The sequence below is a fragment of the Drosophila busckii genome, chromosome 3R (assembly GCF_011750605.1).
Source record: "Drosophila busckii strain San Diego stock center, stock number 13000-0081.31 chromosome 3R, ASM1175060v1, whole genome shotgun sequence".
NCBI lineage: Eukaryota > Metazoa > Arthropoda > Insecta > Diptera > Drosophilidae > Drosophila > Drosophila busckii.
Window position 1 is genome coordinate 11,083,417 of NC_046607.1, and position 52,878 is coordinate 11,136,294.

Sequence of the window (52,878 nt, forward strand, 5' to 3'; positions counted from 1 at the left end):
CAATTGCTGTTTGTCAAGATCATTTGCTGTTTTGCGAAAGCTGTGCAATGAGCGCTGATCATAGCACGATTGCATGTACAAAAACTGATAGATTTTCCTAAGAGTATTATATCATAGTTAATGAGCATAATACTAAATTATAGCCTAGGCAGAAATAAGCTCGAACTGATATGTTTCGGTTTCTATTCAGAAAACTTTGAATGCTTAGAAAAGTTCGATTTTCTAAATGACTATTTATTCAAATCTGCTTTTAATTTTTTCATTTTTTGAATTCATGTTTTTGAATCATTGCCTATCGATAAGGCCCTGGCGCCAGTGCCGTTCGCACACAACCAAAATTATCGACTTTATGTTGCTAGCAAAGGACAAAACGAAGCTCGCCTGCCTTTGTTTGTCATGCACTAAAATAGTTCAACTGTCAATGCTGTTGGTTGGTTAGGGGCTCGGAAGGCATGTCGAGTATACGAGTTTGCCCTCCCATCCGCATTTGTGTCCAACAATAATGTAGCAGCCGGAGCAACGTTCTCGGTTTGGGTTTTGGGCTCTTGTGGCTGTGTTTGCCGCACGCACGCACGGCTGCCACTTGCCGTAGCTTGTGCTGCCGCTGCTGCTGCTGCTGGTTGTGGACCGCCTGGCGGCTTTCCACAGCGCAACTGAAAATGCGAGGCAAAAAACACACTGCCAGCCTGTGCCCCAACAGCAACAACAATACTATTGTAGCAGCAGCAACTAATGTGCGCATGTGACAGGGTTGCCGACAAGTTTGAGGTTCGTTTCTCGTTAGCTTACAATTCGGCTCGGCACGAGGGCAACACTGGTTAACTGCCAGGCGGACTGGGCTTGTTCAAAAATTCAGATTCAGTACGAACTCTGCACTTCGCACAAGAAGACAGTACAACCAACGTCAAAAGCGACGACGACCCCAAAGGCGCGCTCCCAAGCGACGAAATTTACGTCAATTTTAGTTTGAAAAACAAACAACGTTTAAATTGTACAAAATTGCAAATTTAAAGACTTGCGTAGTGCAGAAACTCATTGAACATAGCCTAGAGTAGTGTGTGCATTCACCATGTGGAGTTGTTTCCTTCTGCTGCAGCAGCAAAGGCCGCACTGAGCCGCCGAGCTGCAATCAAACTCCTTCACTGTCAACTCAGCTCAAAAGGGCGCCAAAACTTAAAGCTTCTGAATTAAACTACTGTACGCGATTCTCCGCTTATTCCTTGAGGCAATCAAAATGTGGACCGAAGCCAACGTGAGTAGACTGTTAAAAAAAAAACGACTAATGTCCCCCATGCCTACCTTAACTCTTTTAAATTACCTAAGTTTGCTCGAAATCTAAGTAGAAGATCGCTCCTAGAAATATGTCTTTTATAGGTGATCAGCAAGCAGTGTTGTTGGCAAGTCTATGATATTTTATACTCTGAAATTAATTTTATAAAAATATAAATTGTATGCCAAGATCAGCGGTAAAACAACGTATATATATAAATGTGGGTATAAATAAGGATACACCTTATCGTAACAATATCTTTTCTGGTTCAATGAGAGTTATTCTACATAGTTTCCTATATTGTAGGTAGCTGTGCTCACATGTAATATATAAGAGTTGCTTGGACTTGAATAAAGAAGTATTATTTTAGTTATAATTATAAGCCTTTAATTTATTGTATTAATTTCTCTGATGTTTCCTAATATTATAATGCTTATATGCTATATTGAAAGATATCTCTTAGATCGGATTGCTCCACATATAATGCTATATGATAGTCGATGGTTAACTTCTTTTGTTTTGATTATCATTTGATTGATGCAATTGAATCGCGTTCGTTGGTGCTGGCGCTGAAGATAATGATGATGTTGCTAGTAGTTTAGTTCTTTTGTTTTGATTATTGAGCTTCAGCCACGTTTATGCTTTGTACACGTTTCTTCGAGCGTTTGCATGTATGTGTGTGTGTGTGTGTGTGTGTTTACCGGTTGAGGCAATTGAAAAGCCATTTGGGGCATGTACTACGTACGTCATGCGTACGCGTGGAGCAAACTGTGCTCGGTTATGGGGAGCTGTTGCTGGAGGGGCAGCAGGGGAGGTTACCATACGCAGGCACGCATAGCCAGCGTCGCTGTCGCTGTCGCCGTCGCTGTCGCAGTTGGCGTTCACTATCACTTGCCATGCTCATTCCACCATTCTCTCATTCACAATTCAGCAATCTTCTTCGTTATTCCCATCGAAGCATTGTAAACAAAGCCAATGGCAAACATTTTTTGTTGTGTTTTATTTTTTTTTTATTTCATTTGTTCGTTTTCTTGCTTTCAAGTTGTTTTTGCTTCTTGTTCGCAGCAATTAAATGAAAGTTTTTCGATGAGGTGTGACCGTGGGGGGTGACCCAGCAGCAGCATACGATACAGGCGGACAGCGGCTAGGGGCTAGGGGCTGCGGCTGATGGGGTAGGGTAGCAGCGCACATTGCCGAAGCCGGCGAGCAAAACAAAAACTGCAAAAATGTCATGCATACATATGAATCTCGTGCCGTGGCGTTTTGTATTGTTTGCATGCAACGCATTTGCGGTTTAAGATGCAGGTGGGCGGTCACTAGCCATAAAGGGGGTCAAGGGGCGGGGGTACAGTTGTGCACGAGCACATGCACATGTATACTATATACATGTGTGCTCGTGTGTGTGTGTGTTGTGCATAGTTGAGCTAAAGTGCATTGGCTTTTATGTTAATGTTGTTGTGGTCGGCGTGAATGAAATGCTTGTATTAGGTGTTTAAGTTGTTATAACTTAAATTCCTAGAACATTACTCAAGCACTTTGAAATCTACGGAGAATTCGTATGACAAGGTAGGATTTTACAAATATGAAAAATGAAAATGAAAATAATTTTAATTTGTAAATTTTTTCATCATTTTAATATGAATTAAAAACTCGTAATTCTAAAGGCCAATTTGTGTTGCATAGTTTCAATTGTTGTTTGTTAAATATAAAGTTTTTTTTTTTAACTAACATAAGCCAATGCAAATTTTGTTTTGATCTGCACTAACGTGAGTTGCTTTATAATTTAGCTAACAATGCGGAAATGCACACATACATATGCATGCATGTATGTATATGTGTGAATACAGTATTTTTAACGTATAAACGCATTTTTATGGCCTGTTGCTGTTCTTATCGCATACTCACCCACACAGACATACATATGTATGTATATATTTCTAATAAAAGTTTGCCACAGCTAGGCGTAAATAGAAACTTGAGCATATGTGAAAAGTTGAATGAACTTTCCCGGCATGAAAAGCGAACAATGCTGATTAGGAAGTTCACTTGGCTGATTTCTAAAGTGGTCATAAACAAAGATGCCACTTGTCCTTGACACAGTGACAGGCAACAGCAACAGCAACAGCAATAGCAGCAGCAACAACAACAACAGCAACACAAAGTACTTGTACATGCATTTAAATACATATAAACATATGAGCCTGTCTGTGTATGTATTTGTGTAACAAGCATGACTTGGCAGCAACAGCGACGCTAGCTGCGGGAGACGGCGAGCCGTCATTTCTCACACCCTAATGGAGCTGCGAGAGCAGATTTTCAATATCAGCGACCGGTGTTGATGTCGATGCCATTGCCAGCTTTGCATAGCTTAGGTCAGTTTCCGTGTCATAAAAAACAGCAAAAGCCACCAACAGTGGCATTGGGCAAACCCTTTTTTTCTGTTTTTTGTTTTGTATTTTGTTTTGCCATAAAAATACGTGCATAACGGTTTTATGTGTATTTACCATTAGGCTCTCAATGGGCAATAATAATTGGGGGTCTGCTCTTTGCGGCTGGCCATAATTTATTGGCCACTTGTTTCTAAGCGTCGGCAGCGGCACAACCTGCCACAACAGGCAAAGGCAATAACAATGCAAACACAGACACACACACACACACACACACTCACAAATACATACATACATACTTTGAATGAATGAAGCAAGTGAGCAACGAGCAAGGTGCTGGAGTGAGTGAAAAGTGGCGACGACTGAGTGGCACTCGCTAATAAGCATCAAGAGCACCAGCAGACACAAAAGGGCAAACCGACAACAACAACAGCAACAACAACAACAATAATAACAATAACAAGAGCAGCTAACAGCTGAGACTACTATTAGCAAGCGTGAGTGAGTCAGTGAAAGAGTGTGAGCATGACAGAAAGAGAGAGAGAGAGAGGCCGGTCAGGCAGCAGCAGCACGTGCTAAACACATTTAACGACAACTACAACAGCAACCAGAGCAATAACGATAGCGTCTGTCGTAGTCGTTGCGATTTAAGGGGCCAAGAGGCTTGCGGTGTGGTTAGACGGGCACAAAAACGATTAAATTAAAAACCAAAACAAACTAAAGAAACGAGCAACAGCAGCAGCGGTGGCAGCAGCAGCAGCAGCAGCGTCAACGCCCCAACTGCGACGCCACGCGAGACGCGTTGACAAAAACAACAACAACCACACCAAGGAGAACTACTACGCGTACAACATGTTGAGTACACCAAAATACAAAAAAAAAAAAAACATAATAATACACCAGCAGTAAAATAACAAAAACACCAACAACAACAACAGCAGCGGGCGAGCATAATAAACGTCAATTTAAAATGCTAAAAGCTTTAACAGTCAACGCGACGTTGCAGTCAGCGCCAGCAGCGCAGTTGGCAACAACCGCAGCAAACGCAGCCGGCGACAATAATAATAACAAAAAAAAAGGCAGACGAATCGCCAAAAGTTAAGAAGAAAATACTCATACATACACACAGTGGGCGGCATGCCGAGCAGCAGCAGCGTCAGCTGAGACTGCGACTGCGACTGCGACTGAGGCTGAGACTGAGACAAGCAATAAAAAATAACCCTTTTTCCGGTTTTTTGTTTTGCTTTGCAGTTTCTAATCAAGAGAAAATACGTGTGGAAAAAGAATACAATAAATGCCGTTGCGCTGGCGGCAAGCCGACTGACTTTCTTGTCATTCTGTCTACCTCCATCACCAACTCGCCGACAGCCCCTCGACAACAAGCATACGCTAATTCCTGCAGTATTTAGCATAAGACTGTATTGACTAAGGGGATATATTCTTCCTTCCTTCCTGTTGCCGCCTAATTCTTTAGCAGGCTGTTGAGGCTAATAATAATTCCAATGGGGCATAGTACACACTTAATCAGCAAGCCTTAATTACATGCTGCGAATTATCAAACAGGTTGTTTTAGTATTTATATCTAGCCGAGACTACACTAGACCAAGTAGCGCCCATCGACTGCTAATGACCGATTAATAACAACTACAACAACAATGCATTGTTTAAAATTTCACAGTCAGAGTCAATAAAAATAAAACGCCTCGAAAACAATAAAAATCATCTCAGAGACACATTTACATAGCGATCAAAACAAAAAATAAAGCCCCAATACACATACACACATACACATAGTGCCCCCGCCCACCCCAGCCTGCCCGCCTTTTCGTGACCGGGTCGCCGTTGCCGGTATCATAAATAATTTCGATTTGACTTATATTATTAGCTAAATAAATAAATATGAATGAAGAAAAAAAAAGCAAACAAAACAACGAACGATTGGGGCATGAATGAATAAAAGACAAGCCGACGCCAAAGACGCTGACGCCAGCTGCGGCAGCGCTGCTTTAGCGTGAGAAAAACCATTCAAATTGTCAAACGAGACCAAAGCAGCGACATATGAATGTACATACATGTGTATGTTTGTACATAAAATTGTATCTCTATTAAATGGCAATCAAAGCGTGCGAGCTACAAGTTTCTTGTAAATAATACTGGGAGTCAGTAAACGCTTGAGTTCAATATAGATACAAACATACAAACATATGTAGCTAAAGAATTTCAAGTGTTGATAAACTTAATTTATTTCATTAATAATACTTAGTCAACAGTATTTGTCAGTAAATGCAGCGCCGCTTGAAATTGATAGATTTGCCAATATTTGTTTCAAACTTCGTTTGAATCTTTCAGTCAGTGGTCAGGGGTCATTAGAGGTTAGCAGCATGTATTTTAGCTGCTGCTGCTGTGAAGGTTATGTGGTTTGACTCTTGTTTATAGTAAAATTATGCTTTTTATAATCATAAATTTTATGCAATCCACACGTAACTGTAAATTGTAAGCCTTCTCTTGTGCGACTGAGCGACGCTTAAACAGCTGTTGCATTGTTGCAAAGCTGCTAACTGCAACTGCAACACGTTTAGCGCGGGCCCACACCTTGCTGTTTTTCCATTTTTCCATTTTATCGCACGCTTTGGCACACGAAGTCGCGTATCAAAACAAAAAACGTAAAGCACGCGTCGCTGCCAACTTCGCAGTCAACGCATACTTTGACGTTCTGAGCACAATTAATAAATTATAGACGACGCCGCCGTCGCTGCCAGAACATTGTCCAAAAGGCAAAGCACAAGCAGCCAGCCAACCAGCAGCAGCATAGCCGGGCACGTGTAGTAGCGCGGGTGAGAGGAACAGAGATGGCGAGCATACAGAGAGCAGAGTGTAAAATGCTGGCAAGCATGCGGATTGCATGTTAGTTGGTGGGAGGGGGAGAGGTAACGGGGCGCGCGAAACAAGTAATCAAAACAAAAACCGAAAAAACGAATTTATCATTACAATTACAACAAGGCAAAGGCAATAAAATTAATCAGCAATTCAAAAAAATAAAAACAAACAAAAAAAAAATACAACGACAACAGCAACTACGAAAACTGCAAGTGGCTGTCGGGCCGTTTGTTGTTGTGGTTGGTTTAATAACCCGAAATAATCGCTGCTCGGTGGAGAAGGAGGGCTAGCGACAATATATGCCAGACAGAGATGCAGATACGCCTATGTCTGTGTGTGTGTGTGTGTGTTTGTATGAAGTAGAGCAAAAGCAATGACGTCGTCATCATTAAAACAACATAAAAAGTAATAAATAAATATGAGCATGGGCATGCTGGCTGGCGCTGGCTGGCATGTGTATGTGTGTGTGTGTGTGTGTTTATGTATGTTGTCTGCGTATGAGAACGAACGACCTTCAACTTCCTACCCCTGCTAACGCTGGCTACCTGTCTGTCTCTCCGTCTGTCCGTCTGCCTGTCTGCTTGTCTGCCTGTCAACGGCAGCGCGCCAACGTCAACGACAGCCTAAACGTCGCTGCCTGTTGACATTGATAGCTTTCAACTGTAAACTTATACAAAAGCGCTAGCAAAAAGACGCCACAGCCAGGGAGCTTCAAGTGGGAGAGCACAATCAGCATAAATTAAATGCAAATATGCTACATGTGACTCTCTGTCTGAGATTTTCGGCTGCTGCTGCTGCTGCTGTTGCTGTTGCAGTCAACGTCGCTGCTGCAGTTATGCTAAATGTTTTGCATATATGCAAATGTAAGCTCACACACACACAGACGCGCACACATAATCGAATTGGGAATGCACCTTGCACGACGCTGTCGACGACGACGACGCCGACAACAACGTCGCGATTTCGAACTTGTTTGAAGTATTCGCTGGCCCAAAGAGACAGAGCGGCAGGCAAAGGCGCCGCGTGCTCGTGACTTCGCCACAAAAGTCGGCAGCATGTTGCATGCAATAAGTAGTTGAATGAAAAATAAAACAAAATGAACAACGAGACAGCAGCCGCTGCGCTGCGCTGCGCAGCATCCCGTTGCTAGCAGCAGCAGCGCCACAAACAAATTAAACTAATAAGCGTAAAAGGAACAACGAACGTAATCATAAAGCAAACTGAAAGAGGTGGCAATGCAGGCGCGCGCTCCGACTGCAGCAGCAGCAGCGACGCTGTTGTCGTCGTTGGCACAACTTGGGCTGTCGAAATCCATTATAACCTCAATCGGCAATCGCATTTCTTCCTTCGAGTGGAGCGCAACATAACAAGGCGCACACGGACATAAACCACGTCCAGCAGCAACACAAATGGAGCAGCAGACACACACACACTGATAAAAGAGCGAGGGAGAGAGTGGGCGTTTTGTGTGCGTGTGTGTGTGTGTGTGTGTGTGAGTATGTGTGTGTGAGTGCAACAAAAGAGCGGAATTGAAGAGCTGGAAGCTTGCAACTGTAAAATCATAAAAACGACTCACATCGGCAACAACAACAACAAGAACAACTTGAGCAAAGTTTGCTGACGGAGACTGGTTGCTGTTGCTGTTAACCAGCTTTTGCTTTGGGCCAACTCTAATCCGACTGGGCTAGCAGTAAGAATGGGAATAGGACAGCTGAACAGTTGCACAGTCCAGATGCAGGGAATGGGTGGGGTTGGGGGAGTACTTCATTATACCAAATTGCAAAGTTGCTACAATTCAAGAGGAGTTCGAATCACTCGAGCTTACGCTAAAAGCAAACACACGCTTAAGGGAAAGCTTTAAGTCGACAAAGCTTTCTAAGCCAGCTTCAACATTTTGAGACTTTGAATGTATTATAATAATGGACGAAGCTTGACTCTAGACTGACCTAATTAAAGATTTATCATATGTAATGCTTTAATGCATTTTAAGCCAATAATTACTGTAAATGTTGTAATCCATATGGAAATTGTTTTGCTTAATTTTAATTCCAAGTCTCTATGCTGAATACCTTTGGGGGCATCCTGTAAATTAAGTAAGCTATTACGATCTTAGCCAGGCTACCGTAAAAACGTTAATAATATACATCTAGTTTTAAAAGATAGCTTTGAAGATCTTGTAACATAGGTTCATCTACTTTGATCTACTCAACTGCTTTTATGCGAAGCGAACAATCTATCTCTCAATCATTTTCTATCTCAATGGACCAATCATATTGGGGAAATGCTGCACCTGATCCAATTTGTCAATGATCGCCAGCCATGCCTTCAAATTTGATGCGCGTTTCAGCAACGCAGACCATTCCCCAAACAAAAAGAAGGCAAAAATAACTCGACCCATATGTGATGGGATTGTTGTTGTTGATGTTTTTCTTTCGATCACATATACCCAATCGCTAGTCGAGCGTTGTGTCGAGTCATTCATCAGAGGGGCATAAAACGACGACAACAACAACAACAACAACAACAACAACAACAACAGCAGCAGAGACTCGACGCCGACATCTCCAAAAATACTGCCAGATACTCGAGCATCTACGAGTACATCTTCATCGCAGATACAGCTACGGCTGCGGCTGCGGCTGCGGCAACTGCAAAGCATTAAGAGCACAAGGCCAACAGCTGGTCTCCGGTCTCGGTCTCGGTTCGTCCGCGTATGTTCGCTGGCGTTCCACATTCATATGCGCCGAAAACCTGCAGCATTTTTAGTGATATTTTCGAATAACTATTTAGCACACAACAGCAGCCGAACATGTTCAAAGTTTCTCGGATGCGACGTATAGCAACCTCCACACAGAAACACATACACTCACACTTACTCATACATACATACGTACGTACGTACGTACGTATGGTTGTAGCAAAATATAACACAAAAATGCTGCCAAATGTTTGTCCACCACCCCCGCGGCATAGACAGCGCTAGCACTAGAGCCAGAGACCCATTACCCGAACCGGCATTCGACCCAGCATCGTCGTCGCTCTGGCGACGTTGATGTTCACCAAAATTCATTTCAACATGTTTCCAGCCAGAGCCCAAAGCCAGCAGATCTCGCAACACAGAGCTCGAGCTCGAGCTGTAGTTGCTGCTGCCTTGCTATATTGCTGCACATCCACAGCCATTCAAACGCAAAAAGTATCTTAAATTTTTGTTTGCCACTGCCGCCGTCGCTGCCATGCCCTCGACGGCAACAACCCCCGCAATCCTCGTCATCGCCCTCGCCCTCGCACTCGCCGTGGCCCGCAACATTGCCATCGCCATCGCCCTCGCTGTACTTTATAGTCTTACTTTGTTGGTTTTCTACCCACAAGTCTTTCTCTTTTTCGTTGTCGTAGCAGCAACAGCAACGGCAGCAGCAGAAAGCAAAAAAAAAAAAAAACACATCGAGGGAAAAAAAGAATTTTTTTTATACTGGGTATTATTTTGTTCCCACATACGCGTCGAGGCAAGCGTCAGTCAGGCAAGCAACGAGCAAAGTATGAGGCGGAGGCAGAAGCAGAGGCAGAGGCCGTGACAGCGTCAGCACATACATACACTCACACACACACACGCCCATACATTCATGCATACATATATACTGTACATAAAAACTCGATAGTACGCCAGCGCAGGGTTGCCAGATGCCAGGAAAAAATATCTTAAAGATACTTTTGTATCTGGTACGCAAGCACAGAATGAAATAAAATGTTATAGAAATAAAAGTATTATTAATTTAAAATTTGAGTTCATCAGAATGGCCAAACAATAGGAAATTTTTAATATACAATAGCTTCTCAAGCATATTTAGTGCATATAAAGATATTTATAACTTCAATGCCGTTAGCATCGTTTGGACTCGACAACCCTAATGCACTTATATTGCTGATGTTGTTGCTATTGCCGCTGCTGCTGCTGATGTTATGCCGCCTGTCTGCCAGGCAAACCGCCTGCCCGCCAATTCCGTCTCTGCCTTTCCATTGCCCTGAACAACAAAAACCGCCTGACAGCGCACACGATGCGCCGCACAAATATCGTATCGCATTTACTTGGCACTCGCAGCAGACCCAAAGCCAAAGCCAGAGCCAGTGCTGTGTGTAGCTATAGCTATATATTTTTGTAGGTTATGTGTATATAACAGCGCTAGCAGTGTGAGTCAAAAATCGTTGCGATTGTGGGAGAGGCAGCCGAGCGAACGAGCGACCGACCGAACGAACGAACGAACGAAGCGAATGAACAATCCAACGAATGCCAGTTCAACGTAACGAGCTCCAGCTCTCTGTATATTGCTTGTATATACGGGTTTGGTATACTACGAGTGTGTGTGTGTGTGTACATGCGAGGGTATAAAGACTGCATACACATACAGTGGTAATTGGCTAGAGATACTTATATTATATGCATAGCGCATTTTGAGGACAGTTGGGTCAGTTTTAGTGAATGCTGACTGTAGTATACTGTACATAAAATGTTAAAACTCTGATTATGACAATGACGCTGGGCCAGAGAGCGGGGCAGAGTGAGGGTAGTACAACAGCGGCAGAGCGGAGCCAGAGCACTCACACAGATACAGACATACACACACACACACACACACACACACAGCCGTACAGGCAAACACACAGAAAAAGTTTCAAATGGAAATTTTGAATTAATGAACGAAACGAAACGAAATGAACTAAACTGGTTTCATTTGTGCGCTTGCTAAGCTGAGCCGCGCTCCGAGTTGTTTTTACCACACAACCCGTACCGTACCCGTACCACTCTCTGTCCTCTCTGCCCTCTTCTTTGCTCTCATCCGTTTGAGCACTCCAGCAGTGGTGCTGCTGCCGATGTTGCTGGTTGCTGTTGTGCCGCTTTCTTGCTTTGCTCAGTTGAAAATATTTTCGCCTCGTACGAAAGAGGCTAATTAAGCCAAAGGAATTTCTCTGCAATTCACAACAGAAATTAAGCTTTGAAAAACTTGAAAACTTGTCGCTGTCTTTTCAGCACAGCTGAGCGCAGCTTTTGCTTCAGATGCTGGCGTCTTATTATTAGTTGCTAGTGGTAGTAGTGGTTGCCATCAATGTAGTAGGAGTAGGAAATTAATGCTGGATGTTGCTGCTGCTGCTGCTGCTGCTGCTGCTGCTGCTCAGAGAGCGAAATGGACGCTGGCGACGCAGTTAGAACATGTTGCTTGATCGCTCACATACAAACATCTATATACATCTTTTATGTTTGATTGCCTACAGTAAGCGCTGGTACTTGATTTGGTTTTTTCGCCGCAGATTTGATTTTGCTTTGTTTTGATTTCGGCTTTTCAAGGCAATCAGGTGCAGCAGTGTATGCCGATGACGATCGTTGTTCCGTTTGGGCGCCGCCGCCGCTCTCTTATCTTTGTTTATACGCATTTCGCCATCTCTGTCTAACGCTGCTTGGGCTTCTTTTGCGAAAAATAAAAGCAATCACACCAGGCGGAAATGAATGCTCAGGCATCTCGAGACTAAATACGATCGATACAGATACAGATACAGATTCGAGATCGAGTGGCTGGCGTTCGAACAAGTGCAGAGAGTTACAAAACATGTTCTCTATGGGTTCGACTGTCGTTTCAGTGTTGTTTTCATTTCGTTATTATTTGCAGTAGAGCACTTATTATAGTAGCATGCCCACTGTTGATTGTTCCTGGTCTTTTGCTCGTTTGCTTCCTGCTCGAATGCTTGGCATTTCTTCTTATCAGTCGTTTATGATTTGCACTGCCGTGCGGTTCATCAGTTCAGTTCTATAGGTAGCTGTAGCTGGGACCAGCTTTTGATGCGTCATATATTGTGTGGCGCTTGATTCGCATATAATCAAGCAGATTTCATATTATTGTGGCTACAGCAGTCAGAGCCAAATTGGCTGTCAAAAGATACAAAAGATACATTTAAATTCAAATGCAAATCAGATATTTGTGGCTATATAAATCTATATATATTCTAAATCATTGGGCTGAGCATTAGGCTCAGCTGTAACTTTTAATATTTGCCGAATTCGTTCTGAAGATAATGAGACCTACTTTCCTATCAGCAGTTATTGTTTGTATTTATACAATCATTCACACATGCGTGACTTAAAAATCACATTGATACAATATGTTTACATACAGCAGCTTGGTGTTAAATATGAACTGAAATGCGTTTCTCAACTTACGCTACAGAATGAGGATTTCAATTGGTTTGTTGCTAACGTTTTTGGATTCCGCTGGTTGCTGCTGCAAGTTGCAAGTTGCAACAATGCCAATTCGTGATGCACACTAAAATTCAAGTTGAAACACAGGCAATAACAAAGGTGCAGGATGGTTCCTGGTTGCAAGCTGGCGCTGCCACCTGTTTTGCAACACGATCGCGTTCAAGCTGTTATTGTTGTTATTGCTTTGTGCGAAAAAAAAAACCCGTCTAAATCTAAAAAGCGAAGCAACATGTGTGTTTTTAAGTGTGCCGGCAAAACGGCTAGCACTAAATGGGGACAGATGTGGGCAAATCGCAATCGGCTGTGAAGGGTGGCGAAACTTGCGGGCAAAGTGGGTGGCAGTCGGGTGTGTGGCAAAGCCTCTAAGTGGGTGCAAATGCTGGCTGAGTAAAAATATTTGCACGACGCAGCCTCACACGCACTTACAGACACACACACACACACACACACACATACATACATAGTTAGACCAAACGCTTGTGGGCGGTTGCGCAACTCTGCTATCTGCAACAGCAGCACTCGCAACAGCAGCAGCCGCAGCAACAGCAGCAGCAGCGGCGTCAACGTCAGCAGAGCTTGCATTGAACTCGGAAGTAAACGCAATAGAGAATAATACGCGAGTATAAAGCAAACCAGTTGCCAACATGCAACATCATAACATATTCAAATCGCCAAAACTGTCGACGCAGTGGCAGCAACAACAGCAGCAGCAGCAACATCTATGATGGTGCGGCGGCAACACGACCACGCTGCAGCCAAAGCTTTTACTCTCACGTGAAAAGCGTCGTTGTCACGAATTAAACTAAACAACCACCCGACAAGGCGGAACAAAATATATATATATATATATATATATATATATATGTAATATTAATAATATAGTAATAGCAACAATACGAAAAAGTTGCAAGCTAAGCCTGTCGACTGCCAAATGATTGACCGTTAGATATCTCGCCAAGTTCGCTAAATTAATTTAAATATTTCAAAATATGTTGCTATTAATTTATATTACAAAAAAATACAATTCAAATTTTTGATTAGATCAACTGTAGTCTTCTCTGTTCAATTTGTTAATCATCTTAATTTCATTACTGTTTATCAATTTCTAAAAGCGATCCTTTGCCTTGCCAAAAATAATGACATCATGTGAGTCGCGATGGCGACAAAAGCAAGAGCGCAACATCAATTGGCGAGAAATTGGTTCAGTTGCAGGCGACGCGACGTTTAGAGTCTGTGTTGTCAGTCGGCCTCTGTCCACGGGCCGCATAAGAAGTCCAGATTCACGCGCATTTCAACTTGGCCAAAGAGTTGAAGCTGACCTTCAATCAAAATTCGCTTAACGAATTAGAATTGGGCGTGCGATTTTATGCCGATTGGGCAAATGCACTCGTTGTCGTTGCTGTTGCTGCTGCTGCTGTTGTTGTTGGCTGCTGTTGTATTTTTGGGCCAAAAGATAAGCTGGCCAACGAAAAATATAATTCAGCCAAGAGCCCGTTCAGCAAGCAAAGCGAACGGCAAAAATGTTTCAAGGCGAAATTCGCAAAGCAACGTAGCGTCGCGTCGCTGCTGCTGCTGCTGTTGCTGTTGCTGCTGCTGCGTCATGGTAACAACAGCAACAGCAATAGCAACAACATTCGCCTGGCATTCAGTCAGTCAGGCTGGCTGGTTGGCTGGCTGGCTGGCTGGCAGTCAGTCTGTCGCATAAAATAGCACAGAGCGCACACGAAGCGGGCGACGAGCTCGAGCTAAAAACAACAAGCAAAAAAGTACCTGGCACTGCTACGACGCTGACGATGACGACGTGCCCAATGCCCAAGCACTCGAGTCGAGTCGACTCGCAGATAGATTTAACAGCGAACAGCGGCAGCGGCAGCAGCAGCAGCAGATACAACGTTCAAATAAACAAAAATGTTGAACAAAGCAGCAATGGCAAACGACAACGGCAACGGCAACAGCAACAGCAAGAGCCAGCCGCAGCACAGTTCGAGTTCAGTTTTAGTTTTCGCTGCGACGGCAACGGGCAACAGCGGCGGCAATTTTCAGTATTGTATCTTGCTTCCACTTTGCGTTGCCTTCGCGCATACCAAAACGAAACTCGCACACACACACACACACACACACATACCATCTGTATCTGTGTGTGCGCATGTGGAAATGTACCTTTATATAAACGACAACGACGACCCAGCACAACACTACACGAAATCCCAACTGACAAGATTGCCAGCACACAAATACAATACATATATACACACACACACACAGATACTTCCATGCGTACATTGCTTTTATATGTATGTGGCAGACAGTTACTCAGCAGCGCTGCCAGGGCGTTGCCACATTGCTTTGAGTTTTCAAAAGAAATTGGTTTGTACTTGACAGTAATTTAAAAAATATCTTATTGAAGAATTATAAAGCAACTATTAGGAAAAATAAAATTACAGAGAAGTTCTTTTAATATCTAAGTTAGAGGAAATTTAGAAACCTTAAACAAAATCGGTGTGTGTGTGTGTGTATCTGTGAATAGTATAATTTACTGTTGTACTTTGCTGGGTATTTATTTATTATTATAATTGTATAAGTAGCATAGTTTATTGCTTAGACTTAATATTAAAACAGATTGCTGCCATTTTACAGTCTTTTAAACGTATCGAATGCATTTCACTCGCCGAGTTATACAATCCCAGCCGAGTTACTTTCGAAAAAAGAAAAACATGTCACTCAGCTGGCGGATCTGGCAACGCTGGCTGCTTTTAAATAACAACCGTCAGCCACTCCTACGACCGGCACGGCAGTTGGGCCGTTTGCACAACATTTGCTTTTGCTTCGCATTGTACGGCAGTCTTTAATGCTGGCAACGCTCTGGGCTTTATGTGCAGCTGGCAATGCTGCAGCGAACGTCGCCCTACCCCGCCACGTTTCCTGCTGGCCTAAAAACTCGTTCAATTTCAATGCTTTTTACATAAGTGCGCGTCATGCGCTTGCCTTGGTGCGAGCGGTTCAGCAGTCCAGCACTCTCTCTCGCACTTACAGGCGCTGTTGTTGTGAGCTCTTTTGCCGTTGTGTGTGTGCTTGTGTGTGTGTGTGTACGCTTACGCTGCTGCTGCTGTTGTTCAGGGGTGCATTTACTAAATGCTAAATGTATCTGTAGCTGAACGCTCGTCTGTGTGCCTGTGTGAATGTATCTGTATCTGTGTGTGTGTGTGTTCGTGTTCGCTGCTGCTTTTGACTGCCTGCTGGCTGCTTCTTGAGCGCTAGCCAGTTTATTTGTGATTTTAGCATGGCAGACTGAGGTACACGTCGCTCTCGCTCTCGTGTTGCAACGCAAGCCGATACGACGACAGATTCGACGTAAATTTTTACTTGTGCCCCGTACTAAACAGAGCGCGCGTAATTCAAAAGATCCACAAAATAACATTTCCATAAGCAATTGTGCAATTTACCAAAACATAAATCTATATAGTTCAAATTGTGTATGTGCAACGTGCTAAAATTGGCTATAAAAAAAGAATAAAATTTAATTTTATAATATTTAATAAATGTGCAAGCAAGGAACATAATAAGAATTTGGTTACTAGTGCCCGAAAATGTCATCTGCTCATTGTGATGTGGTGGTCCAAGCGGCTGGCTCCAGGCTGCCACATTTGGTTGCCCTGTGAGTTTAAGTGCACGCTTAGGATATTCTAGCCAAGTGACTGAGACAAAGCAACAGCAATATAAACAAGTGCAACAACAGCTAACGTTAGGTGTTGCAGCCACACAAAAACACAGAAGCGCACACAAGAAACACAAAATCATTTCGCTTATTATTTAATTGCAACGGCCAGTGGCTATTTTGGTAAATTGGATACACGCAGCAAGCGCGCATCTTTAAGAACGGCTCAGCCTACAATGTGCACAGAGGTGAGTTATCATATTATAGATATGCAGCAAATGCAATTAGATAAAATAAATATATGCTACCACGGATTGGAATTACAATTGATGCAGCTAAAGATCAAAAGATTTAAATTTTTCAAAATTTATAATAATGATATATAAATGATATAGTGTGTAGCATTTGAACAAATCAAAATTACTATTAAGGATCAATAAGCATAATTGTTAATTGTTAAGCTGATGCTTATATATGTATTCAGTCTTTTGCTAGATCTCTGTTAACTTGTCGGAGTTCCCAGAAACAATTATCAGCATGAACTTGACGTTAGCTTGTAGTAGCTTGCTGATAAGAGATTGAGTATATTAGGGTTGTGTTTAGCTCACGCTTTCATTCATAAGCATATTTGTGGTGAATCATGCAGGTGGCATCCCCGTCTGCCCACCAATCGAGGTGCCATACAAACAAACTTGCACCACATGACTGTATATGTGTGTGTGCGTATGTTGTTGCACCTTTTACTTAGAAATGAGCGTAAAAACTCTATGAAGCTTCAACATGTGGTTTCGATGCGGAATTTGCAGTGCCGCCAACGCTTATTGGCATTGCCTGCTCACTGGCGACTGCCAGGCCAAGCCAAGCCAAGCTAGGCTGACTGGCTGGCTGGCTGCCTGCCTGCCTGCGTGGGTGGTTGGTTAGTCTACGTTTCAATGAGTCTGTGTGTGTGTGTGTGTGTGTGTGTGTGTGTGCGTGTAGGTGGCATGACTAGGCACTTCTTCGCTTGCATATGTTTGTGCAGTCAGGATTATAACCAGGCGCAGACACGAACACACACAGACATGCGCTTACTAACACCCTTGCAGTTGCTTATCATTGTAAACAATACAGCAATGTTGCACGTGCTGCTATTGCCATCATGCAGCGCCATCTATTGGCACACATTTGCAATAAACACAATATGCTAAATAGCCGACAAAACTCGCTGTACCTGCTGCTTCTGCTGCTGCTGCTGCTTAGCTTGACGTCGAAGTTGACGTCGCTGTCGCTAATGCTAAGCTAATGCAGCAGCAGCAAACAATCTGCTGGCGTCGCAGCTGGCCGCTAACTTTGGGCGCCATTTAATTAATTACACACAGCCAGACAACTCGACAATCAAAACAAAAGACAGAGAGCAAAGCAAAAGAAATGCTTAAGCAAAAGGTAAACAAATAGATGCAGAAGTAAAATCTTAAGCAATAAGCACATTCGCTAATAAATGCATTTTACATCATTTGTGCTTTTATTATTTTATTAAGTACAAATGGATAAAATCTATGTCATACATACAAGCATAAGTTGCTTTTAGCTTAACTTATTTATTTTCAAAACACAAAGTTTTTCAAGTTTTTTAAGTGTAATTTTGCTTAAATAATCATTTAAGTTAACCAAATAGTTGCTCTTTGCTTAAGCATTGTTTGAGGGCAAAAGTTTAAATTGTGTTATCATTACGAACATTTTCCTTATGATTCTTTTTAATTGTTCTTCTCATGTGTGTGTGTCTCTCTCTCTGTGTGTGTTGGTGTATTGTTATTGTTTTCATTTTGGGTTGGTGCAAATTCCGGCACGAGACTTAATTCACTTAATTGAGCAGGCAGCGTCGTTAACAGCGACTGCGGCAGCGGCGTCAGCTGCGACGCATCGATGCTGTTGGCCAGCGCTGTTGTCGCTTGGCCGTACAAAAATAGTTTGAAGTTGGCGCCCGTCCGTTACGGCCGGAATCATTTGGAGCTCTGACCAACCGCTTGCCTGCCTCTCGGTCTGTCTGTCTGTCTGTCTCGCTTAACCACTCTGCTGGCTTTTCGTTGTTGTTATTATTGTTGGCGCATTTGATTTCACTTTCAGATACATTAACACAAGTGCGGCGAATGCGCGCGCCTTTTGAGTTATTGGTAGCACAGGCCCGAAAATGGGGGGCATGGTCTGTTGTGGGCTGACTGTGCTAAGGCTGGGGCAGCCTCCTGTGCCATTTTCTTTACTCTTCGATTTTATGAATGAAAACGCGAAGGCGAAAACGCGACTTGGTCGCTCGTTTTACTTGTGGGTTTACTTACTTTGGTTTGGCTTGGATGCATTGCTTTATTTGCATGCATGTGGCAGGCAGGATACACAACACACACACACACACACACACACACACACACACACTTGTACGAAAGTCTGCGCTGCCATAAAAATGCGTTTGGGGGCACGACTTTTGCGTCGTCGTCGACATCATCATCATCATCATTGTCCTCTCTTCTTGCTTACACACATGCATAAGCTGCCTCCTTTTGTGTCTTACTGTATATGTATGATTGTGTGTGTGTGTGAGTTTGGACGTGTGCTTGCCATTAATACAATTATTATCCTTTGCGGCCCATTTGGCTGTTGCCTTTACAGTTTGGCCCGCTTCTTAAACTTGTTGCTTCGGTCAAGTGCGCTACTGAAAGCGAAAAGCTCGCTCAATGAGCGCAAAAAAAGTTTAAAATTATGATAAGGCGAAAGGGCACAGCAACAATAGCAAATAAAACGATTTAAGGGTTGCAGCACCTTGTGCCACCGACACTGTCCTTGGCGCGCGCCAAGCATATTAAAATCCTGCTCTTGCCGCAGCCTTGACGCAAAAATGTAAACAAAAAGCCGCATGGCCATTTCGGCACTTGCTGGTTAACAAAAAAATAAAACCAAACAAACTGAGGGTGGGGTTGGGGGGGACTCTCTGCTGGCAGGCAAATATTCGCGCATGAGTAATCGACTAAAGTCACGACTTTGGACAGGAAGTAAAGTCGTTAAGTCGCTGAAATTGTTTGCAGAGCAGAGCTACAAGCTGTTAACTCTCGCTCTCTCTCTCTCTCTCATTCTCTCTCGTACTATCTCTAATGCAGTGGCACTAAAATAAAGTTGTTGTATTATATACACAACAAATATATTGTTATTAATTAATGTTCGAGCTACTTACAATTTTATCTAACTCTTTATAATAATTACCTTAACCCATAGATAACACTTAGCATACCAAAGAGTTTATATTATTATAGATAAGCAGCATTATAGAATCAATGAAATGTAATTGCGGTGGCTAGACTTTATTATCGATAAACAAATACTGCCATGATCAGCTGTAGCTTTGTTTTAGTGCTGAACTGCCAGCTAATTTGTCAAAGCAAATACTCGCTGACAAACTGACAAATCCAAGACATTGACCATCGACCATGTGATCTCGCTTGCAGTGACCGATTGACTGGGGGGCTTGCTTAACAGATTTACAAACTTGAAACGTGCCACACGCTTATATGGCGGATTTACTACGCGATGCGTTGCGTTGCGTTGCGTTGCAACTTGTAATGTATGCCCAAAGCATGCAACAGTGGCAGTGGCAAAAACCAGCTGTTGTTACGGCCGCGTTGTACAAAAATCTTATCAATGAATGCGCATCACTTGCACTTGTTTGCACCAAAGGGGCAATGGGGATTCACCGGCAACGTAAATGGCGCTGCCAACGATGACGTGACGAGACGAGCCATGACAATTACAATTACAGCTACAGCTACAGCAATAGCCAGAGATACGCATAGAGTGTAAGAGCTACAGATACATTTATGGCGAAAGGCTTGTAGATTGCACGCACACTATTAGCATTATTAAATCGCTTTTGCGGTAAATTTGCGGTTGCGTCACCTACTTAGCAAGCCGCCACTTGAGCTTGCAACTCGTTTCTTTCAGCTCGGACTTAAACCAAGCCAAATGACAGGATGCGCTCAAATATAAAGTAAACTTTTGCGCTGAGCAAAATTTCCATTAAGCTAAATTAAAGTTATCGTGCGGCGGCAGCGCAGTAACAACCTTACCACCCACTCTCGCTCACTCTCTGCTGTTGTCCACGATACCATTTTCATTTCTCATGCCTCTGCCACACGCTTGACAATCAACGAGTACGTTGAATCCTCTCGTCTCGCTTCACCTCGCTCGCTTGTCGCCCTCCCTCCCACGTACAACATGCAATTCGAAAAGTGGTTTTCATAGCATCCATGGCCCAAAACCTCCACCACCATACAGCCCAATCAACACCCCACAGCAGCAGGAGCAGGAGCAGCAGTAGCAAGAGTAGCAGCAGCAAGAAGCTATAGCTACAGAGTCAGCAACATCCTGGCAGTGGTAGGCTTTATTATGTCAGCTCCCCAACTGCCACCCCTCAAGAAGAGAGAGCAAGAGAGAGATATAGAGAGCGAGTTTGTGTGTGGGGGGTTTTGAGAGCGGGCGCATTTCACCCAATTTCATTATATTTGCCAACGTTTTTAGCTTTTATACGTCATGGCATATTTCACCACACACACTCGCATAGAATCCCAACACCAACACCACCACCAGCAGTCGCAGCAGCAGCAGCAGCAGCAGCAGCAGCAGGAGCCGAGCTTACCGCCCACCCCACCCTTTCTGTGGGTAGGTACGAGTAGTAGATGGTTCGTTTATAAAAGCCGGTACGTCGCCCAGTGCGCAGTCGCCAAAGTGGGTGGCTGTCCACCCATTATATTATAAGGAATATAATATTATTATAATGTCAGGCATAAACTATGAGCGAGCGAGTGGGGTAGCAGGAGTCGGGGCAAGCCCGTGGGCGTTATAGCTCTAGCGGCAAACACACACACACACACACAAGCAGTTATATATGCATGTTTGTGTGTGTGTGTGTGAAATAAGGTTATTTTATAAACAGTTTGGAGTTTCGGGAGGGATTTTGGGGGGTTTTCCGTTGCTTGTTCGCTTGCTCTTTAGCTGGGTTCTGTCCATGCTCTTCGCTCCTACACTGTCTAGGTGTGGGCCAGTGGAGTCAACGTCATCAACGTAGCGCCCACCGAGTGGGTGGCTTCGGCTTTGGCTTTGCTTTATTGAATGTGTGTACGTCGCTGGTTAGGGCTCTTTGGGCTGCGTGCTGCTTCTGCTGCTGCTGCTGCTACTGCTGCTGCTGCTGTTGCCGTGTAGTACCGTTAACGACACGGACACCAGCACGTTGACGTTGACACGATGGCAAACGGCGCTTAAACTTAAACTACACTCCAGTCTGCGCTAACGACTGACAGCACAAGTCAAGCTGCTGATCAGACGCGCAACTAATGAATCTAGTGCTAGCCTTAATGAATCTAGTGCTAAATGCTGGCAAAACTTAAATTTATAGAAAACAGTTCCATGTTCTTGACAAAAAAAAAACATAGAATATATTTTTATAATAATATGTGTCGCTTCAAGATTTTTCTACCATTAGTTTTGGGCATATAGTGGTATTTGGCTTGGAGATTATTTAACTATTAGTTTTAGGAATAGTCTTGTCTTTATTCAAATAGACGTCATTTCGCGCGCCCAATATTCTCATCACACGCAGAGAGGGCGAAACCTTTAGTTCAATTAGCGAGCAGCGAGCATATGATTACGAGTACAAATAACGCCAGCGAACGCGATTGCGAATACAAAAAAGTATTCGAATGCGATATACCAGCAAAGGCGGCAGCACCCTTCAATAAAAGTCTGACCGTTTTTTGTTTTTGGTTGGCTTATTGTTTTGTTGCCATTCTAAGCGAAATGCACTAGAAATCGGCTGTTTGCTGTTGCGGCTGTGCTGGTGCTGCTTCTTGCCAGTGCTTTAAAGTGTTTTCGAAACCCCAAAGCAACAACAACGGCAAAAGCAAAAGCAACAGCAACAGCAGCAGCGACGACAATTTGAAACAAAAATCGGAACGCAACACTGCCAAGTCAGTCGCCATTGCCGCCATCATTTTATTTTTCGTTGTTGTTGTTGTTGCCTCTTTTTCTGCTTCGTACTACAAAATACACATATACATGCAGTCGCTGCTTTGTTGTTTTACCCTCACACACACACACACACACACACACACAATCGCATATACATACGCACGCACGCTCTCTTCTTCTTCGTATGAGATACTCAGCAGTCTTGCCTCTCTCGCTCTCACGCTCTTCTCTGGCCCACACTTTATTTTTAACTGTGCGACTGTACTCGCTCGTTTGCTCTCGCTACATAGCTGTATATACAAACGTGCATATATACATATAGATATACTTATATATATATATATCTATATGAATGTGTGTGTGTGTGTATTTTTATATGGCATTCTCTCTCATTCCCGCGACTGTCAGCCGAGTCAGCATTACCATCGCCCGGCTGCGATGTGGAAACTCAATGTATGCATACATACATATACAATATATTTTTTTTCTTCATAGCATTCGTTGTTGTAATTTTGTGTTTACGAAGCGGGCCGCGCTGTGGCTTGGCTGCGCATATATATGTATGTATATGTGTATGTACATACATACATACGTATGTACGTAAATACGTATGTGTATGCGTACATCTGTACATACTTGATAGCTGTTTGCGAACTGGCAGTCATTTCATAGTCGTCGTGCAATTTGCGCAGTGTACGAAAACGACGATGACGATTGTTAACGGCAATTGTATTTCTTCTCTCTTTTCTATTGTTGCTGTTGTTGTTTTTATTTATTTTATTTTTTTTTAAGCCAGCCCTGGTCCCTGAGTGATTAGCGCACTTGCCGTTAGGCCATACGCTGAAATTTCTTATCAGTGGCGCGCGATAAGCTACAAAGGCAACAACTACAACAATCAGAATTAAACGTCAGGCTTTTGGCACTAGCGTAATTAACATATGGACGTGCTATAATTTAATATAGTATTGGCTTATGACATTTAAATATTTGTAGCATAACTAAGAGGTTCAAATAATGATTTTCGCTCGCAGCTTATCAGTTGAGATGCACATATCACCTAAAGTTATAGAAGTAAGGAAAGCGAAATTCCCCCGTTTTCAAAACCTTCATCAGTCAAATTGACATATTGCCTCCAATAGACCTTTATCAATTTCTTATTAGCGCTTAACCAACAGGTTGATATTGCCTGAGTTTTGATTGTCGTATAGCCAGTGTCTTTTTAGCTTCACTGGAAAAACTGTCAGTTGAGTTGTGTTCAATGATCGATCGATAGTTGTGGCGTTCTTGCTCGCAGGTAGCCAGAGAGTCGAGAGTCGAGGCGTGCCTAATGCGATGCATCCTTTGTCAAGGATTAGTGCCTAGCTATGGCGTAGGTAGCAGGGTTGGTTTTTGAGTGCAGGCAGCATGGCTTAGGATTTGTAGCGAGCTCAGCTCAGTTTGCCCGAAATGTGACCAAGCGCTAGCCAAACTAAACAGCTGATTTTCCCGATACAATATGCTGCTGCATATGCAAAACAAAACGCAGAGAAATACAAATATCAATGGAATGTTGCTGGTTCATTGACCAAAGTCATGACTGGGGTAACCAGCATACAAGCATCAGCTGTAGCCACACATGGACAGACAGACAGACATACAGACAGACACACAGGGTAACAAGCTGTCGCTTCCCCCCAGCCTCACTTTCGCTGACTCCATCAGCTGTGCCTTGCAAATTTTCAATGTCACCAGCTTTACTGCTGCGGCTGATGTTGCTTATAAATCTTCGACAAGGCATTGCAAAAAAAAACACACACACACACTCACACACGTACTCTCAAAATATAAAACTCCCCAAACGTATACACTCACACACTCACACGCATACACACACATGCACACATGTAAGCAAAACCACAAAAGGCGGCCGCATTGAAAATTGCTCTAAATTCGCCAAAAACAGCTGATTTTGCTTCCTGCAGCGCCAATCGACAGCGACAACAAGAGCAAACAACGTTGACGACGCCACCATTGAGCATCCACATCGGACGCTACGCTCTCAATCGTGTGGCGCACACTTCGTGAGGCATGCGGCATGCGGCAACATGAAATAACCGACGCAAAAATATGCGCATATAACAAACTACTCAAACCGCCCTCGCCCTTGCCGCACTCCCCCCATTTTACACGTCGCATTAACCTTGCCACACTCCAATCGCTCAACCTGCGAGCACGCGAACGCGCCATCCCGCTTAGCCTAAACTTCAGGCTGCAGTTCGTCAAACATACATGACTGCGACGATTTACGTATTTAGGCTAGTTTTATATAAAAGCAAAAATAAAAGCCCTTTGCTTTCCCACCGCATAATGTGCCGCTATACGTAAATAACTGCGTACACTCCGATTGTTGTAGTTGTTGTTGTTGTCGTGGGTGCAGAGGCGAGTTTTCACCCAAGCGCAAAGGCAACAACCAGCATGGGAAATACAACAACAACAACAAGACATATCAGTGCGCCAACATCTTGAGCGCTACGCCCTCGCTGCGTAGAGCTCTCAGCCTCAGAGGCTCAGGCCGAGCAGAAGACGGTCTTCAATTCAATTCATTTTTATTATGATGAGCAGCCGCCATCGTCAGTTGCCAGTTGAACTCCAGTGTCGAAAAACACAACAGCAACAACAACAACAACAGCAGAAGCAGCTCGTAGCTGGTTTTTATTATGTTGCTGTTGCTGCTGCTGCTGCTTATTTTTATGTTTATAAAGTTTCTTCTTCCTCTTTGTGCTTTGTATATTTAAATTGCTTGTAAGATCGGCGGCTTATAAGCCCAGACTTGAGCTCGCAGCCGAACTCGAGCGCAGACAGCGACTACGACTACGAAAGCTGAAACTTGGCTTTATTTCGTTATTTGCTGTTGTTGTTGTTGTTTCATTACGTTTTGTAGTCGTTGCCATCGCACGTTGCTTGTGCTTCAGCCGAAGAATTCAAAAGTGTTCACAACACACACACACACATATAAATGACAGCGTTTTTTTTTTGTTTTTAGCCAAACCTTAGAGGCTCTGAGCTACAGACCCCAAGCGAAGAGCTCTGGCTGGCAATCGAGCTAGCGACCGACTTTAATGCTGAAGTCGACTTTTGAGCGGTGCCACGCGAGGCCGCCACAGTGGTACCAATATTATTTGTTTGCATCAAATATTGGAAATATATAAAAAAGGGAATATAAGTTTAGACCCAATGCCACATTACAGTCATTTTTAAATGAATATTGATAGTTTTTTCAACATAACATATTTTGGCATGCTTTGCACCACTGTGCAGAGCTAAAGCGGACGTCGCGACGTTTCAACTGTTGGCCTGGCTCCGAGACTCTGGGGCTCTCGGCTTGGCTTTGGCTTTCGGGCACACATTTCATGTTGTTGCTGTTGCTGCTGCTGTTGTTTTGACGATGACTGGCTCTCAGGTTGGTTCACTACTTGCTTGCTTGGTTGGTTGGTCGTTTATTTCGTTGGCTGTACGGTCGCTTGGTTGGCTCATAACCTGAAACTTGAATATTGTGGAATTTGAAGGTAGCGACGAACGACAACGGCAGCGACAACGACAACGATGTTGCTGTTGCTGTTGTTGTCGTTGCTGCAGCAGCAAACAGCAACTGCAGTGCTGCGTGCGAGCTTTCGAGTCAGCTACAGCCGTCAATTTGGAGCCAGAGCCAGAGCCGCAGTTGCTATTGCTGTTGCTGTAGCTGTTGCCGTCGTCATCGTCGCCAGTGCCAACTGAAACGAGTTGCTGGCGAAGCGTAAAGCAAAATACAAAAAGAAAAAATACAAAAAACAAGCAACGAACGCTTGACGGGTCTGCCTGACTGCCTTTGTTGTTGCTGTTACTGCTGCTGCTGCTGCTGCTGCTGCTGCTGCTGTTGTTATGGCTCTGACTCTGGCTGCTTCAAACTGGCTAGCAAGCGTGCATACGTGTGTGTATGTGTGTGTGTGTGTGTCGCTGGTGTGGCAATAAAATTCAACTGCCAACAGTTGGAGTCGCAGCCACAATCTCAGTGAACGCAGCCTCAAATCAAATTTTTGCTCTTCTACTAGCGTTGAGGATGACTTTCGGCCGTTGATTGTTGGCCAGCGTTGTTGTTGCTGTTGCTGTTGCTTATAATGATAGCAACACTTTAAACTCGCAACAACAACAACAACAATTTCTCCGCTCGCTGTTGTACAACATTTTGAACGCAAATTAACGTAGAAAGTTTTGCTTTATTTTGTTGGTGAAGGGAGGGGCGGGTTGATTTCCGTTCGCAAGCTTAACAGGCTGAGCTTTTTTTGTGTGTGCGTCGTGAGACGGCAGCTTTTGACAACAAGCCAGCGCTGTGTTCATTTTAGCCAAGTATACTAGGCGTATGCGCAATGCGCTTTTGAAAAGCATTCCACATACGCCGTGTGCACAGTCATAAGAGCTATGAGCGTGTTGAGCTGATAACCGCAACAACGAAGTGAGTCACTACACGATGACTACTCGTCGTCGCTTGAATAAATAAAGAACAGCGATCCGTTTTGTGCCACGGCGCGCCTTAAGTTGCAAGATGTGTGCTCGACGCAGTTAGTCATGAGCCGTTGTCTAGAGTCTAGACGGCAAAGTCGCAGCCCCTATGCCCAAGCGCACAACCAAAGGCGACCGAAAATACAGCTGCACACAGCACAGAGCACAGAACACAGCAGCGTAAACGAGGGCGAGGGTTGAAATTTGACGATGTTGCAAAGGCAAATGAACGAACGGCCCGTCAGTCAGTCAGGCAGACGGCGAGCAAACAAACAGACGACGGGGCTGGATAAAAAGGGCAAGGAAAATGTGAAACACATGCGACTGCTACAACAGCAACAGCAACAGCAACAACAACGACGACGACGACCTCGATGACGATAACAACAGCACAGAATGAAAAAAAAAAAACATATAAACATATAAAGTACTGCAAATGAAAACGAAACGAAATGAAACGAAAAACTCACCCCGAAGCGAGTTGCTGTTGTTGCTGCTGCTGCTGCTGCTGTTACGACTCGTAATTCCCCCTCTGAAATATGCGAGCATATGGCAACCCTTATAAGTAGTTTGACAAAGGCTTGGCCGGCAACGCAGATGTTCAATGGTGCAGCTTAGGGGTGGCAACTCTGTCAAGCAGTTGGCAACACTGGAAGCATGAGCTAGGCTAACTTTATGATCGGCTGATATCGCTCACAATATTAGAAAACATTTCTTCTTTCAATAGATTTCAGAAATGAAATAAGAAAACTTTTTGGAATTTTTAAATAATTTCAAGCACTGTGCTGATCATGTTCGAAAATCGTGTAGACCTTATGGCAATTAATAGCCTTAGTTGCAATGCGCCTAAAAGCAAAGATCACTTTGTGCTTCATAATATTTTCCATGCCCAACCATTCCAAACCATTCCACACACCACACAGAATAGCTCAAGCAAACGCAGAGCGTACCAAAAATAGTTTTTCGAAAAAAGGCAGCGAAACTCACATAAATGGCGGAAGTGCTGAACGAACGCAATGCGAGAAGACAGCAACAATAACAACGACAACGACAACGTCGACGTAGAAGACATTGAAGGCAGCCAGCCCCAGTGCCAGCGAAAGAGAGATAGAGTAAGAGAGTCCCACGCTCTCATGCCTGTGACCTCCTCCACCCACCCACCAACGTTGTTTGTGTCTCTGTTTCGATTGCTGTCTCTTGCTTGTGTTTTATTTTAAGAAGATGCCGAGCAGCCTAAGCACCAGCAGCAGCAATAGCGGCAGCAAACGTTGATGAGCAATGCCAGCGGGGGTGGCAGGCCGGGTGGCGGTGGCGGTGGCGGAAGCGGGGTACCAAGGGTGGGTGGGCCGCCTGCTTGACTGCTTGGCTGCGACGGCAGCTGGGTGGCGTTGGTCGTGGTGGTGTTAGCGTTGCCTGCGCTGACTTCCATTTTCTTGATAAGTTTTTTGTGTGTGCCCTTTGCCGTTGTCCTGGCCACGCTCCGGCTGCCGCAGCATCACGTAGACAGGCGTCTGACATTGGCTTTGGCTACGGTTCGAGCTTATTCCTTTGTGCACACACAGCTATACAATTTATGAGCACTCTCCCCCCCCCCCTTCTACAAGATTAATTTTCTAGCATACTTTTAGGCAAGAGCGCTTAGCTTTAAGTTTGTATTTGCTTTGCCTTTGAACCATTGACTAAAATGCTCAACTTTCGATTTCTTTTCGTTTGGGCAGGTTAATTCAGCCATGGGTCTTCAAGCAACAGCCGCTACCAAGCGGAAGCATGAGCTGACCTTTGACGGCAAAGATGCCAACACCACCTACACGGGCAATTGTGCGCCGCCGCCCGTCAAAGCCAACAAATGGGCTATCAACAACAACAACTACCTGGAGTCGCTCGAGGAGCAACAGCATAAGACAACGGAGCAATCCACAGCAATCCCCGAGTCCAACAACAACGATGTGGAGAGCGCCAAGCCAGCGCAAAGTATTATTAGCAACGGTGATGAAGTTACTACCAGCAACAACAACAACAACAACAGTAGCAGCAATAAATGCGCCGCAGAGGTGCCGCTGCCGCCCACAGCCAGCGCCGCCATTCCAGAGGATAGCATTGCCAAACTGGAAGTGGTTGCCGCTGTGCCCTGCGAGCCCTGGTCTACGGCCGCCACGCCTGTTACAGCGCCCAACAGCGAGCCTGTCGACTGCATTTCCAAGCTGCAAGCAGTTGCCGTGCCCAGCGATCCTTGGGGCAGCATTGGAACACGTTCGACGCTGGCCACCACACTGCTCAGTGCCGACGAGCTGGACGACGATGATGATGACTTTGAGGATGACTATGAGGAGGAGGAAAGCATTATTCCCACCTACTGTCCCATGCGCTATCATCCCTTTGCCCAGCAGCAGCAGCAGCAGCACAGCAGCAGCAACAACAACAGCAGCAGCAGCAACAACAGCAGCAGCACCAACAACAACAGCAACAGCATCAACAACAGGCCGCTGCTGCTGCTGCCGCCGCCGCCGCAGCGCAGCAACAGCGCAGCTATGCCCCCGGCTACGGCAGTCGACCTGCCTATTACTCGGAGCCTTTCCCACAGCAGAACTGCTCACGGACCGGCAGCCCACAGCATATGACGCCGCGTGGCTTTGCGCCTCCGCAATGGACAACAACTGGCGCTTCAGGAGCTGCTGCGGCTACGCCCAGCAGCGCACAGCAACAGCAATTCTATGAGAATGGCGGCAACAGCGTTGTCTACGCCCAACAAGCCTCCCAGCAGACCATTCGCTGTGCCGAGAACGGCAAGTCCTATTTGGATCTAGGCTGCAGTAATGCCTCGAGCTCCACGCCCGTCAGTGCGCTGCCCAGCAGCAATGGCGGTGCCGCAAGCACCCCCTTTGTCCCCATACCACTCCATGGCCTGCCGCTGAAACGCTGCTGCGACGGACGTGGCAGCTGGTGCAGTGCCAATCGTAGTTGCTACAAAGACACGCGCCTTAAGATACGCAATTTGTCCATGTTCAAGCTCTCACGCTTCCGCCAGGTATCCGAGCAGTCGCTCTATCGATCCGTGCTCATCTGCAATACGCTCAAGCGCATCGATCGCGAGATCGAAACCGAGGCCAAGGAGCTGCATCAGGCTGCCCAGCAGCATCATCAGCAGGCTGCTGCTGCCGCCGCCGCCGCTGCAGCAGCAGCAGCGCAAGCAGCGCAGTATCATCCAGCCTACCAGCAACAACAACAGCAGCAGCAGCAACAACAACAACAACAACAACAGCAATCGCCGCCAGCGCCACTGCATCATGTACAGCAAGAGTATGCTCCTGTCCTAAATTGCGCACGTTTGGCCAACATGGATCACTACCAGCAGTTGGCACAGACGCCCAACTTTCAGCCGCTGCCGCCGCTGGGCTACCACGAACGTTTGGAAACGCCGCCGCCCGCCTATAGAGCAGCAGCAACTACAACAACTGGCGCTGCAGCTAACGCTGGCTTCCAAACGAGTGCGTCTAATAACTGTGATACGTCCGGCAGCACTACGTTGCATCCCTACGATCACTATCCCTTCCGGGAGTCGCAATCCGGACGCGCCACGCCTTTCCCCACCACCTGCCAGACTCCAACACCAGCAGCAGCCGCATCAGTTCCAGTACCAGCAACAGCAACAGTGCCAGCGCCAGCAGCTACAACATCGGCCGCAACGTCAACTGCTGTTGCGCCTATCAGCAGCCCCAGCGTAGCTCCCGTTAGCAGCAGAACAGTGGCAACAGTTGCTGCTGTAAGCAGCAGCGTCAGTAGCAGCAGCAGCAACACCTCTAGCTCCACTGTGGCAAGCAGCGCTTGTGACTCAAGTGATTCTGGCTATGCTGATGACGACTCCACGCGTTCCATTAACTGGAGTTCGGTGCTTAGTCTGAGCTCGCAATCAGCGCTCGATCCGCTCAACAACAACGATCTGTTTACCATACTGCCGGCAGCTGCCACGCCCACAGCGGTGCCTGTATGCATAGCAAGCACGAGCGCCAGCTCAACGTTGGCTTTTAGCGGCAGCTTTACCACCGTGCCCAGCAGCAATAGCAACAGTAACAGCAACAGCAACAGCAGCTCCAGTTCGAGCAGCAACACCACCGCTACCTTTACAACGCTCTCGACGATTTCATCCGCCACACACTCGCTGACTTCGTCGTATGTGAGCAGCATAAGCTCCAATGTGTCAGCGGGTGCCAATACCTGGGAGTATGGTTTTCTGGACATGGAGTTTGGATTGGGTTCAGAGTTTACGGAGCTGGTGCCCAGTTGCAAGCTTAGTTCGGATGAGCTCTTTAAGAGCGGCGGACGCGGCACTGTGGCCAGCTCCAGGCTGCACGACAATGAGCTTGAACAGCCCGCTCACATCATGGTCGGCAGTTAGTATCCGTTGTAAGCCTTCGAATGCGTCGGCGGTAGCAGCTCGTGCTGGTCATGCGTTGCCCGCTGATGCGGAACTCCAAGCAAGCAGTATTCAATTTGTAATTGTTGTAGCAAAAGCACTCAGGTTGTGAAATGTGCATGTTGCCTCCATCCTCCCCCCTACCACCCTTAAAATCCTTGCACCCAAACCCACACTTATAAAGCAATCGCCGCCCAGGGCGCTCCAATGTAAACAAATGAAAAGCAAAATGCAATTGTATTGAGAAAACGCAAACTATGCGTCAAATCGTAAACTATTAGCAAATTTCTTAAGTGTAAATATTGTACATTTAATTCAGTAACAAATGAAACAACAACAACAAAAACAACAACTCCTAGCTGCTAAGTTTGAAAACAAAAATTATATATACTTATATATACATATATGATATTTAGTGCGTATGACATGTAACTTTAGCTTTGTTAGTTGCAATTGTTGCAGTTTTTCGATTACAACAACAAATGTTTCATTATCCACACTTCCACACCTACACTCACACACAAACAGGCTCAAGCCTCTCCAGCTTGGCCCAAATCAGTTCAATTATACACTCAAAACAATTCAATTTACAGTGACAAAAAACACAACAAACAAAAATACTGAATCGAAAAACGTTTACTATATTGTAGCCATAAGTATTATTATTTATATACAAAATGAAACACAAAATCGGATAAATGAGAGAACAACTTAAAACAAAGTTTTACAAAAAAAAAAAAAAAAAACACAAAAAAAAACATAAAATCTCAAGCAAATATAAACAATTTGTTTAAAAAAAAAACTTATAATGTGACTTTTTATTTTTGTATTCGGTGGGCTTTTAATTAAATATTCAGGTAAGGATTAGAGAAGAGAATTTATTAAATTTTCAGATACCAGAACCAGTTATGGTCCAATCCAAGAGCTCGGGTTAGAGTATGGAAAAGTTCGAGACCAAACCAGCAAATCAGTTGCATGAGTCCCTATGCAGCATATAAACCGTGAGTGCTTGAAGCCATTTGCTTAACATGTTGCTAACTTTTATGTGTTTTCTTGATAGCTTAACAAGAAACGTAGCGTTTGGATTTGGCTGTGCTGGATGTGGACACTGGACACTGCTTGTAACAACAAAAGATGGACATACGTACAACCTACACTTTAGCATAAATAGTTGAAGTTAAGCGATTACTGTAATTCACTAATACAGATTTTGCAACAAATATTATTGACCCAACTGCTAGGTCGGTGACTATGGATTCGGTTCAACAAATTGATGAATTTGTTAAAATTATTTGAAATTTCTATCTGATCCAAGTGCATATGATATAATTTGCTTATTACCTAAAATTTCTAATAATTATAGAAAAGGATGTATTAATATTTACATCAGAGATTTCACACAACATTTCAAGCTATCGCTATCTATCATGGCAGGAATCCATGTTTATTATAATCTCCAATCCCCATATGTATGTAGTTCCACTATAATAAGGAAATCCACTCTAAGTGGGAAACCTCTTAGATTAAGGAAGCGATTGTCAGGATGTGCAAATTGAACGGCTAAACAGGCACACCAACATCCTGGTGGACAACTGCCGCCCCTAGGACGCTGCAGAGACGCAACCCGCTTGATTTCCTCCACTTGAACTTTGACATGCCGCGACTAACTTGGCCAAACTTGGCCAAACTTGGCAAAACTTCTAAATTATTATGCGTACGCCCATTTATTGTTTCATTTAAATACTTTGCAATTAATAAACTATTTAAAAAAAAAATAAAAAATATTGAGAAATAGTATAAATCGATTCGCGCGCCCTTGCTCGATTATACATACATATGTATATGCGAATCTCATTCTTTGTGCTCACAAACTCCTAGTGATAGAGTAAAAGACACTCTAGCAGAAATAAAAATTTAATATATAATTTTTACTTTACTTTAATTTAACAAAACTGAACTACACACACATATGTTTACGTTTCGAAAAAAATTCAATGAAAGGATTTGTTTCTCAAAATTTTTGTCTTTGTATTTGGTGACTGACGCTGTGGTAGACAATTTGAAATTTGTATAATATCAAACTATTGTCGCAACAGTAAACTACTCTACAAAATATACGGTCGCAAAATAATTATTATTTACAATTTTACATTTACATGAATAAGTCTGAATCTGTTTGAAAAAATCAAATGGGGCCTATAATGATAGTTTCCAAAGCTACGCCGACCCAAAGCAAATATTTGGTGCATATTTAAAAATAAAATGATGAAGTTTATATGCCTTTATTTATTTATTGTGTGGTGTGCAGTAAGTTGTATTTTAAATATATAAATTTAATGTTAAAACAGTATAGTGCAAATATCGAATAAATTGGTCTTCTGTAGTTAGGGAGTCATTGCTCTCTAGTTTGAGAGTCACCACAACAGACTTGTTGTCTCGCTCGCCTCTATTGAAACGGTATTGCTCACACAATAATATACTAGATAATACTTGCAAGTTTGTAGCGTTATTTTCATCAGTGCTGCCATTTTAACAATGTTATAGCTTGATTTGGCCATTTGAAATTGAAGACTACTAGTTTCAAGTCATTAAGCTAAATAAACAATTTAAAAGACAAAGATTAATATATATATTTGTAGGATAGATAACATTATTTAAGTCTCTTTATGCCATTAATAGCTATTTCATTTTCATCGGTTTAGATATTCCAGCTTAATATTTCTGGCAACACTGATGCATTATTATTGCAGATAATACTCGCTAATAGGTTGCGTTACTTACATCTCGCTCGCCCTTATTGCCAACTGGTGCTGCTTCACTGCTCGCACAACCATAACCAACAGCGGCTGTGAAAATATGTCAATATTTATTCGAGAATCCTTTATTTGTATGTAAAACGAGAGTGCAAATATGAGCAGCGCAACATAGAGTTAGACGCAATTGAACGGAAGTTAAAACGTGCGGTAATGGTTTGATAGTTCACTTTTCGCTGCGAAAATAGTTTCGGCGCCCCACCTGAAAACGGTCACACAGCGGACACAAAGCAACATCAATACTAGCTTGGTAACACGATTAGAGCAGCACCAAGACGTCCACAATGGCCGAGAGACCGAAAAATTTGTTTGCAAGTGAGTAATTTATTTCTTGGAACAACCCACGCACACATTCACAGAATACGCACCACATACAGAACAGACAACTCCTGCACATGCACAGACACACGAGCACACACCCACATACACACCATTGACGCATTGCTTAAACAATTGATAAGCAGTAGGTCGTAAATAACCGTTTCCATCTTATCTAATGCCATCGATAGATACAGATGGACCAAGTCGATCGCGCATTCTGTCCGATGAGCTGAGCTTGAATAATCTAAGCTTACGGCATCCGCCCTCGTCCACATCGTCAACTTCATCTGGTTCGACATCGTCAGGCTCAAGTTCCTCTTCGCAGCAAAGCAATATGGCGCTTCGATTTGGCGCACAGCCAAGCTTTGTGCCCGCAATTCCGGTGCCCAGTAGTACTGCAGCCAGTACCAGCAGCGGCAGCAGCAGCAGTGCCACTGCAGCGGATCGTCATAGGGAACGCATAAGGCAGCAGGCTTGCGGTAAGCTGCAATTCGGTGAGGGTGCGGCTAACACACATCAATTCACATCGGATGATCTCGAGGACTTGGGCGAGATTGGACGCGGAGCTTTTGGAGCTGTTAACAAGATGATATTCAAGAAACTGGATAAAGTGATTGCCGTCAAGCGCATACGCTCCACAGTCGACGAAAAGGAACAGAAGCAGCTGCTCATGGATCTCGAAGTGGTTATGAAATCAAATGAATGCATCTACATAGTGCAGTTCTATGGCGCGCTCTTTAAGGAAGGCGACTGCTGGATATGCATGGAGCTAATGGACACTTCGCTGGACAAGTTTTACAAGTATATATTCGAGAAGAAGCAGCGACATATACCAGAATCTATACTAGCTAAGATTACGGTGGCAACAGTAAATGCACTCAATTATCTAAAAGACGAGCTTAGGATAATACATCGCGATGTAAAGCCCAGCAATATTTTGCTGCACAGACGTGGTGATATTAAACTATGTGATTTTGGCATCTCTGGACAGTTGGTTGACTCGATAGCCAAGACCAAGGATGCGGGATGCAGGCCCTACATGGCGGTAAGCCTTATATTAAAATAAACTGTTACTATGCACTCATTTCACATTAAATTATTCAGCCGGAGCGCATTGATCCGGAGCGTGCCAAGGGATATGATGTGCGCAGCGATGTTTGGTCCTTGGGCATTACACTCATGGAGGTAGCAACTGGAACGTTTCCATATCGCAAGTGGGACTCGGTCTTTGAGCAATTGTGCCAGGTGAGCACACTTATTGAAGAAACTAATTAAGAAACATAACTACTAAATTGTATATTTCAGGTGGTGCAAGGTGATCCACCACGTTTGCAAACATCCTATAATGGCATGGAGTTCTCTAAAGAGTTTGTGGACTTTGTTAATACTTGGTAAGCACACTCTTGTGCATATATCCTGTTTTTATTAAAATGCATGTTTCCTGTAGCCTCATCAAGAAGGAGAGCGACAGGCCCAAATATAGCCGTTTGCTACAGATGCCGTTCATACAACGTGGCGAGAATAGCCACACGGATGTGGCCGCCTATGTAACCGATGTGCTTGAATCCATGGAAAGTGATGGCATCACGCAGTTCACAACTAATCAGCCAGCAGAAAGTTAATCTAGTTTGCCCAGAAAGCCAACAAGTCATAACTTAAATAAGCAAAACAAAACAACAAAAACAAATGCAAACTAAACAAAAAGGAGAGTAGATAAAGAAAACACAAATTGTTGTCTACTTTATAGCATTCGTAGTAAAGGTAGCTCGTATTTTGTTAAACGAAAGCAAACACAAAAAGAAACAACAATACAAAAAAAGAAATAAGAAAGAAAACGCGAAGTAATTGTAAAGAACATAAATAATTGTGTATTTGTGTGAAAAGTGTGTATGGACTTTATGATTATATTGCCCCAATAATATCTGTGTTTCAAGTAAACGTAAATTTATCCCTTTCTAATAAGTTGGATCGCCTAGCATTTGAAAGTTGATGCAGAATGTGTTAAATTATCGTTAATAAGGGCAACAGCTGGAAAAAATGATAAACAATTTTTGATGGCATTTTACAAGCAAAATCAAATGGAAAATGTTAACTGTAAGGCTTACGAGCATCAAATAATCTACACACATTTACATTAAGAAAATATAAAAAAAATACATTTACAAATGTATAAAACACCAATTGAAATAGCCATAAATTTTTTACATTTTATTTGCATAGTTATATACATATATTTTGTATTTTGTTTAAAATTGTGTATTTGTTCATTTGCATCTAAAAGTTAAGTAAAAAGCTTTAAATATTTGCCACGTGGCTGCATTTTTTTTTAAATTGTAGTAGAAATTTATGCAAATCCATCAAAATTAATCCAATAATATACACAAAATACTAACAACACATTTAATCACAGATACAGACACACACCTTCACACGTTTTTATGCGTAGTATTTAGCAGTTAAGCCATACAAATATATAGCAAAAACAAATGCAATTGCAGATTGTGAAGTAATAATATATAAACAAAATAAATGTATTGTGCCTAAGCATATAAAACTGATTATAAAAATCGCAAATAAGTTTGCAAACATATTTAAAAAAAATAAATAAAACACATACATAAAATATATGTAAAAGGTAATTAGATTATTGAGCATTACTTAGCCAAGCTTATACACACACTTCAGCACATCGGCCATGTCACGCCCCTACCCACCCACACACACACACAGATACCCACACTGACACACACACAGAGACCCTGACAAGCAATTGCACCGTCTAAGCTCCCGTCGCAAGTTAAGAAAATAAAACAAAACAAAAAAGCAAATTCCTTGCCAATGTTTTTTCTATAAATATTTTTGCAAGCGCCCATGTGAAAGCAAAAGCAACTTTATTTTGTATACATATACAATTATATTTACATACTTATATATTTGCATGTAAAGTGCGAGATGCAAAACACAAGACATGTCCTAAAAAACAAAAATGTAATTTACCTTTGTATGCCTGCAGTTTGTAAATCTTATTTGCTTTTTAATTGTATGAAAATAAAATGCCTAGCTTTGTTGTATAGCAAAAAAATAAATAAATGAATGTAACATAAGAAATGCATAAAAGGTGCACTTAAAGCCATGCGGCCACAAAAAAAATTAAATAAACGATATGCATAATTAAAATATATATTTTTAAAAGAGCGAGTTACTAAGCAAGGTCAAAGAACAAAAGCTTGACTACAATTATGTAAAGTTTCTAATTGCTGACAAATGGCCGTAAGACGTATACTTAATCAATATTTCCACACACAAACATATTTACTAAAAATACTACAACTAATGCAAATATTAAGCATACTTATACATTTATTGTACAACTAAGCAAATAATGCCAGGCAATGCAATCGTTAAGTCGCAAGTCGTCATATTTTTTGACAATAAAAGGGTTTAATTAAATTTTTAAAGAAGAAAATACCAAATCGGTTGGACAGCTATGTGTATTGTGTATACAGATACAATGGCAATGGGAAATAATAATAATTAGTAGCAAAAACATTTGAGTAAACTATATATATCTTACTGCAAGTCAGATCAAGTAGAAGTAGCAATAAATGTGCAGCCCTCTGCCCCAAGCGAATTTCACTCTACCCAATGGCTTTCTAAAAGGTATCAATACTTATACAGAATTTGCAAACTCAAAGTGAAAACGCAACGTCCATACAAGTAACAAAAAATATAACAGAAATAGGTATCGAGCAACTTTTAACAGCACAAACTCTATTGTGTGTGCAATTAGCTTTTCCTCAACGACAGTATGTCACATTTTGACTGGCGTTTGATAAGAATGATAAATGTACTTGTGTCCTACAAATAGCGTTTGCTCTAAGCAGTACAACAAATTTAGTAAGCGAGTGTATTATGGGGGGTAGGCATTGTACTAGGTTTTAAGCCAATAACTAAGTAGCTATAAAAATACACAGCTTAGATATATACCTCTACATAATCAGCATATATCGATCTCTTAAACTGTCTCTCTCATTCTCTTTCAAATCATGCTATACATATAATAATGTGAAAACAAAACACCACAAAATATGAATACTAAAAACGACCGAAAATTATGGAAATGGCAAACTAAAATGGCATAAAATACAAAAACTAAATATTTATATTGTTGAATATCAATGACAAAAAAGGTAAATAATTTGTATAAAGCAAACAAATGCATAGCGAATAAATAAAATATTACAAACTTAACACCCAAAGACCTAAGCGTTGTTTTATTTACTAAATGCTTAGCCATGTGCTTGTGCTTACAATTAACCTTCATGACGTAGTGCCTATTGACCCAATAGCTAATTAACCAATTAATACATCAACATATGCCAATAAACATACAATGAACATGCCTCACCTGCAAGTGCGGCATATTTGTTTTGGGAGTGGATTTAATTCCAGAGAAATGTGAAATATTATTAACACTCGAATGTGCACACTGCGCTTCCAATTTTATATAGCCACAGCACACTTACCTTACTTACTTCTTGCGTAGCGCATTGCGGGATCGTCTAATTTGTCTGTTGCTTTGGTTTACCGGTTCCTAATATACCCATTGCATATTATAGACTCGTATGCTTTGTTGCTAGCAACGCGACTTGCATAGCAATGTTGCTATTAGCGTGGCTGCCAAAACGTGGCAGGCATTGAGAGTGCCGCATTAAGACCACAAATGCGTAATCTTGATTATATAGTATACAAAACTCAATGAAGGCGCACAAATCAACACAATATGGCTTGAAGCTGACCGTATCAGCCCGCGGCTCAGTGTTGCTTGGAACGTTGGGCTTGAAACTATTAAAACGATTGAGTGTTCATTGTAGTTCAACGACATGTTGGCCTGCATTATACTCATCAGCTGGTTGCTGCTCATATGGCTGTATTTTCTCTGGAGCCGACGACGATACTATTGGGCAGCATGGCAGCTAAGAGGCCCCATAGGCTTGCCCTTTATAGGCATGGGTCTGCAAATGATGAAGCCCGAGAGTAGGTTATATCAATAAGTAAGCTCAGCTCACACACTAAATGAACAAACCCAATTTGTAGCCTTTTTGCAGTACATGGCAGGCCTTTCGTACAAGTATAAGGCACCTTTCATATCCTGGATGGGCACCGATTGCTTTCTGTATGTCAACGATCCGCAGAGCGTGGAGCAGGTCTTCAATTCCACACACTGCACCAACAAAAGCGATTTCTATCGCTTCATAAGCTCCGCCATAGGCGATGGCCTTTTCACATCCAGCTGTTAGTCTGCATTTATCATATAAGTATAACAGCGGAATTGATATATACCTATAGCATATTTTAGCCCCACGGTGGCAAAAACATCGTCGGCTTATTAATCCCGCCTTTGGACGTCAAATACTTTGCAACTTTTTGCCTATATTCAATACCGAGGCTGAAGTACTGTTGAATAAGTTGGAGGTGGAGGGCGTGCAGCAGTGCAAAGGAGTTGAGATATATTTGATACTCAAGAAAATTGTGCTAGAGGCCGCTTGCCGTAAGTAAACTAGTTTCATTTTATACTCATTGGCAAGACAAACTTGCCCATGTCCTGTGTGCGTCCGTCAGTCTGTTAATTCGTCCGTCAATTGTTATTTAAACATATGCTATATAAACATATTTTCAGAGACTACCATGGGCAAGAAAATGAATTTTCAGCATGATGGATCTATGGCTATATTTGAGGCATATAGCGGGTGAGTTTGTTCAAGAAGCGAATCTAAGCTCTAGAGTATTATCTCGTACTGTGTGTTCCCCCATGCTGTGGGGAATAAATGCGCCGCATTTTGTACGCAACTTTTAGGGTCATTTTTAGCTGTTAGCTAATTACAATCCTGAAGCTCTTGCCAGCTATTCAGGCATGGCTAATATATTGCGACAGGAGCTGTGCAGCTGGGATTGGTGGTGGTGGTGGAGTTAGTGGCTACTATGTAAATACCCTTGACTTTGCACCAGCTGCACTGTATTTTGTTTTCTGTTTTTCGGCACGACAGCATCACAGAGGTCTGTGTAAAGCGCATGTTGTCGCCATGGTTGTATCCGGAGCTCATCTATCGCTGGTCGCAACTTTTTGGACGACAACAGAAAGTTGTCAGTGTGCTGTTTGGCTTTGTGGAGCAGGTAAGTGGGCGTAAAACAGCCGCAGCAGTAGTTCACAGCTCAAGGCCTCTCATTGCTTGACAGTTGCTACAACCCAATGTTGCTGTTGTGGGCGTTGCGAATAAACAACAAGAACAAGAACAACATCAACAACAGCAGCAGCAGCAGCCGCGCAGCAAGTCAAAATCTATATTCATTGAGCAGGTGCGTGAGCATGTGGAAATTGGACAGCAAATGAGCTGGCAGGATGTCAGAGACGAGGCCAATGTAATTATTGCAGCGGTGAGTGGAATTGGGAATTGAATGCTTAATTACTAAGCCATAAATACTTATTGATTTTATAATTTGCTGCAGACCTTTGAAACCACTTCAACCGCCCTATACTTTACAATCTTGTGCCTGGCCATGCATCCGGAGTATCAAGAAAAACTGCATGCCGAGCTCAAGGCTGAGCTGCCCGCACAAGGTGATATAGCCATAGAGCAGCTGGAGCGTCTCAGTTACACAGAAATGGCCATTAATGAGGCAATGCGTCTATTTGCGCCCGTCCCCATGGTCTTGCGACGAGCTGGCCAGGACCTGCTGCTGCGACGCTCAGATGGCGAGTTTCTGATTCCGCGCGGCACACAAATCGGCATTGATATCTACAACATGCAGCGGGACGAGCGTGTCTGGGGCTACTTGGCCAGCAGCTACAATCCGGATGCACACTTTGGACCCGAGGCGCCCAAGGCTCATGCGTTCGCCTTTGTGCCGTTCACAAAGGGACTGCGCATGTGCATTGGTTATCGCTATGCGCTGTTGCTAATGAAGCTGCTGCTAGCCAAGATCTTTCGCAGTTACCGCATTAGCACAGATGCACGGCTAGAGGAGCTGCGTGTTAAGGGGAACATCTCGCTGAAGCTTGAGCAGTATCCGTTGTGTCGTGTGGAACGTAGAACGTAGTAATTGATTGCTAAGTTTTTGCTTCGTTACCTGATGGCAATTTTTCAATTAAAAGTGTAATTTTTAGCATCACTTTCTTCGACGTTAATTGAATTTGTTTAAACTTGCACCATAACTCTCTCGTTCTTGCTGACGCAAATTGCTAGTCAAGAACAACGCTATTGCGCACACATTGCGTATACGTAACGCAATTGATTAAATTGCATTGGACAGCATAAACTGGCCCAAAGTACACTGCTGCCGCTGCTGCTGCTGCATTTGTTGTTGCTGAAAATAATTAGAAATATGCGCAAATATGCAAAAAGCTGCCAGTGAGGGCAAAATTTCCATGTGCAAAATATGGCTTCATCAAATTGAATGCACAGTGTGAATTTCACTGAAAGTTTGAAGAATATAAGTAAGTAAGTGACTCAGTCATGCATAAGAAACGTTTTATAAACCTTTTTGGCGTAACGTATGCGCAATTTTCTTACAGCTGTACGTTTATCTATGTCAGTTGCCTTTAGTTTCATTTCATAATTTTCTTATTGACTTGTGTGGCTGCCATTCATCAAGCGAACGCTGGGAGTGGCAAGTGAATGCAGCTTCAGTGACTTTTGTTAAATGAATAAATTGCCACTGTTGGTGGAGCTGCAACTGCTGCGTTTCCTCAATGGCAGCAGCTCCTCTGCCTTGCTCTGTTGTGTGCACTGTGCAACGAAATATGCATAATTCAATGGCCCCTGACAGCCTGCCCTGCTCCCCTTGACTCGACTCGCACTCGACCAAGCACTTGGCTTGTCTGCTCTGAAGAAGACCCACAAAAGTATGCAATAAACGGTCTGAGGACTCGTTAACGCTTCAGAGCGCAGTTAATAGGAGTTTGGTGTGGGTGCGTGAAAGGCGTAACGCTAGGCGTAACTTGACGTAATCACAACATTAATCTAATACGCGTGCTTAGCGCCGCCGACGGGCATTCAACTTAATAATAGCTTTCAAGCCTGCCACGCATAAAGAAATTAAATCATTTTCAACAAATCACGTTTCGATTCAGCTAAGCAAACGCACCCAAGCAGCCACAGTCTCTTCGTATTAATGAGCGAATGTTTTCAATTAGTTATGCGTCCGCCATACTCTGACTTGGGCGTAATCAAGACAAACTTTGGCTTGTAATTAAATATTTAGTTAGACTGGACAGCAGACGTATTAATTACTTACTTGGGAATAATCTTAGCATATGCATTATTTCCATATAAGCATGTCTCAATGCGTTACCCCGCCAGCACTAATTCAAGCGAACTGCCTGCATAATGTAATTAATCAACAATAGCATTTACAGCTGCGTTTGCTAACTGGGTCAGCTTAATCCTGGTCCACAGCTCAATTCGCTTCGGTGAAACACATTTTTTTTATAGACTTAGGGCCCACTGACTGTTGGCCAAGCATTGTTTGCATGCTTAATGTAATTTTAATGAGTGATTATTATACATTGAATTGTGCTGCTAATTGGCTGTCGGCTCTCAACATGTTCAAGCATGCTTGACTCGTAATTGCTGTAACTACAGTTGTTAGTCCTTGTAACTATTTTTGTTTTCAGCAAAAATGTATTTAAATGCAATCGGAATGAAAATATACCTTAAAGCAAAATAAAATTGAATTTAACCACTTAGAGCCCTGCAATACACACAGAGTTTGGCTGACAAAACTAAAAAAATGTCTGCTGATTAGATTGTTGACTGTTAAATAGTTTTTTTATTTTTTAAATGCAAGTTATCATTTTCCACTTATGAATTGTTAAATATATAAATTTTAAATTGAGATTTAATGACAGAGCTTTAACTTAAATGTTGGCTTGTTTGTAGGTTCACTATAGTTATGACTTACTGTGCCTGCACATAGGCATTCGAGTGGTGTTTTAATAAATGACCACTATTTATCAGGGATAAGTGCATAATTAACGTGATCGACTTGGCATAAATCGCTTGAAAATTAATTGAGCTTTCAAACAATTGTAATCAAAACTAAAAGGTCGATAAGACTTAATGCGGCTTAATGACATAATTGAAGACTCGACAAATAAACATTTATTAAGTTACACTGAAGCTGAATACAGTGCCTGCTGCCAAGCCAATTAGACGATGCGATAATTTAACACATTTTGTTGCCGCTTCGTGTGTGCGTGGTAATGTCAGTTAAATACTAGGCATTGAATTAACTGAGGACGGCCAATAAACAAATTTCACTTCAATTGCCATGCAAATTGTCTGACTAAACCGCATTAACTAATGGACACACAAAGACAAAGAGCAACAGTTAGCATTGCTTTAGTTAGTTGCAATCGTTTGGCTAATTAAGTTTATTTTCGTTTAACGACCAACACAAGCTTGCTTGGACGCCACAAAATCCTGCACATAAGATCCTTCTATATATATATATATATATATATATATATATATATATATATATATATCTACGATGCGTTCATGTGTGTGCGTGTGTGGTAATGCTAATTGTTATGGCACTTTGATGTGCAAATGAAACTTGCTTGCCTGCTGGCAAGCCGATGTGGAAGTGGATGTGGGTGCGGGACATAAACTTAAAGTGCCTAACGATTTACCTCAAATTGAATTTGGGGGCCATGTGTGTGCTCACTGCAGCAGAGACAGCTGCAAACACTTAACTCAATTTGGCTGCCAACTGAAAGTTTTCGGCTGAAAGCAACAAACAGCAAACACACAAACAACAGCGAAAATTGGATAAAGAGCGCTGACAACAGAAGTTAGACATTGATGCCATGGCACAGATTCAACTATTTGTGCCAAACCTAGGCGTCAACGAAAATCAGTGCAAAAATATTTAACAAAATTGCATTAGAAAAGTTCGCCAAAAAAAAAAAAAAATAAAAAGAAAAACTCTGAGCGCCAATAAAACTTTCACCTGTGTTTGCGCCACAAGATTGTTGAAAACTAAGCAAGTGGCTCGCACACAAGCCAACTGGCTAAATATGCTTTAAGGGGTTTTGTCTGTCTAGCTGAATGCTCTAAAAATATAACAAAGTTTAACCAAAGACACACAGGGAAAGAGAGAGAGAGAGAGAGAGAGTGAATATTGATTTATGAATAAAACGTCTGAATTTATAAATTTCAATTGCAAGTTAAGCCTTTGTGTTTTAATATGCCCGGGGACTTGGCTGTGACACTAACAACTTTTGTATTTTGTTAGCTGGCAAATTATTTTGTGCAATCAGAGTTGGCTGAAGTGGCGCAGGAGTGAAAAAACTTTAAGCTCCAGTGCCAAACAATAAAGGGCAGAGGCAACACGACTGTCGAACTGCATACTGTCGAAGTGGCGGAAAGTTTCAGCAACTACAAAAACAATGGATTGACAGACTGGACAGAGACAGACTGACTGCAAGAGAGTCATCCCGACGCTCCGCTCCATGTTCGTGTTCAGCTGGTAAACTTTTAGCTTGCGGCTGCAGTGCCGCATAAATTAGCAAACATGCAGGCGAGCGAGACAAGCGCGTGACTATTGCCTGTTGAACAAGCGCTGCGTGCCAGCCCCACACACCCACGCACCTTACAAATGACTAACTGATTGACTCTCTGCAGCGCTGACTCCCTGCCTGGCTGCCTGGCTGCCATTGCAAATTAGTCGTGTTCGTGTGGTTCAGCAAGCCAATGCTGCTGCCATCCGCCTCACCATCCCCTGCTTAAGCCCATTAAAGTCCGGTCGAAAAATAGCGAGCGCAATTAATTAAAAAGTTTGTTGGCCAAACTGCAAGGCCAGCGTCTATATTTTTACGTGTGTTTGAGCTGGCAGGGCGCAATGGCTGTTGGGTTTGAGTTTGATTGCAAAAACGCGCTTAGAGACAAAGCTCTAAAAATATTTTTACAGCTGGCAAAGCAGCAAAACAAAAAAAAATGGATGTGTGAGTGTGAAAGGTAAAGGTAAATTAATGCGATGCATTCACAAGTTGACAGGGTAGCAAATCAATTAAAAACAAATTTTCAATTACAGCAATTAAATGCATAATTTATTTTAATACTTAAATTGCTTGAGTGACTTTTCTCAACTTAATTAATTTACTTAAATTTATTATATTTGTTAAGAACTGGCGAAGCATTGTTCATATTTGTTGAATATTGTGGAAAAAACAATGGCAGAACTTTATGTCGTAAGTAGTTCAAGCGACAGCTCTGCATGTGTTCTATGCACCTGAAGCTAAGCTACCATACCCGAGCAGTGGAAGCATCAGCTACAGCTTTGTGATTTCATGACATGACACCGTGTTGGCTTATGACATTCAATGCAGCGCAGATCTCTTTCTTTGCGTGTTCATCTACACCTTGAAGGTGCCAAAGAAAAACAGCAAACATTCTGAAAATACTCACCTTACTTACAAACTACAGAAGTACCATCTATATTTCAAATGCAAATTATGTAATAAAAGTGTTTGCATGGTTGGTGTCCTTTCCTACTGCTTTTGCTGCTTTTTTCGGCACATATTTTATGTTTAGTTTCCTTTGGCATAGCTGCCACCGTTTATTTCTGACTCAAATTCATCTTTTACCTTTCAAATTTTTGATCTTCAGATTCAAATCGGCTTTGTTTCATTTCTTTTCGCCGTTACAAGCAAACGATATATGATGTTCAGACTCTATGCTGATGTCTCCTACTGAATTACAGTAACTTCCCGACACATAGAGCTCCACCTTTGTTGCAACAAAGTGCAGTATGGCTGCTGCACTTAAAATTGCAATTATGTTTAACTTGCATGGCGGCATTGGTGTCTCTTTGTATTTGTTAATCGAATCTGCAGCGCTAAAATATTAATTTTTATAATGTCCTTAAGCCAACACAACAAACACAAAAAGCATAAAGTCAATTAAAAGCAAACATGCCAAAGCAATTAAGCAAACGCTTATGACGCATACGCCACTTGCACGATTGCCATGGGGCAATTAAACAAAGAAGCTGCACACACATTAAGTATACGATACAAATGCGCATATAAACTCATATGCTGCTAGCAGGCATGTCTGCTAGCATAATAAGTGAAAAAATCATAAAAATTATGCAGATTAAATGTGGCAACAACGTTTGCTTAGCCAGACGAGTGACATTAAATTCACATAAGACAACAAGAAAGAAAAAAAACACACGGGATGCGGCTGAAGTGTGTAAGAACAAAAGATGTCTAAATAATAAAAGCAACTTGAGCTGTTGGCTCGACGCACAAGTTGATTGAATAAATCACAGCAGGTAGGTTCTCATTTTGAGCATAATGTCTGGGCCCGAAAAAGAAAAAAAAAATAAAGAAAAGGTAACTTTGACACGGCAGTTAAGCCTGCTAGACTAGAATTCACTCTTTGCTATTAGATGCTCAACTAAAAGTGCGTAAGCTTTTAAGTTCAGTTTCATGCAATAGATAAGACAATATCAGCGCCTAACTCACTGCACCAATGCTAAAGCGATAGAGGGTATTAAGGATGGCACAACCAGCTGTGTATCATACACACACGTATGTGTTGTGCGGCATGCAAAATTTATGCCCAACTCTTGGCAAGTGTTCGCAGGTTGTTGTGTTTTTGCTTTTTCTGCTTGTCGTTGTGTTAGGTTTTTACAACCCGGCAACAGTTTGGCAAAGTAGCTGCAAAGCAGTCGAGATAATTCAGACATAAACTGCTGGTCCCCCAAGTCTCAGGCTTTGACTGCTGTTGCTACATTTCATGCCTCATTATCCCAAAAGTATGTAACAGTTTTCTTTTGGGCTGCAAAGTAATCGAGTTTGGTTGCTGGACAAAGGCCAAAGCGAATGAAAAGCAAAGGCAACCAAAGTTAAATTTGTTAAAAACCAACAGCTGTGCTTTGCCAAAAGCCTATTTAATTATTTTGTCGAAAAAAGCAGTTCACTTTTTTAATTATGTCAAGTTTAAGCGAAACTATTTCTAGCTGCTCAACTAATTAATTTTACTTGCAAAGCTGCAAACTTTCAACTTCATCATTATAGCGAAAGTTCATCCTGCATATTTTCAGACACATTGCGCATTGCTGCAACTTGCAAGTAAAGTTAAACAACGCCGTTTAAAAATAATAAATTACTGATTGACGTATGCGGAACAAATGCAATGCACACACATTATTTTATTCCCACCGTACTGACTGCCATTGTGCGTGGGGGGTACGTCACAATCGACCTTCGCCTTGATTGACTGAGTTTTGCAATTAACAGTAACACGGCGGAAGCGATTCCACCTGGCAACAGCCACAACCACAATTGTGCAAATTTTTCTACACTCTGCCATGACATTATTACCATATCTATATTTAATGCCGGACGTAAAATTATCCTTGCCGTCGGCGTGCACTAGGCCAACTGCAAGTTGTTAAGTAAAAAATTTATTACATTTTACAAGTTAACAGTCGCCTGTTGAGATTCCCTTGGTTAGGCCACACTCAAGGTTGATTATAATTAGCAATAGCAATTTTACTACGCTGCCCAGGAGCAAAGACAAAGCTACATACGTCAATGCATATAATAAGTTGTGAATAAATATAATTGACAAAGCTGTTGCTTCGTTTCTTTTATAATATACTAACTGTAGTTACGCCACCTTTAACCATTCGTTAAAGTGTAGAACATAATGTGATTGGGTAATTTCTTTTTGTATTTTGAATATAATTACTCAAAATGAGCAAGAGTACGTGTGAGATTATCTTACGACAAATCTTTGTAGATTCTTTACAAAATTTATTTGGAATTTTAAAATAAAAAAATAATTTAAGCGCTCAAACAAACAATTTGCAGACATGTACTTATCATTGAGTCAACGGTATACAAATAACTAATGAATAAAGCTAACTACTAATTATATATGATTGGAACATAAAAATTGAAAGTAAATGTTTACGCTGTTTTCGGATCTGCGTTATAGAATAATGTGTGTGAATTTCACCATTTTTTGAGGCTTTCGGATCTGCGTTATAGAATAATGTGTGTGAATTTTACCATTTTTTGAGGCTTTGCTGGTCCTCAAGTTTTATAGCTTTTAACTACATCTTATAAACAATCCCTACTAGCAGCTAAAACCATGTGAGCTAATACATCCTTGCTAGTATAGGTTCTAGACCTAATTGCAAATCAATTAAACAATTAATGTAACTGATTGGCCGCCCCATTAAATCAATTAGCAAAATTGAAACATTTAAAATCACATCAACGCATAAATTTAAGCCAATGCCAAGGATTGCACTGTGGTTGAAATACGCAGAAATCGCGAAAAATTTACTTACCGCAAGCTTACCGAAATATTTTTATACTTTTGAGCCCACTGTGCTCAATCAAGACTATAAGAAGTTCCACACATGATAGATTCACCATATTTGGACTGTTGGTTAGTTGGGCAGCATGAAGAACACAGAGCTTGTGATTAAAAGCTACGGTGCAGCAGAAGAGGATCCCGCACGTGAGAAGAATCTTTTCAAGACGCTGCTGCTGTTGGCTCAGTTGACAGGTCTCAATCCGCAGCCCAGGCTTCCAGCTGGGCTGCCTAGTTGGCTGCGTGTGCTGCTGCAGTCGCTCGCTTGTCTGCATAGTCTGCTGGTTATAGTGACTGCGCTGCAGTTTGGCGTGCTCTTCTGCAAGACCACATTGGCGATTCTGCCCAGCGGCGAGCTGCAGGACATAACCGACGCACTCACCATTATGGTCATTTATAGCTTTGCTACTTACGCCAGCGCCTATTGGTGTGTGCGCGCCAAGCGTTTGCAGCGACACTTTGACTACATCAATGCCGAGTATCGTCATCATTCGCTGGCTGGCGTTTGTTTTGTGAACTCGGCGTATGCGAGTCAGTGGACGCGAAGCTTTAGCACCATTTGGTTTATCTGCTGCATGGTGGGCGTGCTATACTGGGGACTCACGCCGCTGCTTTTGGGTGCACACACGCTACCGCTGTTCTGCTGGTATCCGTTCGATGCCATGGCCGCAATCGCTTATCCTTGGGTGTACGCCACACAGCTGTTTGGCCAGGTTATCGTCGGCAGCAGCTTCGCCTTTGGCGGCAATCTGTATGTCACGCTCTGTCTGCTGCTCTTGGCCCAGTTTGACGTGCTCTACTGCAGTCTGAAGAATCTTGATGCACATGCTCGACTGCGCTCAGGCGCAACGCTACAAACGCTGCGGTAAAAACAATTAAACCATTTGCATAATTCCAATAATAGCTGCAGTACTTTACACTTGACAGTACGCTCCAGCGACAGCTGCTGCTAAGTGATGCAAGCTGTGAGCTCAATCAGTATGCCATGCTGCAGGAACATGCCACAGAGCTGCAACTGTTGCGACGCCAGCAGGCGCAACTGCCCAGCACGCAATTGAGCGACGCTGCTCGGGCGGCGTTGGTGGACTGCGTACGTCATCACCGCTTCATACTGTCATGTGCCGAAGAGCTGGAGGCGCTCTTCAGTCCCTACTGCTTGGTCAAGTCAATGCAGATCACAATGCAATTGTGTCTGCTCGTATTTGTGGGCGTCTCCGGCAGCCGTGAGGTGTCTCGCATTATCAATCAGCTGCAGTATCTGTGTCTCACGCTCTGTGAGCTTTTCATGTTTACCTACTGCGGCGAACTGTTGCGTCGTCACAGCTTGCGTGCGGGCGAGGCGCTCTGGCGTGGCGCCTGGTGGCAGCATGCACCACACTTGCGTCAGGACATGCTCATCTTTCTGTTGAACAGTCGCCGGCCCGTGCAGGTCACCGCTGGCAAATTTTATGCCATGGATGTGGGTCGCCTACGTGGGGTAAGTGGTGCAAAATTTCCATTCCATTCCAGCTCTGGCTGAACTGAACTCTGGCTTTGTTTTCCCGCTGCTTTAGGTCATCACGCAGGCATTTAGCTTTCTGACACTGCTGCAAAAGCTCCAGGACAAAAAGCAACTCGGGGAGCTGTAGAGCATATGCATAGCCTGCCGTACGCTTGTTGCTTGCTTTTGTTAATATTTATTGTGCTCATTAAAAACATGTCGGGTCATATGCAAATAATATTTACGCTCGTGCCTAGTGCCTTTAATTCTCTGTCAGCGCATAACCCAACTCAACGTACATAAGTGAAATCGGAAAATGAATATTCGACGCAATGGGGAGTTAGACAGAGAGAGAGAGTAAGGGATTCGTTTAAAGGGCAAACAAATTTCATGAGAAATTTAAACTTAGCGCTTGCACGCCAGCAGTAAAAATTTCTTGTTTAAAACAAAACAAATTTAAGTATGTTTCAAAGTAAGACTTTGATTTAAGTATTTGTGCTTTTAGTATCTCTAGATTAATACAAAATTAATTTGTGCATACTCGAAATTGTAATTTTCATTTTCGTATGAAAACCTTTGAATGTCTCTGCAGTCGCGCAGAACTCGGAATTAATCGATATTACTTATTGCGTTGCTAAGTAATTTCACAATTATTTAAAGACATATACACATATTCAACATACTAAGCACACGCCTGCTCTGTCATATGCTCTTATTTATATAATACACACGGTGGCAACTGACTTAATTGTTAAAAGTTCTTCAAGTCTGCTTATCTGCAGGCTTTCATTCATTCTCTTATTTTTCTTTCAAAGTGACATAACGAACACAATGTGTGTGAGCCGTGCGCTTCGTATCTTTCAGGGCACAAGGACTTTTTTAAATAGCCGCTAAGCAGCAAGCTGAAAGTTGACTTTCATATTTGGGCGCACGTAGCAAAGGCGCAAATGAAAACGAAAACGAAACTTATGGCAAAGTTTTCAACTCATTTGCGCTTTGCATTTTTCAACGTGCCAAACGCGCACACACACTCACACAAAAATAGAGAGAGAGTAAGGGATGAGATATACAACTGCATGGGCGTAGCCAGGTAAGGTCAAGGGGAATAAACAATTATGTTTCCCGCGTCATCGTGCCTATTACCAGGAGTTGCTTCAAGTTTTGTTTTAGGTCTTGGGGGGAAGCAAATATTCATTGTCCAGATTTCTGCTGTTGATATGAGACGTTCAATATTATTATGATAAATACCGATGGTCTATTTGCGATGTCAGGCATGATTGAGAAGGGTACAAATAAGCAAAACAGAAATTAAAAATGATTGCATTCTAATATCCAAGCGAATGTGCTGAGAGTAGACTAAGTTCGTATATGTGTTTGTACTTGTTCTTCAAATTAAAAGCGGTGGATGCTGTTGTGAAAAAATACTCACTTAGCATTCAGTGTGAATCAGTACCGTTCAGTTTTATATTCAATTCAAATTAGTATTAAAAAAAAAAAAAAATAAAATAGTAAAGTTGAGTTCAGAAATAATACTACGCCTTATTATTTTATTTATGTAATTCCGTTGAATATAATTTAAAATGCATTAAATTGCTTCAACAATTTGTTCCTTTGAAAAGTTTTAATTGTAAAATAAAGTCGTACAACACAGTCTTATACTATTCGAAGCTCGTGGGAGTATCTAAAATGTATACCTGCTCGATGTTAGAGTCATTTTGGTTAGGCCCCTTTCTTTTGCTGGTGACATTTTTTCAACACCCCCCTGCCCTCTAAATTATAGCCTGACTACGACCATGGACTATTGTTGTAATGGCTTTCTTGCTCACTTGGCGCCTTTGAACAATGTGCGCCCGTAGGTATGCAACGTGTGTGTGCGAGTGTGTGTGTGCGTGTGTGTATTTATAGTAACTCATTTGTTTCATGAATGTTTCCTGATTTCTTGTTATAGAGCCTTAGCGTTTTTGTATGCCTGTTAGATTATTACCTTTTTTGTTGCGCATATTCATTTCGTTGCGGAAATACCTTTCACCTTTGTTTTTCTGCTAACTAGCTTTATGCGTGCCAGCTCGTGCACATTTATATAACTTGTTATTTGATAAGACGTAATGCAACAGCCAGTGCAGATAAATGTGCTGGCCATCTGTCTTGTGGCAGAGGCGCAGAGGGCGTTACACAGAGAGATCGATTTGCTGTTGGCCATAATAACGAAAGAAGCAGGCAAATCAAGCTGCATGGCAATTCAATCTTAAGGGCCAATAACAACAATTGGCCCAAAGGTGCTGCGGCATTGAATGGAAATTTGCTGCATTGGGTATCCGATTTAGTTGCATCTCTATGCAGATTTACATTGTTTCAACAGCATAAAGAGCCCCATGTCAGTCAGATTGATAGAAACTGTATGGGTGGCTAAGAAAATGCCTGCTGGGTAGTAGCATCTTAAAGCTCTCAAGTTGATTATGCAAAACTCCACTTATTTAATCGATAGTTATATAGTTGGCACTTGCAGTCAACTCGTATCGTG

At 42.6% G+C, this 52,878-nt stretch overlaps 4 protein-coding genes across 4 annotated transcripts; all 4 read left to right on the forward strand.

Annotated features, from left to right (window-relative positions):
• The first annotated feature begins 313 nt into the window (after positions 1 to 313).
• LOC108603359 (AF4/FMR2 family member 4) lies at positions 314 to 32,065 on the forward strand. Its single transcript, XM_017992106.2, is given in 3 exon segments — positions 314 to 1,252; positions 28,652 to 29,335; positions 29,338 to 32,065. Coding segments are annotated over 3 exon segments (2,691 nt in total). The 5' UTR covers positions 314 to 1,234; the 3' UTR covers positions 31,327 to 32,065.
• Positions 32,066 to 34,149: 2,084 nt separating this feature from the next.
• LOC108601727 (dual specificity mitogen-activated protein kinase kinase 4) lies at positions 34,150 to 36,665 on the forward strand. The gene is made up of 5 exons (XM_017989646.1): positions 34,150 to 34,472; positions 34,667 to 35,523; positions 35,583 to 35,723; positions 35,784 to 35,869; positions 35,926 to 36,665. Exons 1-5 carry the CDS (start codon positions 34,442 to 34,444, stop codon positions 36,098 to 36,100), a joined length of 1,290 nt encoding a protein of 429 aa, XP_017845135.1. The 5' UTR covers positions 34,150 to 34,441; the 3' UTR covers positions 36,101 to 36,665.
• Positions 36,666 to 39,321: 2,656 nt separating this feature from the next.
• On the forward strand, positions 39,322 to 41,639 carry LOC108602122 (probable cytochrome P450 313b1). Its single transcript, XM_017990149.1, has 7 exons — positions 39,322 to 39,515; positions 39,576 to 39,773; positions 39,838 to 40,029; positions 40,159 to 40,228; positions 40,526 to 40,652; positions 40,716 to 40,913; positions 40,986 to 41,639. Exons 1-7 carry the CDS (start codon positions 39,362 to 39,364, stop codon positions 41,574 to 41,576), a joined length of 1,530 nt encoding a protein of 509 aa, XP_017845638.1. The 5' UTR covers positions 39,322 to 39,361; the 3' UTR covers positions 41,577 to 41,639.
• A 7,327-nt stretch (positions 41,640 to 48,966) lies between these two features.
• On the forward strand, positions 48,967 to 50,505 carry LOC108601252 (putative odorant receptor 85e). The gene is made up of 3 exons (XM_017989152.1): positions 48,967 to 49,742; positions 49,805 to 50,354; positions 50,431 to 50,505. The coding sequence occupies exons 1-3, from the start codon at positions 48,967 to 48,969 to the stop codon at positions 50,503 to 50,505; spliced, it is 1,401 nt and encodes a 466-aa protein (XP_017844641.1).
• Positions 50,506 to 52,878: the final 2,373 nt, after the last annotated feature.

Excerpts from the sequence above, each read along its gene's own strand:
- LOC108601727 (XM_017989646.1), top strand. The coding sequence starts at position 34,442 with ATGGCCGAGAGACCGAAAAATTTGTTTGCAA. Across the intron at positions 34,473-34,666 it reads ACCGAAAAATTTGTTTGCAA|ATACAGATGGACCAAGTCGA; the intron begins GTGAGTAATTTA and ends TGCCATCGATAG. Across the intron at positions 35,524-35,582 it reads GATGCAGGCCCTACATGGCG|CCGGAGCGCATTGATCCGGA; the intron begins GTAAGCCTTATA and ends TAAATTATTCAG.
- LOC108602122 (XM_017990149.1), top strand. The coding sequence starts at position 39,362 with ATGTTGGCCTGCATTATACTCATCAGCTGGTTGCTGCTCATATGGCTG. Across the intron at positions 40,030-40,158 it reads TGTGCTAGAGGCCGCTTGCC|AGACTACCATGGGCAAGAAA; the intron begins GTAAGTAAACTA and ends ACATATTTTCAG. Across the intron at positions 40,229-40,525 it reads ATATTTGAGGCATATAGCGG|CATCACAGAGGTCTGTGTAA; the intron begins GTGAGTTTGTTC and ends TCGGCACGACAG.
- LOC108601252 (XM_017989152.1), top strand. The coding sequence starts at position 48,967 with ATGAAGAACACAGAGCTTGTGATTAAAAGCTACGGTGCAGCAGAAGAG. Across the intron at positions 49,743-49,804 it reads GCAACGCTACAAACGCTGCG|TACGCTCCAGCGACAGCTGC; the intron begins GTAAAAACAATT and ends TACACTTGACAG. Across the intron at positions 50,355-50,430 it reads ATGTGGGTCGCCTACGTGGG|GTCATCACGCAGGCATTTAG; the intron begins GTAAGTGGTGCA and ends CCGCTGCTTTAG.